We start from the raw sequence: 72,089 nt of genomic DNA on the forward strand, positions 1-72,089 counted from the left end.
CTAACTTTTGTTTGCATAGTCAGACCCTCTAATTAGTCAGCATTCACAGTGAATCTAACAAAGTCTAACATTTGTTTGCATAGTCAGACCCTTTAATTAATCACCATCCACAGTGAACCTAACAAAGGCTTGCATAGTCAGACCCTCTAATTAGTCACCATCCACAGTGAACCTAACAAAGTCTAACTTTTGTTTGCATAGTCAAACCCTCTAATTAGTCACCATCCACAGTGGACCTAACAAAGTCTAACTTTTGTTTGCATAGTCAGACCCTCTAATTAGTCACCATCCACAGAGAACCTAACAAAGTCTAACTTTTGTTTGTATAGTCAGACCCTCTAATTTGTCACCATCCACAGTGAACTTAACAGTCTAAATTTTGCTTGCATAGTCAGACCCTCTAATTAGTCACCATCCACAGTGAACCTAACAAAGTCTAACTTTTGTTTGCATAGTCAGACCCTCTAATTAGTCACCATCCACAGTGGGCCTAACAAAGTCTAACTTTTGTTTCCATAGTCAGACCCTTTAATTAATCAGCATCCACAGTGCAGAAAAAAACATCAATGATTACAAAAATCCACTGACTTCTACTACTTTATTTTGCCTCACAATCTTACCATGCATACACAACGATGACGTCATCGTCAGCAATTTTTGATGATGCGAATTCAGAAATGGCAACACCTGCCAGTTTTATCTTCTCCACGTAGTAGTTATCGATGTGATCCTTGATGATCTCCTTGGCCCTCATATCAGACATGTCCCCCGGGATGTTGGTGATATGCCACTTGATGAACTTAATCGCGTTCCCCATGCTCACCGATAATGGTCGACACTGGGTCAGAAAACTGAAAACAGATCAATGAATCAACTATATTTTTCGTAAAAAAAAAAAAAAACAACACACAAGCATAACAGTAAATATGAAACATAAATCATGGCTTTTATAATTTCTGTTTCTTGTGCTGTTTTGGTGGACATTTTGACAATAAATAAAGCAATAAAACAACAACTAACTGATTTTTTTCTTATAAGACAATTTCAAAGAAAACACTTGTACATAGGTAAATATCAGACAGGATTCCTGGCATTTGAAATTTGACAACAGTAAGCAACACAAGGATCCCTAATCTCAACTCTGCCACAGAACGTCCAGCACAAAATCAACATACCCTGTTCCTCAACCTCTTCACATATTAAAGAGCGATTTTTAGTGCAATTTATGCCCATTTTCTATTTCATTTTGGAGACAAAATGAAATTGGATGTGTTGGCCAATTTCAGGGATTCACTTTCAGGGAAAAAAGTATAATTTTTTCAGTCTACAAGGAATAATGCCTTCAGAATATGCTTGAATAAGCAATACCCTGAAACATGCGGAAAGGCTAAAGAGTTACAGTACATATATGTAAATACAGAACAAAAAACAAATAGTCTGACATTGTCTGTATACATGTAGTTTGATTTAGTCTGTCCACTAATATGTTTTTAAAGCTTACCTGATGTATGGTTTAATTTTGGCTTCCAAATCTCGGGACAGTTCCTTATGGGGTGGGGTGGTGTAATCTCCAATCACCTGTGATAACAACAACAACCACCTTTTCTTGTCACCCGTTTTGCATTTCAGATAACCCTACAGTTTACTTGTTTTCTTGTGTGATGCTTTAGGGCACTTTCAACATTGTACATCAGTCATGATCTTCTGTCCCAACCAGTCAAAGACCATTTTCCGCAAGTTAGATGCCTTGTTTTCTGAGATTTAACAGCAGAATTTTACTTAGCACTGCCACTTAAAGTAAAATATGGTACCATAACTACATGTATCTGTAGTTTTATACTACAACATCTAAGCACCAGACCGGCCCGGATAGCACAGTTGGTAGAGCATCCGCTTCGGGAGCAGTAGATCCAGGATCAATCCTTGGTCAATCCTAGGACTTTAAAAGAGGAAGTTGTAACTTCCTTGCTTGGCATTCAGCATGAAGGGGATAGTGCAACGACTGGTTGACCCGTATCAGTATAATGGCTCGGGCGGGGCAGCTTATTTGCCTTCGGTTAGTCGTCTCTGTGACGCATGAGATGAAGGAGCGGTGGAAATCCTCCTTGCAAAAAGGAGGCACATTATGTACACCCTAAGGATGCCTTTGTCATCGTATGACTGAAAAATTGTTGAGTACTACGTTAAACCCCAAGCACTCACTCACTCTAAGCACCAGCACTTCTTGGAATCAGTTACATGTGCAAAATCAAAATAAACAATGATTTTTACCTCTTTCAGTCTCCATGTATTTCACAAATTTAACGATAATAAAGTTCCAAACCTTTTTCAAGGCAGCAAGTAGTCCTATACACCTGGCATTGGAGCCACAAATGATTCCCTCTGCATACTGTAAACCAAGTTTGACAATAGCTGGGTGTATTCCAGAACTGGAAAACCTGCAGCAGAAATGTAGCACATGTAAACCAAGTTTGACAACAGCTGGGTGTATTCCAGAACTGGAAAACCTGCAGAGGAAATGTAGCACATGTAAACCCAGTCTGACAACCAGCTGGGTGTATTCCAGAACTGGAAAGGAACTGCAGAGGAAAGGTAGTCCATGTAAACCCAGTTTGACAATAGCTGGGTGTATTCCAGAACTGGAAAACCTGTAGAGGAAAAGTTATATATGTAAACCCAGTTTGACAATAGCTGGGTGTATTCCAGAGCTGGAAAACCTGCAGAGGAAAAGTAGTACGTGTAAACCCAGTTTGACAATAGCTAGGTGTATTCCAGAACTGGATAACCTGCAGAGGAAAAGTTGTACATGTAAACCAAGTTTGACAATAGCTGGGTGTATTCCAGAACTGGACAACCTGCAGAGGAAAAGTTGTCCCTGTAAACCAAGTTTGACAATAGCTAGGTGTATTCCAGAACTGGATAACCTGCAGAGGAAAAGTTGTACATGTAAACCCAGTTTGACAATAGCTGGGTGTATTCCAGAAGTGGAAAACCTGCGGAGGAAAAGTAGTCCATGTAAAACCTTGTTTTCTAACTAGGCCAGATACCATCTAAGCCAATTATAGATTCACATTTCCGTGAATCAAGAATATTTCACTTATATGACAGCAGCCAGCATTATGGCGGGTGGAAACCGGGCACAGCCCGGGGGAAACTCACAACCATCCGCAGGTTGATGCCAGACCTTCCCACTTACGGCTGGAGAGGACGCCAGTATGAGCTGGACTTGAACTCACAGCGACCACATTGGTGAGAGACTCCTGGGTCATTACGCTGCTCTAGCGCGCTAACCAACTAAGCCACGGAGGCCTCCAGAAGACACAATGAATATTCAAGAGGAGGAGGATTTTTATTGGACACGCCTAAACCATGGCATGGTTTTCAACGTGCCTCAAATCGGATGATTTTGCATAAAACAACAATGTTCAAAATCGTATTTCTCTTAAGAAAACTTAAGAAAATCAAATTGCAGTCTGTATAGCTCTTTCATTTAAAGTATAGGTTGTATATATATCTGTGTTCTTTTCTTTTAATCTTGGTGTTTCAAGTAATCTGCTAGCGCCAGCGTATGAAAGTCAAAATGTTATTTTCTGTGAATCATATATTTTCTCTCCTCCCCTTATCATAAATTGCCAACGATCTGTATCTTAATTTTACTGCCTTCATACCACGGAAATTGTAGTACTTTCTGTGGTAACGTCTTATACTGTGTCAACACAAACTTACGTTAACTGTCTTGTCAGTGAGGCTTCTCTCTCGTACTGGTGAAGATGGTTGAAAAGCCTCACTTTCCGCTGGGCCACCGTTCTCACTGGCACTTGTTGTTTTTCAAACTTTTTCACAATCTTCTTCCGTGTTCCCTCTACATCGGCCTTTAGGTTGTCGGGTACACGAGGCACATCTTTCTTGTCTGGATATCAGGAAAGCAATCTCATGAATCAGAAGCATTTGCAAAATTCTGGACTTTCATAAGCTTTATAAACTGAGATTATCAATCCAACAATTAAAAATCCACCCCCATTTTTCTTTAAATACATATTATCCAAATTTATTTATTTATTTATGTCTTTTGTATTTGACACTATATTGTTTTCAATTAATGCCTTCCATTAATCCCAAAGGATCCCATTAGATTTCAGTGCTTCAATATGGTCATATTTAAGATGTTATTTATTTATTTGATTCGTGTTTTATGACATATTCAAGAATATTTCACTAATTCGACGACGGCCAGCATGATGGTGGGGGGAAAGCGGGCACAGCCTGGGGGAAACCCATGACCATCTGCAAGTTGCTGGCAGACCTTCCCACTTATAGCCAGAGAGGAAGCCAGCATGAGTTGGACTTGAACTCACAGCAACCGCATTGGTGAGAGGCTCCTGGGTCATTACGCTGCACTGGTGCGCTAACCAACTCAGCCATGGAGGCCCCTTTTAAGATGTTATGATTTCTGGATACCTGTCCAAGGTGAAACCCTTAAATTAGGATTCACATTAGAAACAAATTTAAAATTTACAAAATGGCTGCACTGGTACAATTGTTTAGGTGCCGTGACTAAAAGGTGATGCATCCATGCACCCTTACTTTTGAAACATGCCTACCCACCTTGTGGTCATTTTTGAAACACTGTGGAAAGTAGTTGAAGAATAAAGAGCGCGTATACCCTAAACAACCACAACAGTGCATTTCAGAGGCATATCAATGTCACAACATATTATTTTTGATGATGAAATTTACAATTTTCCAACATGTTCCAAGCAAACATAAGAAAAAAACCCTTCTAAAATCAACAGGACTCTCAGAATCAGGGAAAATGGGCAAGTTAGCCATAGGTGTCATTTAGGGTAATGCTAGAAATGACATTCCTTACTTGATGGAGTGTTGGTGGCACCAACAGACCCTGACTCAGCCTTCTTCTTCTCCTTAGCTGCCCTCTGAGCCTCCTAGAGAAAGTACACACACAAAATAAATCATTCACATAACACTATGTACACTGTAGGTCACCTGCAGTTGAGATTTATTCAAGTGACACCTTTGTGCTTGATTTTGATTGGTTAATCCAACTTATAGAGTCACTTAAGACTTTCCTGTTTAATTTCTTAACAAAAACACTTGACTGTTGGCATTTAAGTATCATTTCAGGCATTTAAGTATCATTTCAGGCCTTAACGTGGTTCTGGAAGTGCATTTATACAGGCCAAACTTAAGCTGAATTAAAGTACTTTGAATGAAACCACAATATGTGAGAGAGCATTTCATTTTCTGTCACTGGCTCATTCACTGATTAATTGACTGATACCATAAATGATACATTTGTGGCCGGATGCTGAGGTACCGATATAGTTGTACATTTTAAAGTCTTGCGTATGAAAAGGTACATATTAAACGTACTGTGTACACTGCACAAGCTGATGTAGTGCAAGAGCTTTGCGAGTTCCAGTAAAAAGTCATTGCAAGGTCGTACAGGTGGATGTGTTAGCTAAGATTTATTGGCTTCTAAGAAATTTTGAAGGGGAAGTGATAAATCATGTCAGTAGTATGAAGTAATGTTGGATGAACTTTTTTGTGGCCCCACGCTGATTAACGTGTACATTTTTATCATGGGGACATAAGGTTAAGTGATTGATTGTGGTTAATCGTTAAACCTTTTTTTTATTCAATATGCAAGTTTACTCTTAGGCCTAGTTAAAACCGAAGACCTTTCGCAAGTTAATGATGCCATTTACCACCTAAGATGTTCGGATATGCACACCACAACGATGTAAGAAAAACACTTGATTGTGCAAACACCAGCCACAAACGATTTGTTCATTTGACTGGAGTTTTTACAAAGTAGAGATAACACATATATTCATGATCAGAACTTTGAATGAATGAATGATTATGGTTCAATGCCACAATGGCAATATTTTGACCATATCATGCCGAGTCAGAAATCTGAACATCTAAATGTACGTTATCATCACCTGCTTTGCTCGTCTTTCTGCTTTAAGTTCAGCTTTGCTCTTCCCGGAGGGCTCCCCAGTTACAGCTTGACCTTCACCTTTCTTCTGACCTTGCTCCCCTTTGACCTTTGCTGCCCCTTGAGGTTTTTCTGGACCTTTAAGTTCCTCTTGGCCTTTAGCATGAGCCACATTGGTTCCTTCACCTTGTCTTGTTTTATTAGCAGAAGTAAGTTTATCATTTCTTAATTTTTCATTGCATGCCTCCGAACTACCCAAAACACCTGTCGATTCCTTCATGCTTTCGTTTGGTGATTTAACATTTGTCACCTTTTCTGTTGATTTCTTGGGACTTGGCTCTGTTACTTTGTCACCAACTGGAACTTCCTCTTTTGAAGATGTCAACTGTTTACTGTCTTTAACTCTACTGACTTCCCCATGACCAACAAGATTTTCCAGTTGTGGCTGATCTTTCTGGTCAGTTTTCTGCTTGGGAGAATTTTTCTTCCTGTGTCGTCTTTTCCCACTACCAGGGGTATGACCTGCGACACCCCCTAGTGTCTTCCCAGGGGTTGAAGGAGTGCTCCCCACTGGAGCACCAGAGCCTGGGCTTGCCATATTACGCCTTTCTTTAAAGCTATCTTTCAGTCTCTTCACACTTTAGAAGTACACTATAAAAAAAAAAGAAACAATTAAAAGGGTGAATACATACTTGTACTTCTAAATATTCTGCTAAAGAAGAAAGAAAAAACACAACATTGACACAAGAATTCCACAAATTTACAATAGCTAGTGTTCAATATCCCACTAAAAGTTGATGTCATCTTACACTAAGGCTCTTCAATGTGCTAATCTGACCGGTTTACCCAAAAGAGTAAAATCCATCTTGTTTCAAGAGCATACAATGTCTGATATACATTAAAACAAAATGATGGAAACATCCTAAATTGTAGTCCAGATTTTCTAACAAGCACATATTAGTCAGAAGTCAGAGATATTATAAGATTCTGTATGAAGCATCTGATGTAAGCAGTCCATGCACACAATGGCTGGTACACAGTTTATTAAAAGTGAAAGCATGAACAGAGATGCAGTGTCAAAGACTTTGTCAAAATATTGTTTAAAATGGTCTTTAGCAGGTAAAGACCTAACTGTGGATGAGGACAGGGGGCCTATGTACATGTAACTGACTGTAAGTAGCTGAAAAAAAAAGATAAGGCAGGTAAGTCAAAGTTCATTAAATTAAACTTTTAGGTCTATTGTCAACAAGTTCTATTATTTACCTGCCTCAACATCTGGGGCACGAAAAAAAAAACAGAAATTGTTAAAAATAGACCTCAATGTTTAATTTAACTGAATTACGTGATTTAGTCTTAGTAACAATGTTTATCTAAATGCATTGACTTCTGGCTAGAACTGCAGTTAGGTTCCCCAGTATCTCGCAATTAGTTCTAGTCAGGAAATTCGGGCTACTTGAACTACACTAGTGATCATACAGCTTCAGCTGAAATGTAAGACGTTTCATCTGCATGTGCCAACGACATCCGTCCTCAGAATTGAAAGTTCTCTCCTTATTTCACAGGAACAAAAGAGCGCCTAACACATATACCTTCGCAAAAGTGAGGTTCACAGTGATTAGCGATGAATGAAAAACATGATGAAACATGATAATTGCGTGCCCAATTTCGGTGACGAAATCCGGGCACCCAGTAAACCTCAAGACTGTCAAATATTATGTATATCTAAACTTACTTTTATGCCTTCTCATTCCACAATCACTTTTTTTTTCTAGGTGTGTAGTCGGGCGGGTTTTAAATATACTTTATAAATAACCGCTATGAATAGCACAAGATCGCGAAACTAAAGGTCAATCTGTGTTGATATCAACGCATGCTGCAACAACATGGAAGCCTGTGATTCTCCGCACACTGGGATTGTTGCCATCCAGTCTCCGAATGGCGGAGAATGGCCACAAAACGCAAACTCCTCCCACTGATACGTTCCATCCAAAGTGTTGCTCGGTAGATTTAGATACCAACTTGATGATGCGGAAATATGCAAATCATCCCCATATATTTTGGCTCTTGTTTTTCTTGCATATGGACTTCAAGTATTGAACCTCGAAGAATGGAAATTTGCATGTAGGCCAACATTACGGTCTGTTTTCAACAATTTCTGCAAGATACTTACCTGAGGCAGGTAAATATCAGAAATTATAGAAAAGACCTCAACGTTTAATTGAAATGGACTATATGTGGACATAACGTTGTAGTATGTATACAGGCTCTACCTGTTCACATATATTCTGTGTGCTCCTAGGCCCAGTCATAACAAATTATCCTAGCAAATGAAGATGTTAATTATCACCACCGTAACGAGGGAGACACCAGATGTTGATTTTTTTTATTTATTGATTTATTTTTTTTAAGAGATTAGCCGGGTCAATCACATCAGTCATACTCAGTGCTGCATACAGAACATAATACACGCCGACACTGACAGGTGCTCCCTCACTGGTACGTCATTCTGTTGACACCAGATTGAGGCCCTCAACCAAGCCCAGTTCATGTCATTTCTAATACTTTACTCTGCACGTATTGTCAATCTTGGCCCTCCTGATATAGCGTTAAATCACAATTATGGGAACGGCCACAGCTTTGGTGGACCACATTCTACAGCCTACGGGTACATGGGGTACACGGATCAAGCCTACATCAAGTGATCATCCTACCTGGATTGATCATGATCATTGATCATCATCCTCCCCTCCCCCACCCCCACACACACCCTATACAAAGATGATGAATGGCCGATTCATGGGTTCAGCTGATTCAAATAATTTTGAACTTTGTGAAAAGAACTTTCTCTCCTATTGCGAACTTCATGTATTTCTACCTAATAACTCTATACTTCACTGACATACTGCCTATAAACTACAGTGAAGTCCATCCTATTTATTTAGAATGAAACTTCAGGTTTAGGCTGTTTATTACTTTCACATAAAATGTAATAAACATGTATGTCAAAAAAAATTACATTATGAACAAAGTAGGACAGCTTAGAGCCAAATGGGAAAACTTCCAGTCTTGAAAGATCTTGAACGCCATGCTACATTGCTTAGTAACGCACAGAGTGCAGTTCCATTAGGCGGTTTTAAAGCTATACATACGAAACAAGCTGAACAAAATGAGGTAAAAATTTAATTTTATAACATGTTTAATGTCATCAGTCATCAACCGATTTTCCACATTTGTTTAATACATATTTAAGGATAGGTCAATATCAAATTAACATATCGTACAAACAATGACCTTTGTGACCCCCTTATTCTAAATTTATCAGCCAATGGTATTTCATCTCTTACAATGAATTATGAATATTTCATATATTATTCTATATCCAATCAGGCTTTTTTATACATATAAGACTGGAGGATACAGAAAACAGGTGTATTTGTCAAATGAATTCTTTCCTAGAAAACAACACTTGAAGTTTAATTCATACAATATCAAAAATCATGGAAAACAACAAACAAACTAAAAAAAATAAAAACAAAATGGCAAACGCAATGTGAAATGGGCCTTGACAGTGATGTTTCCTGGATATGAAGTTTAAGTGGAAAAATACACAAATCTTGACAGAACATGATGTCTTAAAAATAGTCTAAAATATATAAGAACACGAGTTAAGTTATTACAAAAACCTTCCATTCTTTATTTAGACAAAACTTGGAAGGTTTTAAATTTTCAAAATTCGGAATAGTAATGTGTGAAATTAGTCTTTATATTGAAAAATTACATACGTGTAAACATCAATGTACAAATGTATTGGTATGTCACCAAATCAAAGGAAATGAGTCTGCCATATGATGCTGCATATGGAACACTTTATTTATTTGTTTGAATGGTGTTTCACGCCGTACTCAAAGGAGCCCAGTGGGAACCAACAACCATCTGCAGGTTGCTGACAGACCTTCCCACATACATGTATGATCAGAGAGGAGACCAGCATGAGCTGGACTATTTTTTCTTGGTGGGACGTTACTGGAATTGACAGTATTTAACATCACAAAAAAGTCTGACATATACTGTACACAATCAAATTTTCAAAACATTCATAGATGTTAAAATTTAAAGCTCTAACTTTAATTACAAAATCAGAAATCCTCTGGAAATCATAATTTGGTGCATGGTCCTCTTTTTTATGGTCTCATACTTAGACAAATTCTAACACAGACCACTGTGCATGGGGCGAAGAGGAAGCTAGGGAATGCCTCCTTCATGTCTACTGGGTTGACAAAATGACATATCACATTTTAGTCCTAACTGACATGCCAGTCAAATGTACGAACATGCATTATCCTGCCTCCACCCCTGGGCGGAACCCCCGAACATCCACAGTTTGCAGGCAGACTTTCCCACATACGGCTGGACTTCAACTCACAGCGACCGCATTGCTGGAGGGCTCCTGGATCATTGCGCCTTGCTGGTGTGCTGACACCCCTTGGCCTCAGAGGTCGATGTCTTTTGAAAATTGTATGATAACTTCGCGTGGAAATGAATTACAACATTCACAGCATGCACAGCATTTGCAAAAATCATGTCGTCCATCAAACATAGTTCACTTCACAAAAAATTTACCGTAAGAATATCGTCTCCATGTATTATAATCACATATACAAACATCTCAATGCCTTCAATTACAGAATTTACACTGATTTGTCCACAACTTAATTAACTCAAATTAATTAAGTACCTCACATGTTATGACATCATCACGAGAACTTGGAACACACAGAGATAACAATGTTTGAATACAGCCTCTCTAAATATGTTGCTGTTTTCAACAATTTCTTAAATATGCAGTGCAAACATTTTCACAAATTATTGTTAAATTGATGAAAGAAATTGATAATTGTTAAACAGCAAAGAGAATAATTTATGGGACAAATAGCACAAGGGATACTGAAAACCTGAACTGTAATTCTTCAACCTTTTAGTGTGTTTGCAAGGTGTTCAAGTGTAATTTGAAGACATTTTTCTGTGTAGATTGATAAAGTTACACTATTTGTGAAGCCCTGAAACTGGCCAATCCAACCATCGTAGTTTTGTCTAGAAATTCTAATTACAAATGTGCATAATATGCGCTGAAAGTTGTTCTTTCATATACAAAAAGGTTGAGGAATTAGGGTAGATCAACGGAATGAGAAAATACTGTGAACATCAATGAAAAGAAAGTCTGATAACTGAATTAGACAAATCTGGGATAACTACTGTGAAGCAAATGGCTGGAAGCTCTGGTGTTAATCAGTGTCCGAGATTCTTTTTGTTCTCGTACTTGACAACTGAGTGACTGAAATTCATCATACATTTTTGGTTGTTAAACTTAACAGTACATGTATCAAGAGGTGGTAAGTCCCGAACTCAAACTAGAAGCTCAAAAGACACACTGGATTGTTTTTCTGGGAACATCTGCCTTTCTGGGAACGTGGACACCGGGCAGACCCCGGGGGAAACCCATGACCATCCGCAGGTTACTGGCAGACCTTCCCATGTACAGCCGGAGAAAAATGGGAAGGTATAAGAAAATCAGCAAAATTAGACAATACTTTGAGAACCATGCCTGATAACTAGTAACAGGGCAATCTCCAGAATTTTGTGTTCAACTTGCAAGGTATTTAGACACTACATACATGTTCACCACTATCTGACAATGTGTGCAATAAAGGCAAGTAGGCCAAGTAAATTGGTAAATGATAGGGTGTCTGAGGTTTCAAATGAAAATATTATTCTGAAACTTATTTGCTGCTAAAAAAGACTAGATTTTCTTTTTTCTCCTGTAAAAGTGTCTTTCCATGAATCCCAACAGACTCTCCTTTACGGTGAATGGATTATGCTGCATTCCACAGATGCATACAGCAGATAACGTTTTCAGTTGCACTCTTTCCACCGCATAATGTCACTGGATCCAAAATGATTTGAACATTTTCGTTTTTTTCACATCAAGTCTAGGAGATAAACCTGATGAATTCTGGCAGCCTTTCAGGAGATGCTTCTTACAAAACTGTACCAATATGCAACTATTTTCAGATGGATAACATGACTGCTGAGTTCCAAGGAATCAATAAATCAAGGATTTTTTTTCCTTTCTACTGTTTCTATAGTTTCTACAGAAAAGACTACATACCAGACTAGGGCAGGGTATACTGTATATCTCCATCACTGTACTGAGCCATTAATATTTATTTAACAGAAATCAGCTTGTTTCCCTGAAAAGACTCAGTCTATTGTTACAAACTCAGTGAAAAACCAAGTGTGTATACAAATGAGGTTGTCTGGCATGCCTGGTACAGTAAATCACTCCTTGAATTCAAACCCCTTACCGCAAGGACACCAAGAAAGTCACTGACCTCTTGAACACCTGGTACACGTACATACATTTGTTCACAATCACATGCCAATGAAGAACGACATCAGTTCCGATTGTGACCTTGAGCTTCCATTCTAGACCTCGATCACGACATGCTGGGTAGCACAGTCTCTGACAGGCCCGGTGACAACAAGGCTGCGTCCTGTAAGATCGTGCGCGCTTCGTTGGTGATGAAGCCACTGACATTGCTGAACCTGACGATGCCCGCCTGACCCCCGGTCATCACCCAGGTACAGCTGGCAGCGTTTGGGTTGCAGCTCACCTGTAACATATCAAACAAGAAACAGGTCAAGTACTGACTTATTTATCTGACTGGTATCTATTTATTGACTATATATATATGGTATATCTTTATTTCACTGGTATATCTTTATTTCACTGGTTTATCTTTATTTCACTGGTATTTCCTTATTTCATAAGTATGTCTTTATTTCACTGGCATTTATTTAATTGGTATTCATTTTATTGGATTTTTTCATTTATTTAATTGCAATTTCTTTTTTTATTTATCCTATATCTTACACCTTTTCACATAACTACGGGGAATGGAACTTTGAGTGCCGTTCATTCATCTCAACTTACTGATTAAAGCACTGATTTATGTTTTGCTGTGTTTGGTAACATCAGGGGTTCGCAAAAAAACAAACTTTTTCACTTTAGCTAGAGAAATGTTCTGAAATATATGCTTAAAACAACATGCCAAAAGTTTGAGGAAATATAGTATTGATTTATTTATTGATTTATGCCTCATGGGCCAGAGCACATTAGAGCACCTGGCCATCAATGTCTAGATTTTGTATAACATCCACATTTACAGCGGATACAACCCTATGAGTGTCCATCAATCCGCATTTAAAGTGATAGCGCCTGCTTGTAATACCTGTAGGAGGAGTGTTTGTTAGAAACACAACCAAAAACATTCTGTACATGATTGCAGTTTCAAAGTTTTACAATCTTTCTGAAGTAACTCCTTCTATCATCAGGTGAGTGGCAACTGCATGGTGCATGATATGAAGGGCTCTATATAAAGTATATTTTTATGATCACTCTATGATAATCATGTATCAATGCACTGTTGTTAATAAATTTTCATGTGTATAAAATCTTACTTTGTATATACTCCTTTATAGTTTGTAAAAAAAAAACAGAGCTTTTATGTACAGGGTGATTTTTTGTCATATGTTTGTATCTATCTATTTATTTATTTTTTTTTTTTTATTGAACTGGTGTTTTAGGCCATACTCAAGAATATTTCACTGATAGGACAGTGACCAGCATTGTGGTGGGAGGGAACTGGGCAGAGCCTGCAGGGAAACCCATGGCCATCCGTAGACTGCTGGCAGACCTTCCCACGTACGGCTAGAAACGAAGCCAGCAAGAGCTGGGCCAGTATGATCTCACAGCGAAAGTGTTGGTGGGAAGCTCCGGAGTCTAAGCACCGTGCCGACCCGCTAACCCCCATATTGTTTCTAGCACACATTATGAAACCCATCCATAAAGGTATCTACTTGTATGAGGAGTTTTTTGGATGGGTGATTTTCTCTGCTTGGTTTGGAAATAGAAAATGCAACACGTGAACAGTCGTAACTCATGTCAAAGACATTTCGACTCAATATTTCCATCAGAACATTAGGACGTACTCAACGTAACTCAATAGTACTACATTTCATGGAAAAAAGTTAAGCATTATGTCTGCAATTTGTGGCTTGATATTTAGTTCGCCTAATGATGGCAAAAAACAATTACCGAATCATTGGTATAACGAGTCAAAATGAGTCTTTCTGTTATAGGGAGTTACACTTCTTGTGTATTCCATTTAACTACTAATCAATGGAACACAAGGTTTCCAGAAATGTTGGGTTGAACATACAGAATAGATGGCAGGCAGCGGGAATATCTGGTGGTCATCGTCGGGAAGCGTGTCCTGTAAAGCGCTGGAGAACAAACGTTCATCACTCAGTACGCCATGGGAGACCTACAACAACAACACAAACAGTATTACATCTACATGTCACTGACAATTTATTTATTCATTACAGTGGTGTTTTCTGTAAAGCTGTGGAAGCTGGATTGATCTCAACGGCCAAACACTAGTCACAGTGACAACTGTAGACTGTACAGCCAGCTTGTCCCGACATAGGCCTACCTATATTAAGACAGTGTTGGTAAGTGGTGCTAAGGCAGGGCTTGAAATTAGCACTGGTCCATGGACAACAGATTGTTGGTTGAAAATGTATGGTTTTTATCAGCACTGGTCTGGCTGGTCTGAGTTTTATCAATATTTAAAAATGTGACAGTACAAATGTACTCATACTTACAAATAAAAAATAATCTAAAACATATGGCCCTACAAGATGCTAGAAATTTAAACTGAAAACAAGTTAGAGCAGCTTGTGGGGGTTGGTGGGTGGGATGTGCGGGGAGGTGGTAAACTTCCAAGGAACTTCCCACCAATGCAAGTGCAAGTCAAGCTTCCTCTATGGCCCCAAGCACTCACTCACTCTATGGCCATAAGTGGGACGGTCTGCCAGGTCACCATAATGCTGGCCGGCATCGCATAAGTGAAATATTCTTGAGTAGTGTGCAAAACACCGATCAAATAAATAAATTTACCTACATTTAACTGCAAATACCAACCAGGGCCAATAGATCTCAAGACGACACTGGCACTACTGCCCAGTAACTCTGAAGACAATTTCTACATGTATGGCATGCAAGGAAAAAAAAAAAAAACTAGCGCTTCACAAGCTTCTGCTCAAATCCCATCTGACATTCATCCATACCTGTAACGTGGAGTTATCCTTGAAATGTAAACAGCAGCTGTCTTTCACTTCATCAAACTTTAACCTCAATGGCTGCACTTTGGCCACAGGTTTGCCTTTCTTTGTACTGGTCACAGTGGAGCTCTTTGGTTTGGCAGGCGTCAGGAAGTCATCAACAGACTTATCCAGCTCGCTCTGGTTGGTTATTTCCTTGACAACCGGAATCTTCCTGTTATCTGCATCAAACTCTGGTACAAGCTCGTACAGGAACTACCGAAAGTGAAAGTGAAAGTGATACATTCATTAATATATTGACTGGCTAAGTGAAAACAATGTCTTTCTAACATTTTGGGTTTCAAGACAGTTTCAACACTAGAGTGGTTTTGCCAGGCCACCTATGCATGGATACATACAACATACATGAACTTGTAACCACTGGCATTCACACAAGAAGAAAAATTCAGTCTTTCTGTTATATGTAATAATTTACTGAGATATACACTGCAGGTGACACTTTGATTATTTGGAAAATTTTGCCTTTTGGTCATTTTTTTTTTTTCAATTAAAAGTCTGACTTCATGTTACTAATAAGCAAAACAGCAGCAATGGTATGATAAAAGTCGTCTTACAATTCGTGAATTAAATCTACCTCGATATTTTAGAATCAGCTCTGATGTGTACTTACTACCAGTATCCCATAAGCGTACGTACAAGTTACACAGCAAAGGCTCTCTATAGCGTCAGGTATATTTATCACAACGATTTATTTCATTTCAACCATATTAATTTTTTTTTTTTTTTCAAATTCTTCTTGGCTAATTAGAATATCTGTTCTCCAAACAATTATATAAATGTTTTTCTGGGAATGGATTTTACACAATCATATTCTGATACCGGTTGAGACCTCTTCTGAACTGGAGCCGCCAATCTCACACCTCTTGTCGTCGCCAACTCATGAAAATTGTCTAAGCCACTAGGTCAGTGGGTCTTTTGTGAATCCAAAGAATTACAGTACTTATATTAACATGTACTCTTCATAATTTCAGTCACAGCTAACTTTTCACAGTCTCCTAATATGAACAAAAAATCTGCCTGTAATGTAATTCTGCAAAAATTTTCACATGTTTGCAATGTGTTATTTCATGACTACTCAGAAGGCATTATTCTGTTTAGAGTGATAAAAATTACACTTTTAGTGAAGCCCTGAAAATGGCCAATCCAATGAATGTAGTTTTGTTTGCAAAATCAATTTTAAAAAGTGTACAAATTGCACTGGAAGTTTTTCTTTCACATGTGAAAAGGTTGAATTGAGAAATTAGGGTAATTAACATTAATCAAATCTGTGAAATCATTTCCAAACAACTTGTGACAGCCGATTACAGGTTCTCATGTCAGAGCACAAAGAAAAGTATGGAGACAAGACATCAAACAGTTTCCTGACCCAGAACTCACAGATATACAGTAAGAGTACATATAAGTTTCCTCACATAAATTGTCAAGCAGTTCACTTCAAATCTCACGCTCGACTGACTTCTTCAGGTCACTCCACAACTCTTTTTACTATTTTTAGTGTGAATACGCCGCAAAATGTAGTTCCTTATTTAATACACGGATCAAGATGATCCGTGTTATCATACAAATGACTTACAAAAAGTCGCTTTTTGTGGTACTTTTTCTTCACGGTGCTCGAGGAGTCATCCAGTTTGTCCCCCAGCACCATGCCCATGTTGTTCCCTGTGAAGGCCGTGTGCAGGAAGTTGGACACGCAGATAGTCTGTTCATATGAAAAGAAAACACATGATCACACAATACTACATAGCAATATCTGACACAAAAACTCAAGTGATAACGTACATATGGAAACATACCCCACATCAGACAAAATACTTGACTTTCCGTTGATTTGTAATGGCCACATAGGGAACGTGTATTTTTTCATGTCCTGCAGCCCATACCAGCATATGTGTCTGCCGACTAGGTTATCTCCCTTTGTTGTCAGTCACGCTGTGGGTACTCAATGACACAATACGAAAATCTACGATTTGTCGGAACAGGGTCAAACAGACCAGATGCCGAATATAATTCAGCGTCTCTCTGACCTCAACATATCATTTTCTCCAGTGACGTTGCAGTGCTTGTGTACTTTATGGGTACACATACATGTACACCAATTGTGTTATGATAAATGAAACACTGGAAAAGTTCATAGCTTTGAACTGTTTTGTTTATGTATAGGCAGAGTTTTACAAGTTACTCATCACAGCTCACCCATATACAGCCAGGAGCCCCAGGCATCACCACCTTTCTCTGGTCCCCTTTCTTTGATGCACCATCTAAGCTCAGAATACGACTGTTCGTATACCTGAGGAAAAAATGGTTGTGCACCTAATGAGTAACTTACAAAAGCTGATCAATAAACAGAGAATATAAGAAGGTGCATGTAACTGTGACAGAGTAAGTTACAATAGCTGATCATAACAGAGTAACTTATGAGAAGGTGTATGTAACTGTGACAGAGTAAGTTACAATAGCTGATCATAACAGAGTAACTTATGAGAAGGTGTATGTAACTGTGACAGAGTAAGTTACAAATGCTGATCATAACAGAGTAACTTATGAGAAGGTGCATGTAACTGTGACAGAGTAAGTTACAATAGCTGTTCATAACAGAGTAACTTATGAGAAGGTGCATGTAACTGTGACAGAGTAAGTTACAACAGCTGATCATAACAGAGCAACTTATGAGAAGATGCAGGTAAATGTGACAGAGAAACTTACAATAAAACAATTACCACACAGTACATGTGCAACTTTTGCTGTGTTTCCATGGAAATGCACTTGACCGTTAATTCTTCTGAGAATGGGAATATAGTATAGGCTGGAGTGTTTATACTCAGAGCGAATGAAAAATGTCTCCTTTTTAATGCATTGACAAGGATTTATTGGATTGTTGGTTGCAGTGTTGGGTGGATTTTCGGTGGAGTGTAATCGCAGTTGTCAATGCACAGATCGTGGAAAGACTGTAGAGAATGTGTCAAATAACTACGTGAAGTAACGCAAATGCAATCACATGTACCTGGAAACACAGTCTTTGGAGAAACTGACCACATAAGAGACTACTGTAACTTACGAGAAGCTGTCATCCTGGACACACAGTGGCTCGCTCCAGACCTGCGACCAGCTAAGCCCCGTGATAGGGGTGCAAAATTCACGCACCACAGGGTCACTTGTGTCCCGGATGTCCCAAATTGCAAACCACTTGTCCCGGCTGCCAGTAGAGAAGAAACCTGCTTGCGTCGGCGACCATTCGCAGGCTGATACCTTGAGGGAATGGGCGATGAATGTGTGGAACGGGAAGATTTCTACGTGACCCGTGAAGTCCCCCAGGGTCAGCAGGGTAGACTGGTTGTTCAGGTCAAAGATACACACATGACCTGCAAAAATATTAATTATTTATTTCATTGCTGCTTAATGCACTGCTCACAAATTTGCACTTATAATAACATAATGGCAGTCAGTTTTATGGGTGGGAGAACCTGGAGAGCCAGAGTAATCCACCACCCTACTGACAAACTTTCCAACATGTGGATTCAGGCAGTCCCCGGTTCTTTGTTCTAAAATACAGGTAGAGTAACTAATTATGAACAGATGATATTTTCCATGACTTTTTACTTTTTTTACTTCCCCCAGCAGGATATCACCCTACCTCTCAATCAAACTTCAAAACACCTTTCTAAGATCAATAAAAAAAAAAATCGCCACTAGCAAAATGTGTAGCTTGGTGTAATCTTGGGACAAACTGTTAGGTCAATAACAGCAAGTCTGAAAGCCATACTGTTTCTAGTGCTGCCCAACTAAACCCCCATGTGGAAGACACCTACAGATCTACATGGGACACCAATGCTAGTCAGTGATTACAGGTGGGTTCTACCTGACCCCTGTCATTACCTGTCCCGTAGCCAGCCAGTATAAGGCTCCTGTCTCCGGTTGTCTCCCAGTCCACACACATACAGCAGCCATGGGACGGGTCTGAAACACACAACACTACTACTGTATTCTATATCCTTCCCTTGAGTCAGACAGAACTTGAGGATGTTCCAAAAATTTAACAGCTGAGCTTGACAATCAGTAACTGGATTACCGAGCTCTCTTCAATAAGCTGTGCAAAGTGGTATTAAGCCATTACAATCAATTCATTAAGCTGAGCACTTCACGTCATTGTAATCTGCATATGCAGACACACGCTGGCCGTGAGTTTCATGGGTGGATTTAACCCAAGTATCTGGCATAAACCACTCACCTCTGGCAAGTTTAAACCTTTCCACATATACATAATATAGATACATGAACAGATATACAAAGGTGAACAAGAAGACAAACAACTTCCTACACCATCTGGAGATTGTGAAGTCATAGCAACTTACCATCCTCATTGAAGGTGGAGATGAGGGTAAATATTGGAGGAGGTTTGACTACAATCCTCTCTGATGTCCCAGCTTCTTCTTGTAAAGCCCTGGGGTCGGGGACACTGTCCAAATCATAGAAACGATGTTCAATATGTTTGCTCTGACTGGCAAATACATGCATGTATACACTAATATTGATGCATTTAATACTTTTCTGGCACTGGACTGTAAGAGTTCTTAACATTGGCACATCTTGATGAGTGTGTATGTGAAATTCTTGTAAGGTCCTCTGATGTTGACAGCCAGCCATTTTCAGCATTCTGATATTATTCCACTGATGCACCACTGGAAGGCTCAAGAGAATCATTAATAAGCTTCATATCGTGATTGTGTAGCTTGAACGGAACGTATCACTTAGCATCCCCTCACTGAAGCAGAGTAGCTGTTACATGCATTTGAAAACTTGCACAAAACTGTTACAGCACGCACGGACAGGATTGGTTTTCTCCCTCACCTGAATATCCTCACAGTTCCATCCGTACAAGCCAAGGCCAGTAGTCCTAGCCGAGGTAACAGTTCCTTGCCCTGGAAAGGAGCACAAAATGTGATTACCTGATTGGGCTTAACTCCCTACTCCGGAATTTTTCACTTATACAAAGGAATTGTTCTTTGGTAGGTAACAGAATGTCTTTTCCACATTTAATGCACAAACATTCAAGAGGATCTGAATGTCACATTGATGTATTGCAAATAATCTCCAATAAACTTCATTTATTTACTTATCTGAGAAAGGTATTTTATATTGTACTGAAGAATATTTCACTTACCTGCCAGACAAATAATGGTTACTTACCTGATGGTCGACACTGCTGGGTGGTTTCCTGTCACAGCCAGCAGGACACCAGGACATATCATACACACAACCGTAATCATGAGCCAGCCCCAGTGTGAACTCCGGGTTAATGGTTGGGCTGAAAAAATGATTGAATTTTATTGAATGACACCTAGAGAGGTAGACTAATCCACTGATTACAATTAATATATTTCCTTCTTGAAGATATTGTGTTGGAAATACCAGTGAGGTGTTTGATTATTTATTTATTTAACTGGGGGTTTCATTGTACTTGTGATGTGCTTGAGACTGCATGCGCCTTGATTTGTTAATGTTCCCAAAATGAGGCACATTATAAAACACGAATTTCCATTTCCATGCAACTTAATTTTTAACGTTTAAAAACTAGAAGGCACCCTACTACACAGAAAGGGATGGAGTACACTGCATTTCTGTTCTTCTATTGATGGTGAAGAATGGCTTAAAAAATTCCTAGATTCGGATTCCGACCTGAATGGGCACCAAAATTTAATACATTCGTTCTTTAATAACACAAAATTTAACCTAAATGCCTGAATAATATTTTTTCCCTAACTGTTGCTGACAGGCAGTTCAAAACATAAATGCAAATAAAAACATAACCTCCTAGGTCAAAAAACAAACATGACAAGCCTACAAGCATATTAGAGGTGAAAACTATATTAAGCTTTGGTACATTCTAATCTACAAACACAAACTTACACAAGGTACCAGTCTTACCTATCAATATTCAGGAAGCCACAGTCCCATATTTGGATGAGGCCCCGCCCACTGAACACTTCCATGCTGCCATGCTCTTCCTCCATCGTCCTGTGACAGCTGACAGTGGCATACTGCACATGAGGGCTGTCAGGTGGAACAGGGCACCAAGCTGTTGCCCACACGGGCCCGCCGGCAAAAAACCCTCCATGGGCAGTCCGCTCAAATTTCCTCAGATTGGCACGGCAGCCTTCGGAGGACTTGAGATTGATGAGTGAGAATCGCACCTGGACGCTCTCTTTGCTGACTGGGTAGTAGAACTCGCAGTCTTCCTGGGTTAATCTGTAACCATGGGGACAAGGACACATATAAATGCAAATGCAATAGCAGGGAATGGCTGAGGATAAGTGATTAAGGTGCTTGATTTACAGTGGCTATCAGGCATAAATAAGATATTGACCCATGGGTAGAGAAGTCACTTACAATGATTAAGATGGCTCTTAATAATCGGGCCTTGATGACAATAGGGCCGCACAGAATTACCTCCCTTGAGGTTACTCTCCAGTTTTAAAGGTGCAGAAATTGGCTAATGGAAAGTTTGTGTAGTTGAAACAGCATAAGATAGTTGAAGTTGAGTTAAATTTATAAACTTATTCGGAAAGGCCAGGACATATTTTTTAATCCATTCAGAGGTAATTTTAAAATCCTGGCTGTAAATACTAGACAGCTTTGACGAGCTCATAAGTTGAAAGACATGGATTTCATTTGAGATCTCTTTGCGACTTTTAAAGGTTGATATCAGATTGTTTGCATATTTTGTTGCCAGTTAGAAAATATTTGTCAGTGTCATCACATAACTACAAAATGCAGGCGCGGTCCCACTTCTCGTAGTTTCACGCCACCAAAACTAATTTCGCCTTACGTCACAGTCGCTGTCATGTAACAAGGGAGGTAATTCAGAGCAGGCCTATTAGCGATCAGCGTCGCTCATGTGGGTGTTTGCTGAGCGTAACATTTGCTGAAGACCACATTTCTTTGACTGATATGGTGTACACATACGACACAACTGGGAAGTTTTATCAGTAATTGACAAGGGCGACTGGTTTTAACCCAGGCACCGCAGTTCTTATCAGAAAACAACCAGCTTTGGCTAAGATACTCATGAACTTGCCCAAATGTAACATTACTTGAAAACTGCATACTGTGTACGTGAGCCAGAAATAATTTGCCTAACGTCAGTGGTTTATTCTAGGCACTTCATATTACTACTGCAAATAATGTACTGTCTACCCTGTTACTACTGCAAATAATGTACTGTCTACCCTGTTACTACTGCAAATAATGTACTGTCTACCCTGTTAGTACTGCAAATAATGTACTGTCTACCCTGTTACTACGGCCAATAATGTACTGTCTACCCTGTTACTACTGCCAATAATGTACTGTCTACCCTGTTACTACTGCAAATAATGTACTGTCTACCCTGTTACTACTGCCAATAATGTACTGTCTACCCTGTTACTACTGCAAATAATGTACTGTCTACCCTGTTACTACTGCCAATAATGTACTGTCTACCCTGTTACTACAGCCAATAATGTACTGTCTACCCTGTTACTACTGCCAATAATGTACTGTCTACCCTGTTACTACAGCCAATAATGTACTGTCTACCCAATAACAATACAATAATGTACTGTCTACCCTGTTACTACTGCCAATAATTACTGTCTACCCTGTTACTACTGCAAATAATGTACTGTCTACCCTGTTACTACTGCCAATAATGTACTGTCTACCCTGTTACTACTGCAAATAATGTACTGTCTACCCTGTTACTACTGCCAATAATGTACTGTCTACCCTGTTACTACTGCAAATAATGTACTGTCTACCCTGTTACTACTGCAAATAATGTACTGTCTACCCTGTTACTACCGACAATAATGTACTGTCTACCCTGTTACTACTGCAAATAATGTACTGTCTACCCTGTTACTACCGCCAATAATGTCCTGTCTACCCTGTTACTACTGCAAATAATGTACAGTCTACCCTGTTACTACTGCCAATAATGTACTGTCTACCCTGTTACTACTGCAAATAATGTACTGTCTACCCTGTTACTACTGCAAATAATGTACTGTCTACCCTGTTACTACCGACAATAATGTACTGTCTACCCTGTTACTACCGACAATAATGTACTGTCTACCCTGTTACTACTGCAAATAATGTACTGTCTACCCTGTTACTACTGCCAATAATGTACTGTCTACCCTGTTACTACTGCCAATAATGTACCGTCTACCCTGTTACTACTGCAAATAATGTACTGTCTACCCTGTTACTACCGCCAATAATGTACTGTCTACCCTGTTACTACTGCCAATAATGTATTGTCTACCCTGCTACTACCGCCAATAATTACTGTTTACCCTGTTACTACAGCCAATAATGTACTGTCTACCCAATAACAATACAATAATGTACTGTCTACCCTGTTACTACCGCCAATAATGTACTGTCTACCCTGTTACTACCGCCAATAATGTACAGTCTACCCTGTTATTACCACCAATAATGCACTGTCTACCCTGTTACTACCGCCAATAATGTACTGTCTACCCTGTTACTACCGCCAATGATGTCCTGTCTACCCTGTTACTACTGCCAATAATGTACTGTCTACCCTGTTACTACCGCCAATAATGTACAGTCTACCCTGTTATTACCACCAGTAATGCACTGTCTACCCTGTTACTACCGACAATAATGTACTGTCTACCCTGTTACTACAGCCAATAATGTACTGTCTACCCTGTTACTACAGCCAATAATGTACTGTCTACCCAATAACAATACAATAATGTACTGTCTACCCTGTTACTACTGCCAATAATGTACTGTCTACCCTGTTACTACCGCCAATAATGTACAGTCTACCCTGTTATTACCACCAGTAATGCACTGTCTACCCTGTTACTACCGCCAATAATGTACTGTTTACCCTGTTACTACCGCCAATAATGTCCTGTCTACCCTGTTACTACTGCCAATAATGTACTGTCTACCCTGTTACTACTGCCAATAATGTACTGTCTACCCTGTTACTACCGCCAATAATGTACTGTCTACCCTGTTATTTCCACCAGTAATGTACTGTCTACCCTGTTATTACCACCAGTAATGTACAGTCTACCCTGTTATTACCACCAATAATGTACTGTCTACCCTGTTATTACCACCAGTAATGTACAGTCTACCCTGTTACTACCGCCAATAATGTACTGTCTACCCTGTTATTACCACCAGTAATGTACTGTCTACCCTGTTATTACCACCAATAAGGTACTGTCTACCCTGTTATTACCACCAGTAATGTACTGTCTACCCTGTTATTACCACCAATAATGTACTGTCTACCCTGTTATTACCACCAGTAATGTACTGTCTACCCTGTTACTACCACCAATAATGTACTGTCTACCCTGTTATTACCACCAATAATGTACTGTCTACCCTGTTATTACCACCAGTAATGTACTGTCTACCCTGTTACTACCGACAATAATGTACTGTCTACCCTGTTATTACCACCAGTAATGCACTGTCTACCCTGCTACTACCGCCATTATCTACCATTATCTACCATTATCTACCATTATCGTACTGAAATCAAATATTTGATCGAGATGTCAGCCACTGTGGTTAACAAAAAAAGGCCTTAGTCGTGCCACGGAAGCCTGCTACATGACCGCTTTAAGAGCTGACAGTGAAAAAGTCTAAGTGAGCTGTGATACAAGGCAGGATAATAATTTGTGCAACCATTTTTTTTGATGCGGGGGGACGGGGGGCGCTGGTAGGAAATACCTGAATATCGCGTTAAGGAACTATGGAGAAAAGCTGAACTGTGACGGTCCAGACCACTTGATCAGCTCAGATAGGAAGATCAAAAATAGAACAAAAAGAAAGAGACCAGTTTACCTTTCAGACCAATCAATTTTTCTGGGGAAGAGGTCTGGAAAAACAGAGTTCTCCCACAGGGATGTGTGCCAATTCCAGACGGGTTCAAAGAAGTCCTGTTCATCTGGGACGTTCCAGGTGTCGTTCAGTCTGTAGCCGCGGTAATTTCCAGGTCTGCGAGGAGTTGCTATCAAAAAAACAAAGATTATGAGAAACCAGACAGCTCACCCGTGATGCCTTCAGTTTATATAACAGCTTGTTTCATGAAGATATGGTGAAAACTGATAACAAAACATAGAACCTGAGAAGTGAATGTGAACACAGCAAGTCCAAAATATGGTAGTGTTTGCCAAAACAGAAAAGGTTACTTCTTAATGATGTGCAAAAAATGTAAATATCTCTGGTTATTCAAAATGAGTAAATCTCCAAATCCTGTTCATCATTCCCAGTAAGTTTCATAAATTTGATGTGAAAACCGTTGGAATATCTGACCCAAGCGTAAAATCTTTCCGTGGCCAACAAAACTGAACAGTACTGGCTACGATAAAATGGCATAGTCAAAAACCTGATAATTTGATTAAAAATACAAATATTCCCCAGTATTTAAAATCCTTTACTTCATGAAGTCTTCAAAGCAAGTCCATCGTCCCCACCAAATTTCAGCAAGATGGTGTAAAACCTGTGGCAACAGCTGACCCAAACAAAAACACCCTTCCCTGGCCTACTATAGTACTGGCTGGAATAAAATTGCTAGGTCCTAAACCTGATAAACTGAATAAAAATGTATACATCCCTAATTTATAATCAAAATGCGAAAATGTCCAAATCATGTTCAGCATTCCTACCAAGTTTCAAAGGGTGATGTGAAAACTGTGAGACTAGCAGACCCAAACATAAAACCTTACTCAACTGACCCAAACAAAAAAGCTTACTCAACTGACCCAAACAAAAAAAGCTTACTCAACTGACCCAAACAAAAAAGCTTACTCAACTGACCCAAACAAAAAAAGCTTACTCAACTGACCCAAACAAAAAAGCTTACTCAAATGACCCAAAGAAAAAAGCTTACAAAGACACTGACACCGACATCAACACCGACACCGACGCCACCTTCCCTCCACACTCACAATACCTTGCCTTACTTCGTAATGGCAAGCTAAAAATGATTGGATGGTTTGTGTGGGATTGAACATATATTCAGATCCACTGGTAAGTTACACGAAATACACAGGTATGCATAACTCTGAAAAATGAGAGATTCATTTTGACTCAATATTTCAGCATTTTATTTTGCATACAGCATGTTGTGCTGCCTCACTGGAATATCATGCTGACAGTGGTGTACAAACAAATACACACACCACCCTCATCAAAACAGACTTAGTGTGATGCCGTTCGTGTACACAAATGTACACGTTCATCAAATAACACACACATCTGTACACAAACGTAACTTAGATTTGATAGCAAGGCTACCAAAGAGCTTGCCGTAGTGCTTAATTCATGAATCTGGTAGCTCCTACATATAATTTACGATAATTTATTTGCACACAGAGCATGGGTCAATGCGCTCAACTCAATACAGGCAGTACTTTCTGAGATACCACCTTTACTATTTACTTTAACATTGATTCTAATACATCAAGTCATGAGTTTTGTATTAATTTATTTATTTATTTGATTGGTGTTTTACGCCATATTTATGGATATTCCTCTTATATGATGGCAGCCAGCATTATGGTGGAAGGATACCAGGCAGAGCCCGGTGGAAAACCCGCTACCATCCGCAGGTTGCTGACAGACCTTCCCAGGTAGGGCCAGAGAAAAAGCCAGCATGAGCTGGACTTGAACTCACAGCGACCACAATGGTGAGAGGCTCCTGGGTCATTACGCTGTGCTATCATGAATTTTGTTAATTTACAGTAATTAATATGCACACAGCACGTCAAGAATGAAACACTGTTCTCCACTTACTGTGCTCTAATTCTGCTTAAAAAAAATGGAGCTTAACTCATGCAGTGCTTTTTAAGATACCACCCACAACATAGAAATAGCTATTTCAAACGTTGCTTTCCTCTTTACATGCCCTTTGCAGATTTTCTAAGAAAAAAAAAAAACAACCACAAACTTTTCTTCGCAGGCTGTCTCACACTTTTGTCGAGTTGGCTTTCGTCACCAGACTGGTCGCTAAGGACAGCTTCATCATCAGATCCTTTTGACTTCTGAAATCAAAAGTTCACAGGTATGACGTGGCAGACTTAAAAGCTGAAAAATGGAAAAGAATTTAATACAGTACAGCACAGTATGAAGAATACGGCGCTATTAGAGACCTTGTGAAGCAGAATCACATCTACCAAGGATAACCCTATGCCTCAGTGGGTCTGTAGAGTGTTTCATACCACTCTAGGAGAGTTGACACTGATCCCACAGTCAACACTGGAAAACAACGTTGAGGAAATATGTAACTTTTACACCAAGAAAAAAATAGAAAATTTACAAGAAAGTTTTGCAAAAAATTAGGAGCATTTTATAGAATAGAAAGCAGACAAATGCCTAAACACTACATGTATACTGTATAATGGCCCCCACCACCCTTCACACCACTGATATCACCGTTTTCACAGCATGACAAAAATTGTGACCAGAGAATCAACAACATGAATAAAGAATGTCATGGTCGTTGGGTAACAGAGAATGGAGAATACACAGACAAGAATGTAAATGATAGGGTGTGATAGACAATTGGGAACAGACAATAACATGAGGTGATAGACAAGATGAGAATATTGAATGTAATGGATATGGGATGAAGACAATGGAGAATAAATCTCAGAGAATTGAATTTACATGAGGTGATAGATAATGAAGAATAAGCAACAAAGAATACAATGGATGTAGGGGGATATATGCAATGGAAAATAAAATGCAAACAATATTTTAATTGACTTGGTGTGATGGCTAGACAACAGAGAATACATATATATCTAGACAAGAATATAATTGGCAAAATCTAATAGACAAAGGGGAATAATTTATTTATTTATTTGATTGGCGTTTTACTTTTACCACAGCGGTCAGCGTTATCGTGGGAGGAAACCGTGCTGAGTCTGAGGGGAACCCACAACCATCTGCAGGTTGCTGGAAGACCTTCCCACGCACGACAAGAGAGGAAGCCAGTATGAGCTGGACTTGAACTCACAGTCTACTACCGGTATTTGTACTCTCACTGATTCAAGGCCAGAGTTATTGTGGAAGCCTGCCCAAATGCATAAATACGTGATCAGCCAAACGCTGTTCCTGACAGCTTCCTACACACACCTTGTCTACATGTATCTAAACTACTGGTGCGCTAGCACAACGTAATGACCCAGGAGCCTCTCACCAATGTGGTCACTGAGAGTTCAATTCCACTTCATGCTGGCTTCCCTCTCCGGCCATAAGTGCAAAAGTCTGCCAGCAACCTATGGATGGTCGTTGGTCTCTGCAGAGCTCTGCCAGGTTTCCTCTTACCATAATGCTGGCTTCCGTCGTATAAGTGAAATATTTCTGAGTACGGTGTAAAACAGTATTCAAATAAATAAATAAATAAATAAATAAATAAACTACTGGAGGCAAATGTCTCATACTAAATGTCACACATCATGTCACGAACAACATAATTTATCAACACTTACTTTTTTGGTGTCATCATCTGGTAAAGAGTCGTCTTGTACATCTTTCAGATGTTTTATGGCTCTGAAACAGAATGGGATTCACATGTACATATTATTACACTGGTTTTTCTTGCAAACACTTTTTAACTGGTATGATGGGGACAGACTCATGAACACAGAGATACGTCTACCTCACACATTCTGATTAAAGGTTCTGGCCAAAACATCAAAACAGTATTGAAAACGTGAAAACGTGTATATGAGCTCGTGAAAAACTTTCTCCAAATGTTCACCTGTAGACCTCAGTATGTAATATGTAAGAAAGCATGTTTACAATTCTTCAACCATTTTGCATGTTTGTAAGGTGTTTATTCAAGCACACTGTTAAGACATTATATATGTTTAAGACATTAGCATAGACTAAAAAATTATAGCTTTTGTCAAGTCCTGAAGTGGACTGAACCCAACCAATGTAGTTACGCCCCCAAGATAAAATTTAAGATGTGCATAAATAGGACTGAAAGTGACTCTTTTATATGCAGAAGGGGGCCTCCGTGGCTCAGTTGGTTAGCGCGCTAGCGCAGCGAAACAGCCCAGTAGTCTCTCACCAATGCGGTCGCTGTGAGTTCAAGTCCAGCTCATGCTGGTTTCCTCTCCGTACATGGGAAAGTCTTCCAGCAACCTGCAGATGGTCGTGGGTTTCTCCTGGGCTCTGTCCGGTTTCCACCCATCATAATGCTGGCCACCGTCGTATAAGTGAAATAATCTTGAGTACAGCGTAAAACACCAATCAAATAAATAAATAAATAAATTAAAATATATGCAGATAGGTTGAGGAATTAGGGTGTCTCCATTGAATTTCACATTATGCCATGTAAAGGGTCCTCCAAGCATTGCCAATGGCTTACTTCAGTGGAGTGATACATGGACATGTTGTAGGATTTCCGTAATTCACCGTCTGAAGCAAGAATCAACAACAAAAACAACAAGAATGAGTAACACTGCTTCTGTGTGTGATGACTTCTAAACGTACACGTACTGTACTACGTCTATGTCGCAAAGCATGCTTCAAGCCTGTATGTATTTGAATTTGAATTTTTGTATTTCACCTAAAATTTGGTAAGTAAAAATGCACTTTCAAAACCACATGAAAGCCTTAAAATGATGGCTCATGATGCTACCACTTCAGTTCTTCCGATAAGAAATCAATCAAACCTTACAAAAGAAAACGCAGAGAGACTCTATAAGGTGGTTGACTCAATCAGAATCAAACAAAATGTGGGACTTGAAAAATGCTAAAGATAAAGGTAAAATACCATAGCTAACCTTTTAGCGGCATTTCTCTGTTTCCTGAATGGGGATGTCAGGTCTCCATTCTTGTCCACCATGGAAGCCTCTGACACCTGTTGGGCCACCTTTTTCTCCTTGTTCCGATGGTCTCTCATGTGAACTTTCTTCCACTTTGCCTTCAGAGTTTGGTTACAGATCTCACAAGTGTACGTTTCATGCTGATAAATCAATAAACAAAAGTAAACATTTGTGTGTAAGGGTTTTGCTAAGGCCAATGACAGTATGCCATAGAAAGTTGTTTATTCTTGCTACAATTTAACACAATATCACCCTTAAATGACCCCAAATTTATGAGTTATGTAAATGCCATAAAATATTAGTTTTGGTGCTGACACACACGTTTTTCCATCAGGATATCATAATACCATCCAAACCAGCCTTCAAGCAGTTCTCTAGAGTCATTAGAATAATACGGTACATTCAGCAAGTAAATCATGAACAAAATTTTAGTTCATTTAATATTTCATCACTTATTATTTATTTTATTTCTTTATTTTATTGGTGTTTTACGCTGCACTCAAGAATATTTCACTTATAAGATGGCGGCCAGCATTATGGAGGAAGAAAACTGAGCAGAGCTCGGTGGAAACCCATGACAATCCGCAGGTTGCCGGCAGGCCTTCCCACGTACGGCCAGATAGGAAGCCAGCATGAGCTGGACTTGATCTGACAGCAAACGCACTGGTGAGAGGCTACAGGATCATTATGAAGTGCTAGCGCCCTAACCTACTGTGCCACGGGGGCCCTCAATATTTCGTTACTCTTTATGTCATACTCGATTTTTTACCAGGGTATTTTCCAGGGTGGAGGTCTGACTGGAAAACAATGCTCATACTTACATGGTATATGTGACAAACAGACTTGTACACAGCCTTTCACTCCCAGAACAAACTCAAGGTACATGGCACATTCATGTAAGACAAATGATGCGCAAGGAACTTTGTGTAAGGCCACGTGAAACCATTATACAACCAATTATTGCCACCAAAGTAATCACAAGACTGGAATTTTAGCCTGGGCCTTAAATCACATAAAAGCCTGAAGTTTCTATAAAAGCAGTCTTTACCACTCAGCCAGCCAGGGCTTTAGCATAATCTAGCAAAAGACAGTTGTACACTGTGTCAGTCACTCACCTCTCTGCCACACCACTCTATATGGTCCATGTGAGCGTGGAGGAACCTCTGTGTGTCGTCACTCACCTCTCTGCCACACCACTCTATATGGTCCATGTAAGTGTGGAGGAACCTCTGTGTGTTGTCACTCACCTCTCTGCCACACCACTCTATATGGTCAATGTGAGCGTGGAAGAACCTCTGTGTGTTGTCACTCACCTCTCTGCCACACCACTCTATATGGTCCATGTAAGCGTGGAGGAGCCTCTGTGTGTTGTCACTCACCTCTCTGCCACACCACTCTATATGGTCAATGTAAGTGTGGAGGAACCTCTGTGTGTTGTCACTCACCTCTCTGCCACACCACACTATATGGTCCATGTAAGCGTGGAGGAACCTCTGTGTGTTGTCACTCACCTCTCTGCCACACCACTCTATATGGTCCATGTAAGCCTGGAGGAACCTCTGTGTGTTGTCACTCACCTCTCTGCCACACCACTCTATATGTTCAATGTAAGCGTGGAGGAACCTCTATATGTTGTCACTCACCTCTCTGCCACACCACTCTATATGGTCCATGTAAGCGTGGAGGAGCCTCTGTGTGTTGTCACTCACCTCTCTGCCACACCACTCTATATGTTCAATGTAAGCGTGGAGGAACCTCTGTATGTTGTCACTCACCTCTCTGCCACACCACTCTATATGGTCCATGTAAGCGTGGAGGAGCCTCTGTGTGTTGTCACTCACCTCTCTGCCACACCACTCTATATGGTCCATGTAAGCGTGGAGGGACCTCTGTGTGTTGTCACTCACCTCTCTGCCACACCACTCTATATGGTCAATGTGAGTGTGGAGGGACCTCTGTGTGTTGTCACTCACCTCTCTGCCACACCACTCTATATGGTCCATGTGAGCGTGGAGGAACCCCTGTGTGTTGTCACTCACCTCTCTGCCACATCACTCTATATGGTCCATGTAAGCGTGGAGGAGCCTCTGTGTGTTGTCACTCACCTCTCTGCCACACCACTCTATATGGTCAATGTAAGTGTGGAGGAACCTCTGTGTGTTGTCACTCACCTCTCTGCCACACCACTCTATATGGTCCATGTAAGTGTGGAGGAGCCTCTGTGTGTTGTCACTCACCTCTCTGCCACACCACTCTATATGGTCCATGTAAGTGTGGAGGGACCTCTGTGTGTTGTCACTCACCTCTCTGCCACACCACTCTATATGGTCAATGTAAGTGTGGAGGGACCTCTGTGTGTTGTCACTCACCTCTCTGCCACACCACTCTATATGGTCCATGTAAGTGTGGAGGAACCTCTGTGTGTTGTCACTCACCTCTCTGCCACACCACTTTATATGTACCATGTAACCGTGGAGGAGCCTCTGTGTGTTGTCACTCACCTCTCTGCCACACCACTCTATATGGTCCATGTAACTGTGGAGGAACCTCTGTGTGTTGTCACTCACCTCTCTGCCACACCACTCTATATGGTCAATGTAAGTGTGGAGGAACCTCTGTGTGTTGTCACTCACCTCTCTGCCACACCACTCTATATCGTCAATGTAAGCGTGGAGGGACCTCTGTGTGTTGTCACTCACCTCTCTGCCACACCACTCTATATGGTCAATGTAAGTGTGGAGGAACCTCTGTGTGTTGTCACTCACCTCTCTGCCACGCCACTCTATATGGTCCATGTGAGCGTGGAAGAACCTCTGTGTGTTGTCACTCACCTCTCTGCCACACCACTCTATATGGTCCATGTAAGTGTGGAGGAACCTCTGTGTGTTGTCACTCACCTCTCTGCCACACCACTCTATATGGTCCATGTAAGTGTGGAGGAGCCTCTGTGTGTTGTCACTCACCTCTCTGCCACACCACTCTATATGGTCCATGTAAGCGTGGAGGAACCTCTGTGTGTTGTCACTCACCTCTCTGCCACACCACTCTATATGGTCCATGTAAGTGTGGAAGAACCTCTGTGTGTTGTCACTCACCTCTCTGCCACACCACTCTATATGGTCCATGTAAGCGTGGAGGAACCTCTGTGTGTTGTCACTCACCTCTCTGCCACACCACTCTATATGGTCCATGTAAGCGTGGAGGAACCTTTGTGTGTTGTCACTCACCTCTCTGCCACACCACTCTATATGGTCCATGTCAGCGTGGAGGAGCCTCTGTGTGTTGTCACTCACCTCTCTGCCACACCACTCTATATGGTCCATGTAAGTGTGGAGGAGCCTCTGTGTGTTGTCACTCACCTCTCTGCCACACCACTCTATATGGTCCGTGTAAGCGTGGAGGAACCTCTGTGTGTTGTCACTCACCTCTCTGCCACACCACTCTATATCGTCAATGTAAGCGTGGAGGGACCTCTGTGTGTTGTCACTCACCTCTCTGCCACACCACTCTATATGGTCAATATAAGTGTGGAGGAACCTCTGTGTGTTGTCACTCACCTCTCTGCCACACCACTCTATATGGTCCATGTGAGCGTGGAAGAACCTCTGTGTGTTGTCACTCACCTCTCTGCCACGCCACATATATGGTCCATGTAAGTGTGGAGGAACCTCTGTGTGTTGTCACTCACCTCTCTGCCACACCACTCTATATGGTCCATGTAAGTGTGGAGGAGCCTCTGTGTGTTGTCACTCACCTCTCTGCCACACCACTCTATATGGTCCATGTAAGCGTGGAGGAACCTCTGTGTGTTGTCACTCACCTCTCTGCCACACCACTCTATATGGTCCATGTAAGTGTGGAAGAACCTCTGTGTGTTGTCACTCACCTCTCTGCCACACCACTCTATATGGTCCATGTAAGCGTGGAGGAACCTCTGTGTGTTGTCACTCACCTCTCTGCCACACCACTCTATATGGTCCATTTAAGCGTGGAGGGACCTCTGTGTGTTGTCACTCACCTCTCTGCCACACCACTCTATATGGTCAATGTGAGCGTGGAGGAACCTCTGTGTGTTGTCACTCACCTCTCTGCCACACCACTCTATATGGTCAATGTAAGTGTGGAGGAACCTCTGTGTGTTGTCACTCACCTCTCTGCCACACCACTCTATATGGTCCATGTAAGTGTGGAGGAGCCTCTGTGTGTTGTCACTCACCTCTCTGCCACACCACTCTATATGGTCCATGTAAGTGTGGAGGGACCTCTGTGTGTTGTCACTCACCTCTCTGCCACACCACTCTATATGGTCAATGTAAGTGTGGAGGGACCTCTGTGTGTTATCACTCACCTCTCTGCCACACCACTCTATATGGTCCATGTAAGTGTGGAGGAACCTGTGTGTGTTGTCACTCACCTCTCTGCCACACCACTCTATATCGTCAATGTAAGCGTGGAGGGACCTCTGTGTGTTGTCACTCACCTCTCTGCCACACCACTCTATATGGTCAATGTAAGTGTGGAGGAACCTCTGTGTGTTGTCACTCACCTCTCTGCCACACCACTCTATATGGTCCATGTGAGCGTGGAGGAACCTCTGTGTGTTGTCACTCACCTCTCTGCCACACCACTCTATATGGTCCATGTAAGTGTGGAGGAACCTCTGTGTGTTGTCACTCACCTCTCTGCCACACCACTCTATATGGTCCATGTGAGCGTGGAGGAACCTCTGTGTGTTGTCACTCACCTCTCTGCCACACCACTCTATATGGTCCATGTGAGCGTGGAGGGACCTCTGTGTGTTGTCACTCACCTCTCTGCCACACCACTCTATATGGTCCATGTGAACATGGACGAACCTCTGTGTGTTGTCACTCACCTCTCTGCCACACCACTCTATATGGTCAATGTAAGTGTGGAGGAACCTCTGTGTGTTGTCACTCACCTCTCTGCCACACCACTCTATATGGTCCATGTAAGCGTGGAGGAACCTCTGTGTGTTGTCACTCACCTCTCTGCCACACCACTCTATATGTACCATGTAACCGTGGAGGAGCCTCTGTGTGTTCTCACTCACCTCTCTGCCACACCACTCTATATGGTCAATGTAAGTGTGGAGGAACCTCTGTGTGTTGTCACTCACCTCTCTGCCACACCACTCTATATGGTCCATGTGAGCGTGGAGGAACCTCTGTGTGTTGTCACTCACCTCTCTGCCACATCACTCTATATGGTCCATGTAAGTGTGGAGGAGCCTCTGTGTGTTGTCACTCACCTCTCTGCCACACCACTCTATATGGTCCATGTAAGTGTGGAGGGACCTCTGTGTGTTGTCACTCACCTCTCTGCCACACCACTCTATATGGTCCATGTAAGTGTGGAGGAACCTCTGTGTGTTGTCACTCACCTCTCTGCCACACCACTCTATATGGTCCATGTAAGCGTGGAGGAACCTCTGTGTGTTGTCACTCACCTCTCTGCCACACCACTCTATATGGTCCATGTAACCGTGGAGGAACCTCTGTGTGTTGTCACTCACCTCTCTGCCACACCACTCTATATGTACCATGTAACCGTGGAGGAACCTCTGTGTGTTGTCACTCACCTCTCTGCCACACCACTTTATATGGTCCATGTGAGCGTGGAGGAACCTCTGTGTGTTGTCACTCACCTCTCTGCCACACCACTCTATATGGTCCATGTAAGCGTGGAGGAACCTCTGTGTGTTGTCACTCACCTCTCTGCCACACCACTTTATATGGTCAATGTAAGTGTGGAGGAGCCTGTGTGTGTTGTCACTCACCTCTCTGCCACACCACTCTATATGGTCCATGTAAGCGTGGAGGAACCTCTGTGTGTTGTCACTCACCTCTCTGCCACACCACTCTATATGGTCCGTGTAAGCGTGGAAGAACCTCTGTGTGTTGTCACTCACCTCTCTGCCACACCACTCTATATGGTCAATGTAAGTGTGGAGGAACCTCTGTGTTGTCGCTCACCTCTCTGCCACACCACTCTATATGGTCCGTGTAAGCATGGAGGAACCTCTGTGTGTTGTCACTCACCTCTCTGCCACACCACTCTATATGGTCCATGTAAGCGTGGAGGAACCTCTGTGTGTTGTCACTCACCTCTCTGCCACACCACTCTATATGGTCCATGTGAGCGTGGAGGAACCTCTGTGTGTTGTCACTCACCTCTCTGCCACACCACTCTATATGGTCCATGTAAGCGTGGAGGAATCTCTGTGTGTTGTCACAGTTTGGACATTTCAGTTTCTTCATGGCTTTCAGTATCGCTCCTAATGCCCGTCTGTCTGTCCGTCCTTCTGGACAATCCTCTGTCCACTGAAACATCACAGAGGTACATACCACATTCGTATATGAACTAACCTTTCGCACATGATTAAGTTAATCACTTTTTTCAGATTCTGAGAGTCCTGCTTATCTTGGGTGTATGTTTGTAAGCTACATGTAGCACAATGTCCTATGGAATATTTATTTATTTACTTATTTTATTGGTGTTTTACGCCGTACTCAAGAATATTTCACTTATACGACAGCGGACAGCATTCTGGTGGGATGAAACCGGGCAGAGCCCAGTGGAAACCCACGACCATCCGCAGGTTTTTGTCCAATGGAATAAGTATGTGTTTCAGCAGTAAAGGTAACATTTCATGACCTTAACTTGCCTCTAAAAGTGCACTTATTAGACATATATTGAGGGCAAATGAAAACACTGTTATATTTGACAATTACATGTATCTCTAAGGAGTGAAATATTACTAAGAACAGAGAAGTATATCCTTACAAGTTTGGGTGGTCGAAACGACTTAGATTCCAGAGGAAATGACAGAACCTTTCACGACACTGACAAAACCACTAATCTTGCTTCTGAGACGGAGAGAACTGGCTACTAGATTCAGACACACGAAGAACTCCAACCAGTACTGCATTCTTTTTGGTCACTATCTTAATTATTTATTTTTTAAGTGGGGGGGGGGGGGCATTTTTCATTTTAAAAAAATTGGTACCTAAACATACTTGTATCGAATTGTTATTTTTGAAAATTACACCATTTAACCCACTTTCCCCAGGTACCCACTGGGCAAAAACTAATCAACACATAGACTATATGATTACATGTAATGAAACATGAAACCAAATCCAAACATAATCCTCAATTTTCAATTGAGTCACACCCAAGACCTCAAATCCAAAATGAAAATAAACTCAAGAGCACCAATGCTTGGTGGGCCGCCATCATATGCTTGCTCATGTCTGACTGATTGTCAAAGAGCAAACCACACCTGACACACTGAGTTGGGAACTGAATCTGAAAATAGAAAGGACAGAAATCATGAAGTGAACAACGCCTGGAAAAAAACAACGCAACAGAGAAACAGATTGCATTCCTTCCTCTTTATGTGTTGAGGGTATTAATACTGTGCTGAACAAGGTTTCACTTTAACTTTGTGGTTTGTGGTTTGTGGTTCAGAGTAAACCACAATTAATGCCTAGAGTAAACAGACATAATCCAGGTACCTATGAAACCATCGCCATTGTCACGATTCATGTTAATTTCATGCTTTATATGTAATAAGAGAAAGCATATGGTAACACATGATAGCATGATACTTTCCACCTCATTACCTGTAACTTGCAAGACACAGACGAAATTTGAAATTAGATGGGGGGGGGGGGGGTCTCATTTGCAGTGTATCTCCTATTTTCCATACTTCTTCAGTTGTTAATTTTGTTAGAATCGAAACTGAAATACACTTTCACCCCTAAACCTATGGTTACTACGATGTTTTCTCCCATAATGCAACACCAATTTTACTTTGTGTTTTACAGGCAAGCTGACACCACAAAATTCAAAAGTGGAATAAAAGTTAAACTGATAATGTTTTTTTTGCTTTGTCCTACCTTGATAATTTCATGATTTTTCTTGTTTTTCAAGGTGTTCCAGTCAAATAAATATATGTCTTCAGCAAAGAAGAGATGCTGTAACAGGACACATTTCCCACAAAATAGGCAAATCTTTAAATTTTATTACACCTTCTTCTGACATTGGAAAAAGGTTTATTCTACCTGTTAATCAACAATTTTCAATCCTCAATTTTCAATTTTCAATCGAGTCAAACTCAAGAACTTAAAAAAGGAAGTTCTAACTTCCTCACTTGGCATTCAGCATGAACAGGATAGTGCAATGACTGTTTGACCCGTATCATTATAATGGCTCGGGCAGGGCGGCTTACTTGCCATCCGTAAGTCATCTCAGTGAAGCAGCACTAGAAAGAGCGATGGAAATCTGCCCGCAACAAGGAGGCACATTACATGCACTCTAAGGATTCCTTCATCATCATATGACTGAAAAAATTGTTAAGTATGACGTTAAACCCCAAGCATTCACTCCTTCATTAAATCAACAATTTAAACTGGTTCGGCCTCACCATGCCAGAAAAGTCCTCAGTAAAGGTCTTTAATACATGTACATGTCACATGTATAATCGGACAGCTGAACACATCTACATGTAGTGAAATGTGTGGCTCACCTGTGGAGTTGGAGGAGGTTTCTTTGCTCGGCCTTGCCTTTTCTTCTTTGCTGGAGTTGTTTCTTCTTCCCAGTCATCTTCACTGTTCCCAAACTTCCGCATCAGCTCATCCATCTCCATATCAACCACATGATCTCCGTAGATCGGATCGACAGAGGATCGTTTGGGCTGGCCTTGCTTCCGAGACTTTCTCCCTCTTTGTTTGCCCTCCGGTTTGGTTGTCTCCCCTGCCAGGTCCTCAGACTCATCCTGACAGGTTCCTCGCCTCTGCGGATTTCTCGACTTCCTTCGATTCCTAGTGCTTCCTCCTTCATCTGAGGAAACAGCCAAACTTTTATCCAAAAGTTCATTTTTCTTTGTCTCTGTGCTTGTTCGTCCAGAACCGTTGCTTTCAGAAGCTTCTCCAGCGCCGCTATCCTCACCGGTTGAATTCCCATCACCCACTTCCTGTGGAACAGACGACTTTGATCTTTTGTGTTTAACTGTTACAGGACTGGCATTGTCTACGTCTTGCACTGCTTCATTCCCGTCGTCTTTCCCTATCTCTTCCAGCACAGTTTCATCTTTATCAACATGACTAGCACTTTTTCGACCTTTCCCTCTCTTGGGAATCTGTTTTGGGGTATTAGATTCTTTCATTCTTCCTGAAGCATAGGCTTAAAAGCCACAGAATTCAACTCTCACTATTTTAGCACAATCTGTCGGTTCAAAGTCCACACATTGACATTTGGAAAACTGCAGCTTCCCCTAAACTGCACGGGATCACGGTTAGATCTGAATCACATGTACATTCACATGTGCAGTAGAGTGGTACAAATTTTATGGTCAAAATAAACGTTGATTCTTTGAAAAGATTTCTCTCTATGTTTTTTTTTAGAGTAGAAAATGACATCACATTAACACATGCAGTCCTGAGCTCTGCATAATTTAGGCCTACTTAACTTCTGTCACATCTCTGCTGTTTCATGCACGGGAAATGCACCCCATGACCTCCTGGGCAACAAACACAAGCGAATTCATCACAGTCATATCCTGAAAACAAAACAAATTATTAGACACATTTCCATGTAAGCCCATGGGTGCAAAATTGTTATTTTATTTTATACTTTGTATTCCAAAATGTGTCAACAATCAAAATTAGGAAAGATTTCAAAGTGTGATATCTTCATGTGTAAATCTGAAAATCATATTTTGCACATGTTACAAAGTGAAATCCAAACATAGTACTCTCAAAAAAAAATAAATAAATAAAAATAATAATAATAATAATAAAAGTTTGTAGAAAATGAAAAAAAAATTAAAATGTATTAGCTGCTCTTGATTTGTCTCTTTGTTCAATGAATACTTTTTAATATTATGCCCTCCTGAACATTTCTGAACTTAATGTGGAAATAAATGCGAATTTTTTTTTTTAATATGGATGCATCTGTGTTACTGGTTGTAATGATTAGCAACACATGTAAAGGAAGTGTATAGGTATATGTACACTGACAGTTCAATACAGGCTCATTTTTGTCAACCTTAACATGCATTAAGGACACATGCGACTGATTTAGGCCTACAGGTATATGGAAGATCTGCTAATTTCACTTTAAAAAGTTGCATGCATGTCTACTGTTAATTCCAAGAAGTAAATGATCAGCAGCCTTTTTTTTATCTTTTTTTATCTATGTTATACCTTCCTTTAAGTCTACAGTGGGCACTTTATAATGTGTCTTAGTCATTTACCCTACAGAATGATACTTCAACAATTTTGGAAAGTAATTTAGGAGTGGCCTACACAGATTGTTCATCAAAGCAATATTGATACAGTACTGGTATCGTAATCAATTAAACTTCTTACACTATATGGTATGTATATTAACATAATATGTAAAAGTGCAAGAATGATACAAAAATATTTCATTTTTAACAGCAAATAAACATATACAGCAATAATTAGGCAAAATGTTGGTTAATCTAGTCAGTCGACATTTTTTTTTCCCTCTGATTTTTTTAACAACTGCCTACAGGTAAAATGCAGTAGGTAAGTGCATCTAATGCTTGAGATATAGCCACAGCAGGTTAAATGATGAAAGTAACAGAGAAACAACTAAACTCATATGACCAAAGACATCTGCAGACAGTTCAAACATACGCGTTCTAAATTTCAAAACACAGCGTATTTACATAGAGAAAGATGACTTTTTGCCGAGTCATTTCTGCCTACAGACTTTATGGGGTATCTAACTGATCAGTTAGTCAGCAGAAATTTAAATTTGTTGGAGTAAAATCTCGGAAATTGCACAGCAAATGTAGTTGACTAGTTCGAGACTCGAACCCTGTGTTGCAACTTCAGCTATCGAAATCGTGGTTGGGTCTCTTCACGGCTATTTTACCAACCAGCGATAAATAGTTCATGCAAAGCGACATTTCAGTGATGAATTTAAACATCTGCTGTCCTAACTGTAACGAACGCCTGTAGAAATCTGCAGAAATGAAGGTCAAAATCCCCGTTTGATTTCTCTACCTGAGTCAGATTCGAACCGCTACTTGGAAACAGCCATTTTATCAAACCTCTCTAATAAAAGCTAAAGCCAAAATTGAAGCAAATGGTGTCTACCAGGAGCAATTTTTTCTTTCACACTTCAACATAAACATTATTTAATTGCTTGATATTAATCAACTTTTCCAATACTGTAACATATTGTGAACATGTGTAAAAATATGCGATACAAATTTAGAGATTAACCACAAAGAAAGGCAAATATAATCGATAAGGCAGATTGCAGTGTTAATAATTAGCCTATTTTAATATACTTAAAAAGAATATTTCTTTAATCGTGGGTTTGTTTCCACGCATGTCATTAAACAAACCTTGTGAATATCCGTAAATATGAATTACAGCTTGAAAAATGCGAAAACCATTCTCGACAAATCATGCCTTCAAGACGCCTCAAGGCTGCGGCTACAACAACAGCGTAGCGTGCGTAGGATGTTTCGCGCCAGCATTGGAAGGTGAAAGAAAGTGAATACCTTTGGAGTTTTTGAGGTCTCAAATCAAATTATGGCAACATCTAATGACTGACAGAACAAGCAGAAGACCACACTGAGGACGAGACACGTGTACCGTGTAATATTTTAGGGAAAATGTCGTGAATTCAATTGCACTCTACATGCAAGTGCATCTTTCCTGGTTATTGTCATTCCTTTTCTAGTGTTTTTAAGACCTCTAAATGGAACCAAAATGACCAAAATCAGAAGAACGAAGTTGAATTTATACCATGGATATATGTTCTGACACATTTAAGTAAGTTTTTGTCCACATGAACTTTGTCCATTTTGTATTAGAGTAGTTTGAATGGATTCTAATATATCCCTTAACTTTGAGTTATATTAGATGACATCACTTTGAAAAGCTTTAAATAACAAAACCTTTCAACCCATGTATATTATGTAAGGTGGGCCAATATTTGTTTCTGAAAGAAAATTTTGACCGTGGTTGAGGATTAGGCCTATACCTAGGCCTATAACAAAATTATAAGTGACCAGATTGTGGCCAAGTGATTAAGGTGGATAATGTACATTCATGACATTGTTGCTAAGAAACACAAGGTTTAGGTAGATTCTCACTCGTAAATGACTTATTGTTAGTCTGTGGGACATTGGTAACAGTAAGTGGTTGATGCCGATTGTCCCTAAGTACAACACTGAAGAAGAAAAAAAAATCGCATACAGTTCTGAATAGAAAAAGATCCCATCCAAACATGTCAAGAAGTGTAACAAGAACAAAAATATGGTAACTACTGATTCTGTTTTTTTTTTTTCTATGAAGCAGTGTGAATTGTTTCAGTTTCGTTCAGGTAGATAGCGCATTGTGAAATATCCATCTACAGGCTATTTATAATTTATCTTAATTTAGAAGATGCACCAAAAATTAAAATATTGACAAATATGTTGTTTATTCCGGTTACCTACCCTACAATTTTAGTTCCTAGAAATGAGCCTAAAACCTGTCTATGGCTGTCAGAAAAATTAGAGTTTCCACTCTCATGTAATATGGGTTGGAATTGTAGATCTGCTGATTTATGCCTCTTGTCACCCTTCGGAAAAAATCTGCTACATTTGGGGGGGCCTCCGTGGCTCAGTTGGTTAGCGTGCTAGTGCAGCATAATGACCCAGGAGCCTCTCAGCAGTGCAGTCGCTGTGAAGTCAAGCCCATGCTGTCTTCCTCTCCGGCTGTATGTGGGAAGGTCTGCCAGTAACCTACAGATGATTGTGGGTTTCCCCTGGGCTTTGCCCAGTTTTCTCCCACTATAATGCTGGACGCTGTCGTATAATTGAAATATTCTTGAGCACAGCGTAAAACACCAATCAAATAAATATTACTTTTGGCTACCCCTAATGCATACATATATATGCTTGTGCAGGCTTTCTGACGTACTACTTAGTAATATCTTCAAACAATAGTAAATTTGAGCGCAAGAAGAGTCATCCTGATAGATTTCAGAATTTTGAAATAACATATTTAGTGATTTTGTCTTAATGTAGCTTGAGTATGCCCAGGAATAAAGTACTTTCACAATCATATCTTATTAAAAAACTGTATTTGATTTGACTATTCATGTTGTGAGTATTCATGACATATGTCACTTATATCTTTGGTTTCAGTTTCATTTAAACCAGCATGGCATCGTTTAACCAACCCTGTTTGGTGGGTCAAGCGGCTTATACCCCTGTTCAACAACAACAGCAGCAACAACAACAACAACAGGTGCCAGTCTCACAGCAACAGCAGGTCACCCCACAAACAGCCGGGGTAGCAGTCCAGCCTCCGGCTGGGTCTCAGCAGCCCCAGGGAACACCAGCCCCTAAGGAGCCTAATTATGCCCTACTGTGTCGGGCGGGTCAAGAATTTGTCCATGAGATTGTTAATAAGACAAATGAATTGTTCCAGGTGTTAAAAGTGATGCAGGTATGTGTGTTCAGGTGCGAAAATAACTTACCCTGATTGCCCGGGGCTACCCAAAATTCCACTGTCAGGCAACAACAACAACAACAGTGCCCTTTGATGATGAGTGCAGTTAGAGATGCCGTGGCATAGGAATCTGACAGTAAACATTTTGTAAGAGTTTTTATTTTTTTTTGCTATCAAACAATGACTTGACTAACTAACCTGTCCATGGAATAAAAAAGATAAGGTCTCCGGCATCTCTCGGGTATACTTGAGAGAGACAGGCTGTAGTCATAGCAACAAGTGCTCCCGGGCTGTAGGTTGTGTCATTTTTACTGGAGATACACTGAGGCACTGGGGAGATTTTGACTGATGCTTTGAGGCGGAAGGTTTGTAAGGTACATTGTAGAGGCCTTTGGTTTATTCTGGGGCCTTCCAATTTCCTATACCAAGAAAACAGGTCACCTAAAATGTCATATAAATGAAAAATTCTTGATTATGGCAGTCAACAACAAAATTTTTTACTAAAGAGGGCTTTTAAAAAAGGTCACTTGTTTTAGTACCCAGTGTGTTTTGCTTAGTGCAGTGAAGTTTTACGCACATTTATAACTAATCAAGCTGCCGTCCCGCAATTGAAGTATTCTTGGATACAGTGTAGAATGCCAATCAAATAAATAAATAAATACATGTAAGCAATTTGTCTCTGCCTGGTTTCCTCCCACCATAATGCTGGCCGCCGTCGTATAAGTGAAATATTCTTGAGTACGGTGTAAAACACCAATCAAATCAATAAATAAATAAATAAATTTGTTTTCATGTTACTCTGTGTATTCGGCAGCTCCCCAATGGTTACACCCAGCAGACAACGCTTCCTGTGTTCAAGGAGCGGAAAGCTAAAGTGGATGAGTTATTGCAGACGATTAACACGGCCTTTCGGAAACTGAAACTGATGTATGACACTGTGAATGAGTACACATCCTCCCTGGAAAATGGTCCCATTGAGGTGAGAGATAAGGTATTTATTGTAAAATCAAGTGGGGGTTGGGTGGGGGGTGCTCAGTGGCCTAGTGGTTAGCGTAGAACAGTAACCCAAGTACCTCCCAGTAATACGATCGCTGTGAGTTCAGGATCAGCTACCGGCCCTGATAGCGCAGTAGGAAGAGGGTCCGCTGCGGTCACACCTAAGACCTTAAAGAAGAGGAAGTTGTAGCTTCCTCTCTTGGCGTTCAGCATAAGGGGGATAGTGCAATGACTGGTTGACATGTGTCAATATAATGGCTGAGGCGGGGCAGCTTACATGCCTTCGGTAAGTCCTCTCAGTGAAGATATAAGATCTTCCTGCAAGAAGGAGGCACATTACATACACTCTAAGGATGCCTTCATCGCCATATGACTGCAAAATTGTTAAGTACGACGTTAGACCCCAAGTACTCACTCACTCACTTAAGTTCAGCTCATATGGCTTGGTCTGCCATCTGTCAGCAACCTGTAGATTGTGGGTTGTGGATTTCCCGCGGGCTCTGCTCACTTTCCTGCCACCGTAATGCTGGTGGCTGTCATATAAGTGAAATATTCTTTAAATACGGTATCAAACATCAGTGAAATAAATAAATTATGCCAACTGGTTGTTCATGGATAACATATGCCTGTCACAATGAATGTCTTAAATGCTGAAATATTGAGATATGCGTAAAAGCACTCATAGTTTAGGCTGTTTATGATTGAATTCACCTTTAAGTGCTCAGAGCTACCCTGTAATACTTTCCATTGCATGTTTTCTCATTAGGTTAACATATTATCCTTTTATGCCTGATTTGTGCATTCTGTCTTCTACAGACCTTGATCCCCTTAGATGGAATTGAAATCGATGATCGAGGGAAAGAAACAGAAATATACAGATTTGTTTCAGAGGAGCACAAGGATGTTTATGAGGTGAGGACAGTCAGTCTTGTTCATTAGTAAATCATTAATGAGAGCATCCGCCTCATCAGGGAGAGACCCAGGACACTCCCATGTACAGTCACGCGTCAAACCTCTTTGTCTTTCTGCACTTTTTAGTCCACCCATGGAACTGACTACCATCAGAGAAGTGAAAAAAAGCTTTGAGTTTGACGTTCAACAATAATCAAGCACTCGCAATGGTTCTGGTGCACAAACCCCTCGTTTGCACAAATCAGAGCACCCTGCGCCTCTAGAGGGCCATAAATATCTGCCCTGCCCCTCGGGGGAAGGGCTAATGAGCCCCATTAACCAGTGGCCCTTGTCTGGCCAGACTGTAATAATCTAAATAAGGCCCCAGCAGTGATTAGTAGTTTTATAAATTCTTTGTTTGTCCATTTAGGATAATCCCCTAAAGCAGGAAACTCTTCTTATGAATACACACTTTGATCTATTGCATTTCTTTTATTTTTTTGGACTTTTTGGGCTATTATTCGCACTAAAAAAGTGCCACCCTGCCCCTTTTTGTCTGAAGTTAGGGGTCTGGCGCACCAGACAGATTTGTTAAGAATGTGGAAGAGGTTTGTGGACATCCACTCATAAACCTGACTGCTGTTTTATAGCTGAAGTCATAAACAGTTATCAAATAAATATGTGAATTTTATTTCTTCTTTCTCTTTAATTAACAGCAAGTGTGTCAAAAGAATCGTCAACTGAAGGAGGTTATTGATCAAATGAGGACAGTGATATGGGAAATCAACACCATGATAACCATGAGGAAGTCATGACACAAGGAGGATAGTTGAACTAGAAAGGGGTTGATCAAATGAAGTCAGCAGTCTGGGAGATCAGCACCATGAGGAATTCATGACACAAGGAGGATAGCTAAAGGAAAGGGTTGATCAAATGAGGACGGCGGCCTGGGAGATCAACACCATGATAACCATGAGGAATTCATGATGGACACAGGAGGATGGCTGAAGGAAGTGGTGGATCAAATGAGGACGGCGACCTGGGAGATCAACACCTTGATAACCATGAGGAATTTATGATGGACACAGGAGGATGGCTGAAGGAAGTGGTTGATTGAATGAGGACGGCAGTCTGGGAGATCAACGACTTAATAAACATGAGGAAATCACACCAGCTGACAGAAGGATTTTGATCCATGACAGCAATCTGTGAGATCAACACCTTGATGACCATGAAGAATTCATGATGGACACCAGGGGGATATGGACTGAAAGGAGGGGTTGATCAAAGCAGTGTAGGATGCGATCAACACTGTAAGCAGTAAAATTCATAAATTCAGTCAAATATTTTACGTGACGGCTTAATTTTTGCTTACTTCCATAAAATAAAAATTAAAACATTTTGTTCACACTCACACAGACCTACGTCTACTTTGGACTGTATGTAACACTCTTAATACATTTAAATATTTGTAGATATTATCAAATTTAGGCACCAAATTTGAGGTCGTATCCTTTTATTTATTCAACATTTTGTAATTATTGTATGTGGTATTGGTTGATTTGCTGAGGCAGATTTAGATGGGGAATTAATATTATTATTATTATTATTATTATATATATATATATATATGTTATTATTATTGCTATTATTAGTAGTAGTATTAAATAATGTGTGTATTTACGAGCTATTTAAGCTTACAATGCCAATTCCTTCACTTTTTGCTTCTTTATTTCTCCATGTATGATTTTACGGTCAGTCTGCCAATAATTAAATAAATTCAGATGAAATTTCAATTGTTTAATGATAAAATGTTGTGTAAATTAAGAAAATGTATTTTAGAGATGGAATTACATATTAAATTCAGAGAGGGGCAATTAATTTTTTTATTTTTCTCATTTGATTATTTATTTGCTTTATTTTACACCCTTCTCCCCAATATCTCTTATGAACGAAAGTGATCAGGTATATGGATTGAGGAAACAATAGACATCCTCGGCGAAACAACTGCACTACAGTCAAGGATGGGGTTAAGGCGCTTGCCTTCCTATCACTACGACATCCGAGGTGAGGGTTCAAAACCGGCATGGACAAGAAAGTTGTAGATTTCCTGTGTCTTATAATTCGTAGGGCCTTGGTGACAATAGGCGTTCAACGGAGCTCATGTGCTCAGTCTAACGTTCGTAAGGCCTTGGTGACAATAGGCGTTCAACGGAGCTCATGTGCTCAGATTAACGTTCGTGGGGCCTTGGTGATAATAGGCGTTCAACTGAGCTCATGTGCTCAGGCTAACGTTCGTGGGGCCTTGGTGACAATAGGCGTTCAACGGAGCTCATGTGCTCAGTCTAACATTCGTGAGGCCTTTGTGACAATAGGCGTTCAAAGGCGCTCAGGTGCCCAGTCTAACGTTGGTGGGGCTTTGGTGACAATAGGCGTTCAACGGAGCTCATGTGCTCAATCTAACGTTGGTGGGGCCTTGGTGATAGTAGGCGTTCAAAGGCACTCAGGTCCCCAGTTTAACGTTGGTGGGGCTTTGGTGACAATAGGCGATCAACGGAGCTCATGTGCTCAGTCTAACGTTCGTGGGGCTTTGGTGACAATAGGCGATCAACGAAGCTCATGTGCTCAGTCTAACATTCGTGGGGCTTTGGTGACAATAGGCGATCAACGGAGCTCATGTGCTCAGTCTAACGTTCGTGGGGCTTTGGTGACAATAGGCGATCAACGAAGGTCATGTGCTCAGTCTAACGTTGGTGGGGCCTTGGTGATAATAGGCGTTCAACGGAGCTCGTGCTCAGTTTAACGTTGGTGGGGCCTTGGTGATAATAAGCGTTCAACTGAGCTCGTGCTCAGTCTAACGTTGGTGGGGCCTTGGTGACAATAGGCTATCAACGGAGGTCATGTGCTCAGTCTAACGTTGGTGGGGCCTTGGTGATAATAGGCGTTCAACGGAGCTCGTGCTCAGTCTAACGTTCGTGGGGTCTTGGTGACAATAGGCGTTCAACGGAGCTCATGTGCTCAGTTTAACATTGGTGGGGCCTTGGTGATAATAGGCGTTCAACTGAGCTCATGTGCTCAGGCTAACGTTCGTGGGGCCTTGGTGACAATAGGCGTTCAACGGAGCTCATGTGCTCAGTCTAACGTTCGTGAGGCCTTGGTGACAACAGGCGTTCAAAGGCGCTCAGGTGCCCAGTCTAACGTTGGTGGGGCTTTGGTGACAATAGGCGTTCAACGGAGCTCATGTGCTCAATCTAACGTTGGTGGGGCCTTGGTGATAGTAGGCGTTCAAAGGCACTCAGGTCTCCAGTTTAATGTTCGTGGGGCTTTGGTGACAATAGGCGATCAACGGAGCTCATGTGCTCAGTCTAACATTCGTGGGGCTTTGGTGACAATAGGCGATCAACGGAGCTCATGTGCTCAGTCTAACATTCGTGGGGCTTTGGTGACAATAGGCGATCAACGGAGGTCATGTGCTCAGTCTAACGTTGGTCGGGCCTTGGTGACAATAGGCGATCAACGGAGGTCATGTGCTCAGTCTAACGTTGGTGGGGCCTTGGTGATAATAGGCGTTCAACGGAGCTCGTGCTCAGTGTAACGTTCGTGAGATCTTGGTGACAACAGGTGTTCAACGGAGTTCATGTGCTCAATCTAACGTTCGTGGGGCCTTGGTGATAGTAGGCGTTCAAAGGCACTCAGGTCCCCAGTTTAACGTTGGTGGGGCTTTGGTGACAATAGGCGATCAACGGAGCTCATGTGCTCAGTCTAACGTTCGTGGGGCTTTGGTGACAATAGGCGATCAACGAAGCTCATGTGCTCAGTCTAACGTTCGTGGAGCCTTGATAACAAAAGGCGTTTAACGGAGCTCATGTGCTCAGTTTAACGTTGGTGGGGCCTTGGTGATAATAGGCGTTCAACTGAGCTCATGTGCTCAGTCTAACGTTGGTGGGGCCTTGGTGACAATAGGCGATCAACGGAGGTCATGTGCTCAGTCTAACGTTGGTGGGGCCTTGGTGATAATAGGCGTTCAACGGAGCTCATGTGCTCAGTTTAACGTTGGTGGGGCCTTGGTGATAATAGGCGTTCAACTGAGCTCATGTGCTCAGTCTAACGTTGGTGGGGCCTTGGTGACAATAGGCGATCAACGGAGGTCATGTGCTCAGTCTAACGTTGGTGGGGCCTTGGTGATAATAGGCGTTCAACGGAGCTCGTGCTCAGTCTAACGTTCGTGGGGTCTTGGTGACAATAGGCGTTCAACGAAGCTCATGTGCTCAGTTTAACGTTGGTGGGGCCTTGGTGATAATAGGCGTTCAACGGAGCTCGTGCTCAGTGTAACGTTCGTGAGATCTTGGTGACAACAGGTGTTCAACGGAGCTCATGTGCTCAGTCTAACGTTCGTGGGGTCTTGGTGACAACAGGCGTTAAACGGAGTTCATGTGCGCAGCGTAATTTTCGTTGAATACCACTTGGTTGTCACCCTAATCGTGAGCTCACATATCTGTTTGTTACATACACGCTGAAGAGTTCTTGTTCCAGGTATGCGCTTTAGGCGGTACTCTGGATTCCTTCACTTATAAGACTGACCTCCATTGTGTAACTGAACAAATTGTTAAGCACATATCGCTAAACAACAATCAAGCAGATGAAAACATTACTAAGCTAATTTCCATAAAATGTTTTATTCTCTCAATTAACTCATTAGGGCAAAGAAAAGAGTAACGTGAAGTATATATCTGATTAAAGAGCATTAACTCTGTCAAGGATAGTAATTCGATTTATTTTCTTAGATTTGCTTTTCATCCCAGTAAAATACATTTTAAACGCAGGATTTTACGATGGGTTTTTCTGACCATACTATGTGAAGCCAGTGACGTCACATCAGCTTTTTGCCACTTTACATATATGAACTGCAAGATTCCATCATTAAAAATGCATATTCATAAGGATCTATAGACCTTCATGTAGAGTCCGATGTTTTTAAACCATTTTACTCGGTGGAAGAAATCTAAATAAATAAGTCGAGCTATTTTCCTGGACAATGTTTAATAGTCTTTCAGCTGATATATACTTCATTTTAGTGTTTTCTTTGCCTTTAACAGAGGTTACGTCTTCATTTTCATCGATTTTACCAGTATGGTAATAAAAAGAAATGCCACTCTAAATAAAATGAACGAACATAATACTATATGGTGTAGACCATAAAAAAATTTAATTTGTTGCTATGCTTAACTTTGGTTTCCTTTACACATTAAGCTCATCAGAGGGAAGCCCACTCTTAACTTCCCTTCTCTTGTATTCTCATGGTCAAGAAGTTTTTAATTTATTAGTTCAAATGTCCTCAATATTCCATTGTCATTGTGCGTTCGGAGGTTACACAAAAGTACATGTAGCCTAGAGCTCACAGTGATGACAATATTTGCATTATGGACATCAAAATTTATAGGGTGACATGCTTTCCGTTGGCGATAAATCTCGGTTTATTTCTGTGTCAACGAGTAAATACACGTTTTTTTTTCCAGTCAAGCCAACTATTATGCGTTTCTTTTTTCTAAATCTCAGTTTCTGTTTCATGTTTGATGAACCAGACACTTCCAATTGATTGATGCAAGGTGTTTCTAACCTTACATAATATACCGAAAAATGCATTGTATCCTTAGAAATATCACCAGAACACGGTGCAGCATAAACTAACGTTAACTTGGCGACATATATGTGTCCTTATTAACAACAAGTTCATCTAACGATTGCTTAGCGCAGCGTAGTGACCCAGGAGCCTCTCGTCGATGCGGTCGCTGTGAGTTCAAGTCCAGCTCATGCTGGCTTTCTCTCCGGCCGTACGTGGGAAAGTCTGGCAGAAACCTGCAGATGGTCGTGGGTTTGCACTAGGCTCTGCCCGGTTTCCACCCACCATAATGCTGGCCTCCGTCGTATAAATGAAATATTCTTGAGTACGGCGTAAAACGCCTATCAAATAAATAAATAACCATTGCTGTGGTTACCTAGTTTTGATGGCTACAAGGAACACACTATTTCCTATCACTATATCGTGACGTCAGACATTCATTTTAACTCATGGTCCAAGTGTATACATATGTTGGTCTTTATATGAAGTGAAACCGACGAGTTTCTTGCTGTACAACGACAAAAATATATATAGTTGTCCGATTTATTACAAACCATACGTGGGAGGGTCTGCCAGCAGCCTGTTTTCTCGACTCTGCCCACTTTCCTCCCATCAAAATGCTGGCCGCCAACATTTAAGTGATATATTCTTGAGTACGGTGTAAAACACCAATCAAATAAATATTGATTACATTACGTGTAGTTAGAAGTCACAACTTGAATGCTATGAAATATGATTGATAACATTACGCATCGTAATGATTGTCGCAGGTTGTAACAAGATGTTATATTACCGCTATATGTTTTTTAAAAGTATTAATTTTAACATTTACATCCCACACTACAATTCATTTACCCTTCTGATAATCAGATTCGGGTACATATAATCCCTTCTTTCAGCCAGTATCATCCTTGTGTTATGACTTCCTCTTGGTTATCATGCTGTTTATCTCCCAGACCAGTCCTCATTTGATCAACACCTTCCTCCAGCTGATATCCCCCTGGTGTCCATCATGACGTCCTCGTGGTTATCATGCTGTTTATCTCCCAGACCAGTCCTCATTTGATCAACGCTTTCCTCCTGCTGATATCCCCCCTGGTGTCCGTCATGACTTCCACATGGTTATCATGGTGTTTATCTCCCAGACCGTCCTCATTTTATCAGCACCTTCCTCCAGCTGATATGCCCCTGGTGTCCGTCATGACATTTCCTCTTTATTATCATGGTGTTTATCTCCCAGACCAGTCCTCATTTGATCACTTTCCTCCAGCTGATATGCCCCTGGTGTCCGTCATGACTTCCTCATGGTTATCATGGTGTTTATCTCCCAGACCCGTCCTCATTTGATCAACACCCTCCTTCAGCTGATATCCCCCTGGTGTCCGTCATGACTTCCTCGTGATTATCATGGTGTTTATCTCCCAGACCAGTCCTCATTTGATCAACACTTTCCTCCCGCTGATATCCCCCTGGTGTCCGTCAAAACATAACAAATTCACAGCAGAAGTTATATGACGACATTTGGTACGAAAAGCCATTAACAATGAAATTGAAAATATGTGCAAATATTACTGTTGAAACCGTGGACGAGATATGTTGTAGAGGGTTACACATAGGGTACGTATATAATGTCAAGGAACCATTTCGAGTAATTTCCAAGCCCATTTAGGTTACACATGCGTAATTCGGCCAATTGGGTGCCAAGGTTTCCCTCGAACTGAGGTGCGAAATACCGCCGATTGGATACAACCGCCCCACAGACATTTTAGGTTCTTGATAATTTATGAATTTCTGTACTGCCTTTATGCACCTAGTTAAAAATATATCACAATTTTGCCTGTGTTGGACAGAGCTGAAAACTGTTTGTTGTTTGTAGTGTTGCTTCCCACTCCTCTTGAGTTTACCAAGATTAAACAAATGCTTTGACTTCACTTCTTGGAACCACAACTCAACAAATGGTGATCATGCTAGGTTAATTTTTTGATATGTGGTTTTTTATATGTGGTGGAATGTCACAGTACCACGCGAAAGTTTGGAGGAATATATTTCTGAGGATAAGTTTTACAAATTTACTTCATAAATGTAAATGAATATCATTGAGCTGGTGTAACCTTTATTAATACCTATCGAACGCTACAACAGTATGTTCGCAAATCCGTCTGCATTAATGTGCTGCAAGGTACATGATCTCAGACCAAAATCTTACATCTCTTGGGGACCCCGATCGTGATGTGCCTTAAGAGAAGCGGTCATGTCCACTGAGTTCTGTTCAGTTTACATTTAAATAATGGTCACGTAATGTAATATATAACTATCACCCGGTCACACTGTCAATGAGTGACCCATCCATAGTTATGAAACAAATTTAATCAAAGATGAATGTGCGGTATTTGCAATTAAGTGGCGTTCCCATGGCGACAAAGCGCAATGGCATTGCATGCAGCTGTCATTAAGCAATGCCCCCTGGCGACGACTCTGGGCATTATGTAGGTGTTCAGAGTACTCCGCTGAATTCTGGGTGACCGAGTTGATTGTTTGCAGTACAAATCTGATCCGTCTCAGCAAGGTATGGGCTGCAGTGAAAATTTGACCTGTTTTCGCAAGGTACGGGATACCTCGTTATAATTGCATTGAGCAAAGGCCCAAGTGGCTAGACCTGTGTGTTCGCTGTTGATGTCAGAAACGAAAAGAACAGTTTACCAGTAGATGTAAGTAACGTATGAAAATATCGACAACTCACAATGCATGGGATCATATGAAGTATGCTATATGTATATGTGTGTATTGTCTAAACAGGTATGTATACTCTGTACATTGTTTGTCACGAATGGCGAAAATGCAAGGGTTATAAAGATAAGCTTATTGTTACAAAGTTTAAATAGATATTAGCGATATTCGGTATTCAGTATGACAGAGTTACATAATATAAGCACGAGAAGTAACTAATATAAATCAAATTGGGCGCAAAAGGAAAGAAAAGAAAACATGAAGCAAGGTTACTCTGACAAACATCTGAAATATTACAACATCCTTTAAAATACTTTTATCTTTTTTGTATTTTTTTGGAAGCCCTGAGTCCCGGGGTTCAATCCCATGTGATGCCAAGGACAAGTTTAGTGTCTCTCTAGTTTGGAAAGTAGGTAGATCAAAAACCAGTCGACCTGGCGGAGTAAATATACATGCATTGTGACTGAGTGGAGCGTCATATCTGGTGTCTTCGGCATGATGTTCCAGTGAGACAGCACCTCAAGTATATGCCGGCATTGGGTTCAGTCTGCAACCAGTAGAGTGATCTGTGACCGAAATAATATAGTAAGCAAAACTATAAACCGTTATACCCTGTTAACTCTTTAAAAGACGCACTGTTATGAATCAATCTGAATCTTAGAAGAACAACTCTCAGGAAAAAAAAAAAACAATGGATTAACAGAAAGATTCATGCTTACTTCATACACAAAATATTATGCTTTTTACGCCCATCGTGAGATCTCCACCAAAATCATGGGTTCAAGCCCAGTTTTCGCCCTCTCCGTTGTGGTAACTCTTACAAACATTTGTAAATGTGTCAGTTACCTGTGCATGACAAAATCCTTTATTATAACACATTGTTTCCAGATTATACTACGATTTTGAGAAAGGAAAAATGCCAAATAAGAAACACTGAAGGTATTAAAATAATTACCTATTACTGTCTCGCATTTTATATTTTAATACGTCCCATACCTTAAGCACACCGAACTTTTGAGAAGGGTGTAATCAATAGATCATATTATTCAAGTAAAAGATAAATTAGAGACATCGACAGAATAGCCTCGATCGCCTCAGTGTGGACTATATTAGGTCAGTCAGACTAATTACAGCTCTGATATCACTTTTGTCACGTTTTAACGTATATTTCTATGACTAGTTTTATCCGCGTCAGCTTGCACACGTTACGGCCTGCTTCCAATTACTTATTCTGCCTGAGTGGAGGGATTTCAGTCAGTGTGCTTGCCATCGGACTGTAAATCTAAAAAGCGCCAGCTGAAAAATAACAGATTTTTGTTACCCGGCTCTGTGACGAACCATGTGAAATCGAAAACAAAACTTTGTGTGCAGGCTTGCCTTCTGGGGTCAAACGTTGTGGTTAAACACTTCTGGTGCTTATCCATTATTAAGGAAAGAGTGTACCTTACTAATGCAGACACTGTCAGAAACTTCGCAGCTTCTGAGAACTTCTTGTTTGCGGTCACTCTGAATATATGTTTACACCAGCCTCTAAGCGCCATTTTGTAACAACTGCACACCAAGCCTCGATTTCGATTTAACATGGCGTAATCTTGAATATGATTTACTATACTATTTACTCCATCCATTATTGGCCGCCATCACTTGAGAAATTCTAGAGTATAGTGTTAAAGACAAATCAATCAAATAAATACACTTATAGTCTTAAAAAAATGTTTTAACTGATCAATATGTTTATTGTCTGGAGAAAGGAAGCGGCAGTATTTTGTCCACATTGAATCTATGTATGTATGCCTGGGATGTTACGTTATACCTAGTTTTTCACTCGTTAGGTGTGATTACATATAAAGTGCGTCCTCTTGCGGTAGGGCGAGTCCATACCGCCAAGGTGTTGCCACCACTGAAGTATCAAGCTAAAGACATCACGCATCACACCCCACCCGGCGACACTGGGCCTACCAGTGCTGTTTCCTTGCTCTAACCTGTCAGTGCTGAACGCCGAGCGATGCAGCAACACGCACCATTTTAAAGTCTACGGTATGACCCGATCCGGTGTTCAAAATGAGACGAGAGTTTTAACAATAGCACTTAACTAAGTATGCCATTTCGGTCATTGAGAAACCAGTGGTGCATGCCAAAGTGAAAAAATATAGACCATATCGTCAGATTAACAACACAAATTTCTAATAAAATTTACTGATTTATCTCTCCCGTAGATCTTGTTGAGGCCCTTTCGCATGGAAACCGTTACCGTGGCAACTATCGAGATGTCGGAGAAGGGTCCCAAAAACCAAAAGAAGGGGGAACCAGCGGAAGAGAAAGACCACCGGGATACCCTGAGCAAGTCATGGCGAGAGTGCTGTCTGACGTCAATGGTGCCGTTTGCCGTGTATTACGGCATTGTTGGCATGGTAACATCAGCGCTGTCGTCTTTTCTCACGTCGCAGATCACAACGATAGAGAAGCAGTTCGGTTTGAGCAGCTCGCAGAGTGGCATACTGCTGAGTATGAACGACGCTGGCTTCCTCATCACAGTAGTGTTTGTATCTTACTTCGGGCGTAATTCCCACATTCCTAGAATTCTTGCGCTCTGCTGTTTTATTTACGGTATTTCAGCGCTGACATGTACCATCCCTTATCTTTTCACCGATAATTCATTTGGCGCAACCAGCAGTAGGTCCAACGTGTCGACGAATGTCACCTCTCAAGAAGAAGGGCGACTGTGTTCGGCATCAATTCTACCTCCGGACACACAAGAGTGCACCGGTGATCAGAAGAATTTCTACTCAGCCGCTAAGATGATTGCCATGACGCTAATTTCTTCCGGCATGTTCCTACAAGGCATTGCAAAATCTCCAAGAATTCCTCTTGTACAGACGTATATAGATGACAATGTTCCAAAAACCAGCTCAGGATTTTACATTGGTTAGTGATTACGTATGTTCCCGCTTACAGTAACTTTTGGTTATTCCTGCACGTTTTGCAGACATGAACGCACTATCCATGAATTGCATGCAAGAGAACAATGGCCAGTTCAGATTTGACCCCACTCGGTATTCCGCGGGAAATGGTACCATACTCCACTGTGCATACAAATTTTGCTATACGTAAATGTAATTGACCAAAACTGTCTCCCAAGGCTATCCAGTAAAACATCCAAGCTGGTTATCAAGTACCCAGTAATACGGTCAAGCTGGTTATCAGACTGTCCAGTACTACGGCCAATCCGGGTATTAGGATATCCGGTGAACGGCCACGCTGGTTATAAGGCTACCAAGTAAAATGGTCAAAGTGGTTATCAGACTATCCGGTAAAACGGCCAAACTGGTTATCAAGCTATCCAGTAAGACGGCCAAGCTGGTTATCAGGCTATCCAGTAAGACGGCCAAGCTGGTTATCAGGCTATCCAGTGAGACGTCAAAGCAGGTCTTTAGGCTAACCAGTAAAACGGCCAAGCTGGTTATCATGCTCTCTGGTAAAATGACACAGAATATGTAATGTAAGAAAAAACAAGTTTTGGAATAGTTCACAGTTCATTAGCCTTGAATCTTGGGTCGGAGTGGCCATTGCAGAGGAAATAATAAAGAGAAAAAAACAATCTGAAGGAAGAAAGTCTGTGTAATGCAAGATTGTATTACATTATTATATCATATGGCTGTGTCGTATTCAACGCAATAGACTCTTAGTATAATGCAGTCTTTATGTTTGAAGTAATGAAATTTCATGCTATCTTTAACAGATTAATTTGCTATTGTTGACTAGATGCAAGAAAGTTAAAAATGAAAGTTGTCTATTCATTTATTGATATTTGGGTATCTATTTTCACAACAGGCGTAGTCATGTCCCTGGCGGTATTCGGACCGGCCATATCATTTGGACTCGGAGGATCAGTCAGTAAAATCTACGTCACCTTGGAAGGTCAGTTGTGTTACATGTCTTCTAGGCCATTTTAATACGAGTGTAATGAACCATCTATGAAAATCTGTCATTGTGACATCCATTTATTACTAATCTGACAATGCAACACCGTTTTATTACAAACTGACAATGTAAGGCTGCGTTTTTTACAAACTGACAATGTAACGCGGCTTTATTACAAACTGACAATGCAACGCCGCTTTATTACAAACTGACAACTCAACGCCGTTTTAATATAAAATGACAGTGTTACGCAGAGAAATTGTTAGAATCAACAGAAGATCACGTAGAACTTATTATAGTAGTATTTTTGGTATGGTTAGTTGCAAGGAAATTAGTTTTAAAAACTTAGAGTTAGTTGTATTAGCAGGAATAGTATAGTAACTGTAGTAGTATGTGTCGTAGTAGCCTATCAGAGGCATAATCAGTATGAACAAGCCGCAACAGACGAAGCAGTAAGCGTTTTTGCAGTAAAATAGGTAGCAGTATATTTAGTAATAGCACCAGGAGCCATTACTAGCAGTACCGCTAGTAATGGTGACCATGATACAGGTATATAGAAATTCAATTGACTTTACATTTCCCTCTCCTAGAGACGGCTTTGACGCCGCGTGACCCCCGCTGGATTGGTGCATGGTGGCTGGGCTTTCTCATATTTGGGGGTCTTGGGATCCTCCTGTCGTTTCCGGTCTGTCTCTTCCCGCGGAGACTGTCAAATGCTCCCTCAGGAAACAACCCAGTCTCTTCACCGTCTGAACAACATAAGGAGCAAAACATTATTCAGAAAGCGATGTTGTCTGTAAAAGGTTTGTTATTCCGTGAAAATGAAATATACGGGATATTTATCTGGTTTCTAATCGGGGGATAGCTTATTTGTTTTACGCTCCATCCAGGAGAAATCTAGTGAATGAAAATTTTTCCAAAAGTCTAAGTGTATAAATTGCAAAACAAAAAACACAGACATTAAATTGTCCAATTATCTTACTATACTATTGCGTTTAATAGCTGACTTTAAAAAAGTTAACAATTTGGGGGATACATGTAGTATGCGTACAATATCAGCGTATAATATAAGGGTATTATAGTATAATGCGAGCAATGGAGTGTAAACAATACATACAATATTAAGGGATCTACATCGAATGCTGCAAAAGACAAAACATTGCAAACTTTGTTTTCTATCTTTTGCTGCGTGGAGTGGAACCTTGGTCGAATTGTTCAGGTATTAGCCTTTCAGTAAGGCGACACGTGGGCTCGAACCCTGCAATAGACAGCAAATGTGCTGATTCTCCCATTTTCACTGTTCATGGGGCCTTGGTGACAAAAACGACGCTCGTGTGACCTTTGTCGTAGTCTAATAACACCCAATGCCACTTGTGTTCTACCAATATGGTGTTTGGATCTGTACTCCATGCGTGGGAACATTCATCAGTAGCTTGTCAAAGATCGGTGGTTTATACCGGGCACTCCAAGTTTCCTGCACCCACAAACTGACCGTCATCGTATAAATGAAAACTTCTAGACTATGACGTTAAACGATTAAAACATAAATAAATCAAGAAATAAATCTAGCCTCGTACATCGTGTGTGAAGGCGTGGTTGGCTAGAGCTTTTCTTGTGCCTTTCTGGATTACAACCTGCAAAATAATGTTGAAAACGATGTTTAAATTCCAAATCAAACAATTCAGGACAAAATTAAAGGTACATATATTTCTTTTTAATATTGTTTTGTTGTATTCTGTTATTCCTGGAAGCGTATGTAGGAACCTGAGCTGTGTTAATGTAAGGAGATATATGAGCAACGGGACATTATAGAATAGGCTGGCCAATCAATTGACTATTTTTTTACTGTGTTGTTTGTTTGCTTACAGTTGCATCCGAAATTAATAAATGACATCCAGTTGTTTTCCTCAGGAATCCTACCAGCACTTTGGCGTCTCGCCCGGCGTCCAGTCTACGTCTTCTGTGTTATCGCATCCGGCGTGCGAGTTTTCGGTATCGCCGCCAGTATCGCCTTTCAGCCTAAATATATGCAAGTCTACTACGGACTGTCTATCTTCAAATCCAACATGATCGTGGGTAAGACAACCGCACCTCTCAGAGAACAGCTCCACTTAGTAAATAACAACCACACCATAGAAAATTAAACTATTTCTTCGATGAAAAAATAACCTCACGGAAAACAGCAATAACGGAACCGGTATGAAAAAGAAACTTTTTCACGAAAAACACAGCAAATGGTAGTAAGAATAAGCTGTGATAATCCAAAAGCTGGTATAATGAAGGAATACATGAGTACAGTTATCGCAATATTTAGTTTCTTGCATTGGTGTCCATATGATCTCAACGTCGTAATCGAAAATAAATCAGCATTATCATACCGCCAACGTTATAACCAGGAGTGTTTGAACAGTGCTTAGCACGAAATGAATAAACAAATATAACCGTTACTCTATCAAAACACAGCACATGTCTATCACTGTTGTGAAACCAATGAGCCTCTCACCAATGCAGTAGCTGTGAATTCAAACCCAACTTATGCTGCATTCCACTCCCGTCGTGGAAAGTTGGGAAGGTGTGCCAGAAACGTGCAGATGTTTCTTGGTTTTCCCCGGGCTCTGCCCAGTTTCCTCCCACAATAACTAGTGTCATCCGTAACGTATATGTGAAATATTCTTGAGAGCGGCGAAAAATTAATAAATTAAATATTGAAGCCAGCCGTATACATGTCCTAACAGGTCACTGCTTGATTCCTCACGATTTATGGGTGTTTGATTTCTCAGGATTTATGAGTGTTTGATTCCTCAGGGTTTATGGGCAATTGGTTCCTCATTATCTATGGGTGTTTGATTCCTCACGATTAATACGTGCTTGGTTCATCAGGCTTGATGGGTGTTTGGTTCTTGAAGATTTATGCATGTTTGATTCCTCAGGATTTATGGTCAATTGGTTCCTCATTATCTATGGGTGTTTGATTCCTTACGAATAATACGTGCTTGGTTCCTCAGGCTTGATGGGTGTTTGGTTCCTCACGATTAATACGTGCTTGGTTCCTCAGGCTTGATGGGTGTTTGGTTCCTCAAGATTAATACGTGCTTGGTTCCTCAGGCTTGATGGGTGTTTGGTTCCTCACGATTAATACGTGCTTGGTTCCTCAGGCTTGATGGGTGTTTGGTTCCTCAGGCTTGATGGGTGTTTGGTTCCTCAGGCTTGATGGGTGTTTGGTTCCTCAGGCTTGATGGGTGCTTGGTTCTTCAGGCTTGATGGGTGTTTGGTTCCTTAAGATTTATACATGTTTGATTCCTCAGGATTTATGGGTGTGGGAACAGCCGCCTCAGCGATATTCCTCAGCGGTATCCTCACCCGGAAGCTCAAACTAGAGTTGCACGGAATGTTGAAATTGATTATCACCACTCAGATTATCTCCAGTCTTCTTTTCCTCATCGGTATATTTCTGGTCTGTCCTCAGCCACAGATACAAGATTTCGACATTAATGTGTAAGAGTAAAGTATGAATTTTTTTCCTCCCTAAGATAAACGAACTTAACTAGGATTTAATTGAATCAAGCCCAGCCTAATATATTATGTATTTAACTTTTGATTTATGCTTAGTAAAGTTGCTGGTATACGCCCCAAAAACTGGCGTTAAATGATCAAAGATGTTACGATGCACATATTGCCTTTGACGTGAAGATGAAGTCTCAAAAATACTAAAGCGTAATGTATAGCAAAAAAAAACAAAAAAAATGAAAGCTCAGGGCTATTTATTCAGTACCTTGTACCTTCACGTCGCGCACAGGATAGTTTGTATATTTGTTGGAAATCTGCTTTATTTATTGATTTATAGATTTATTTGTTTATTTATTGGTGTTTGACGCCATACCCACGCCATAAGTTTCGCATGAGATTCAAGGAGGGGAATAACCTACATTTACATTTGTTATCTTTCAGCAACCAAATACATCCACTCGTAAAATTTTCTGGGGAAAATTTCTCTTCCTGTTCTGCCGTATGTAACTGTGACGCAGCAGATTTTTTTCCGGTTTGTGGCTCGAACGCAATCAACTATCTGTCACCTTGTCACGCAGGGTGTAGCGGCAAAAGTCTCACGGTAAGAATTTTTCTGCTCTGTGCCTGTTGGAAATATTTGTGTCAGAAGCTGTTTTACTGTCATTAAATCCTTTGGAGATCTCAAGAATGCACTTTTTTGGCAGAAAGTGTCTCACTGTTACTGTGTTCCAAATACAGAATATCAATACCAATGCCCTATGTGAAACTGTTACTAAGCCCCTTTGGAGGTCAGAGGAATGTGGGTTTTATGTAAAAACCCAGCATATCGAAGGAAGTGTCCGCTATAAAATGCCAGTAAATACTTTTGGCGGTTTGAGGAATATATAGGTTTTGCCTATACAATCCCAGTAGCCCATACGTTGAAACTATCACTATTGTAGATCTGTTGAACGGATTTTTTGCACAACCGTAATGTGTTGAAAGCGCATCCGTTTAAGCCCAGACGCCATAATTGACTTTTTTGCCCCACAAATACTCAACACTGCACTTCCGTGGGTCCTGATAATAATCATTTCGATAATCTCAATTTCAGAACTGGTTCTGCAGCTGTTGTGATCTACATGTATAGGGAAATTCCCAAAAGATAGCGCCATGGCATGAACACCTAAAAGTTGTTCCCTTTACAAGGCATAGATCGCCAAATGGAAATATCCCCCAAACACAGTTTTGGCTGCGATTTGGACAGCTTTGTGCATATAGTACGACAGTCTCCCGTCACATGTTGGTGTGTTGTCTTGTTTTATACTCCAGGGATACGTGGATTGCCTGTGTATATCAAACTCCACGACCGATCCTGTTAGTACCCGGGATGTAGATGCCACCCCAGGGCTGTGTCATTCAGAGTGTTCCCTCTACATTGTGTTTGCCACTCTTCAGTTCTTCTCCAGCCTTCTCAGTGGATTAGCCGGTATTCCAGGGATCTTGGTGCCAATCAGGTATGTCAATCATTGTATATCAATACTTAAATACATTCCGGCTTTTTGTCTCTTCCTTTGAGGAATAAAGGATTCATTAAACATAAATGTTTTGTATTCTAAATTTAATTCTATATTACCTATCCAAGTACAAATACTCTTTTCAGTATTTATCTTGTCGGATCAGTGGCTTTCCATGTAAGACTTTTTAAGTGCTCGGTCGACATGAAAGGTGTGCTGCCTCACGAAAACTTCATGCCGAAGACACCAGACACGACGCCTCACCTCCGTTGCAGTGTACTGGCCACTGGACGATCAGTGTATTTTTCCGATTACCGCACTGCAAGACTGCACCTTTTCTAAGATGACCGAGCCGGGGACTGAACCCGGTTTTACAGCTTACGAGAAGGATTCACTAACCGCGTGGTAAACGAAATGCGCTTCCTTATTTAACTAAAATACAGTTACATGTATGCAGTCATTCCGCGTCCACGGTTCGTGACAGAGTGGTTATGGGGCTTGCCATTTAATCACTAGGACACACCATGTGTGGGTTCGAACTCTCTTCAGTTCCTAGAAAGTCTACTTTCCCGTGTGTTCTCAATGTTTATGTGGTGACAATAAGTCATTGACAATCTGACGTGTAGAAAAGTTCGTCAGTAACTTGCCAAGGGTTGATAGTTAACATCAGATATTCGGGATTCCACTAGCTATAAAATTGACCATCGTCGTATCAGCGAAAACTGGGGCTGTCATTTAACACCAATACGCCTTCTATTCAGACTCTTTCACTAACGCCTTTATTCCACAGGGCATCAGAGAGCAGAGACAAATCTCTAGCGATCGGAATCTCTTCATTCGTCAGTTCTTTATTAGGTTTGTACAAATCATCAGTTCCTCGAGCTTTTTCTTTTATAAACCTGCATATCTAGAGAGAATAAGCTGCGAAAATTTTTGATTTTCAAAGAAGAAAGTAATTAATTGTTCTGGTGAGAAGAATAGGTATAAGAAAAAATAAAGCAAACCTAAATTTTCTACACCATCGTGTAGGGTGAAAAGCCAGCAGCATCACCTTTCCTTCTTTGGTTGTTCTGTTAAGCTTCCTCGTGAATCTGTGTCCAATAAACTGCCTGTCAGTGGGGCTGTGTTCTGTCTCCTGCTGTTAATGGCTGGGTCTGAACTTCTGTTTCGTGTACTAGAACATGAAACTTTCCGGGAATACAAGGAAAGTCTCTGGTAAGAAACTGTTTGTAGCGGTCAGCCGTCCCCTGGGTTCTCCATGGAGTCAAAACCTGATCTCATGGAAGCAAACGTATTTCAATGCTTTGAGAACCCAGGGGACGGCTGAGCGCTACGAAGAGTTTCTTGTCAGAGAAGGAGAAAGGCAGACTATTGGACCCAGATTCACGAAGAAGCTAAGTAGAACAGCCATGCAAAGGAGGAAAGATGGTGCTGTTGGCCGTCCGCTCTTGACGACGAGGAAGAAATTTGAGATGTTTTTCGTATATATGGATACATATTCCAGTTATCATGCTTTGAGTTATGCGTTCTTCGTTCACACGGTTTTCATTTTTGTTTCCGTTACTTCCAAATTTCAGGTTGGTTCCTTGGCCCAATAGTCATGGGTTACATCATCGACAGCACGTGCAGGCTATGGAGTTCTTCCTGCTCACGCGAGGGCTCGTGCGAAATCTACGACATCAGAGATTACCGTTTGAAATACCACGGTATCGACGCTGCCGTTAGTTTTACGTACATCTTGTTCTACGTCTTGGCATATATCAGCTTGGTGCGAAGGAGCAAAGCTAATCAATACGACGTAGAAACGAAGGAGCAACAAGAGGAAATGGAAGTGAAGCCACCAGCAGAAAATCCGGTGAGTTAGTTTTTCGCCTGCCACTACGAAAACTGGCCATTCGAAATTTATCCACATGTCTCCAACAGAGACTTGTAGGATGAGATCGGTGGGTGTCGGCATATCTCGGAAAATTTCGGCTGATATCAGTGAAGCTCTGACTTTGTTGTTGCGAGCACGAGGACTCATAATTTCGATTTATGTCACCTTCAGGATGGGAAATTGTAACAAAGTTCCAATCGATTTGGGTGCTTGGGAATTGGTGGCTACTTCCGAATAACGAGAATTATATAATAGCATTCTTTCTGTGGCTTATTCATCGATCTACTAGAGTTTTTTGCGTAAAATTCTGCGCCAATTCGATCGTCTGTTGGTGTTGACAGAGCAGGGGCAAAGAAATAAATATGTTGAGAGCATTCGGAACAAATGTTTCATGACATGTATGTTTTCAAAAATGAGTCCCAGAACAAGTACTGTTGAGAACTCTCTCATGTTAAAGTTATATGTATCGCCATGTAACATGATTTAATCAGCTATCTGACATTCCAAGTAATTCTAATATGTAAATGAGAAGGCAATTCGGGAGTTACAAGAACTTTATAACTGATATTCTCTGGCGACAGACATATTGTGTACATTCAACCACGTTAACTAAATGTCACTACAATATGACCGGCCAAAATGTCAGTTTTTATTAGCTGTTTAATATCTCTGAGTGAGACGAAGTTTTAAGTCTGTATATAGGTGAATGACGTCACAAAAGAATCATGGTTGTAAGAAGTGGTGCATAAGTGGTATTAAGTCCATATTCAGGGTTTTGCATATACTTCTACACACGATTCAGCTATTATTTAAACAATTGTGTGCGATATAACCTACACAAACAAGGCTGACAGTTTGTAAAAGGCAATTATTTGGGATGCATCTTCTAAATAAGAGCAAAAATTTGTTTGTATGTTTTTTTTCTCCCCCCCCCCCCCAAATCTCCTGTACAGTTTCTTTAAAGTTCAGATAGTCAAATGTATTTAATTATACTAGTATTTGAGCAAATAAGAGTTTTACAGAAGAGAAATTTATACCGTTTTTAGTGATGTACCTGTGCTGACCTTTATTATCAGACTTATACAGGCCCTATTAAAGATATGAGTATTGCTTTTCTTTTAAATATCACTTTTTTATGTATTTTTCTCCGTCCTGTTTTCCAGTCTAGTTAACAGCAGTAAAATTCATAGGAAATATTTTACGTGAAGGCTTAATTTTTGCTTACTTCCATAAAATAAAAATTAAAACATTTTGTTCACACTCACACAGACCTACGTCTACTTTGGACTGTATGTAACACCTTTAACACATTTAAATATTTGTAGATATTATCAAATTTAGGCTCCAAATTTGAGGTCGTTTCCTTTTATTTATTCAACATTTTGTAATTATTGTATGTGATATTGGTTGATTTGCTGAAGCAGATTTAGATGGGGAATTAAGACGTGTTATACAATGTTTCTGATGATGAATCTATATCTTATAATATCTGATATATATATATATATATATATATATATATATATATATATATATATATATATATATATATATATATATATATATATATATATATATGTTATTATTATTATTTCTATTATTGTTAGTATTGGTAGTATTAAAAATGTGTGTATATACATGCTATTTAAGCTTACAATTCCAATTCCTTCAGTTTTTGCTTCTTTATTTCTCCATGTATGATTTTACGGTCGGTCCGCCAATAATTACGGTCATAATTCAGATGAAATTTCAATTGTTTAATGATAAAATGTTGTGTAAATTAAGAAAATGTATTTTAGAGACAGAATTACATATTAAATTCAGAGAGGGGCAACTAATTTCTTTATTTCTTTTCTCATTTGATTATTTATTTGCTTTATTTTACACCCTTCTCCCCAATATCTCTTATGAACGAAAGTGATCAGGTATATGGATTGAGGAAATAATAGACATCCTCGGGGAAACCACAGCGTTTAAATGGGAGCTTTTTGACGTCAGTTCTCAACAGAACCATGCTGAGAGATATGTCCATTTGCCAATTAAAAATATGTTCATATCACACTGGTTTGCAGTTCAGTCTGAGGATGTAGATTTCCGTATTAGGTACATGCAAGACAAGCACACTCTTAAAAGAATAAGAGTAAATAAAAGAAAGGAAAAATACCGGAAATCTCATGGAGGTCAATAACTCATCAATACCATCAGTCGTCCTGAGGCCAGCGGTTCGTGGCCTTTAAGATAGCCTTCAAAACGTTACGACCGATGAAGTGGTTAAGGCGGTTGCCTCCCAATCGCTACGACCGATGACGTGGTTAAGGCACTTGCCTCCCAATCGCTACGACCGATGACGTGGTTAAGGCGGTTGCCTCCCAATCGCTACGGCCGATGACGTGGTTAACGCGCTTGCATTCCAATCGTTACGACCGATGACGTGGTTAAGGCGCTTGTCTTCAAATTGCTACGACCCATGACGTGGTTAAGGCGCTTGTCTTCCAATCGCTACGACACCCGAAGTGAGGGTTCAAAACCCGGCATGGACAGGAGATTAGCAGATTTCCTGTGTCTCATCATTCGTGGGGTCGGGGTGACAATAGGCGTTCAACGGAGCTCAGGTGCTCAGTCTAATGTTCGTGGGGGCATGGTGACAATAGGCGTTTAACGGAGCTCAGGTGCTCAGTCTAACGTTCTTGGGGGCATGGTGACAATAGACGTTCAACGGAGGTCATGTGCTCAGTCTAACGTTCGTGGGGGCATGGTGACAATAGGCGTTCAACGAAGCTCATGTGCTCAGTCTAAGGTTCGTGAAGACCACTTGGTTGTCACCCTAATGGTGAGCACATACATCTGTATGTTACATGCACGCTGAAAAGTTCGTGTTCCAAAGGTATGCGCTATAGGCGGTTCTCTGGATTCCTTCTCTCATAAAACTGACCTCCATCGTATAAGTGAATAAACTCTTAAGCATCACGTTAAACAACAATCAAACAGATAAATATATATAGAAAATCTCGCGGAGACTGCAACAAAAAGAAACCTTAAAACATTGCGAAGCCACTTCCATATAGCGTTTAGGCTGTTTTCCCCAGTTACCTCACTAAGACTGATGGCTTTGAGTCCTAACAAAGTTTCAGGGTTCTGTTTTGTGGTTTCTTGATACTTATGTGTGTGGCAGAGAGAGAAAAGAACACGGTGTGACAAAATCTGATAAAAGCTGGTGTGCATTAATTTTGTATCGTCATTGTCCGTGTGTTTTGTTACGATCATATATACTGACCTATATGATGTTCTGTGCAGCCAGTAGGTTACATAAAGTGATTGTCGTACATAAGCATATACAGACAGGCACAGACAAACACTTGTCGATATTCAGCATCGACAGGTCGACGATAGGCCACTGATGTCATGCTCTTAAACCTGCCCAAAACTGATCTCTCTCCCATATACATGCATAACCAATTGATGACCTGGTTTGTATAAACAATGAAAGTATATGGAGCGCTACATTCTCCTTTGTGGCCTTTTATTTTACCCAGATGCATGATATCTTTCAAGGTGATTATAAGCAAGCAGTACAGTTCACCAAGTTAGTTTTTCAAATTTCAGTTGAATCACAAATGATATAACACCTGCGAAGGTGAAGGGAAGCGAGAGAGCGACGGAGCGATAAACACTGGTTAATGGAGAATCCAATTATAATTTATGTCAAAACGGAGCATGTGTGCGAGGCTTACTGGTCAATATTAAATTTTGTATGCTGTCATTCTTGACTGGTAAATACTATGAACCCTGCTTTTGCAATACTGTGAATAAAACTGTAACATCTCGAGCTCACATATCACGCAATATGTTTATTCATTCTACAGTAACGGTTTTACTTTGGAAACGACGGAAAGAAAGAGAGAATGGCATTAGTCATAAAAGAAAGAAAAAATAAACACATATCGGGAACACGCAACATAACGTGTTTTTGAACACCGGAAATCTTACTGAATCACGTTAAAACTGTTATATAAAAATACGGAGACATTGTATCCAAAAATACGTAACCGTGAGATTTGCGTTGTGGGACAAAAATATAGGCTTACACGTCTACAATATTAATGTACTTTGTTTTGTACCCATTCTCACAAGAAAACACTTATTCTATTGTTTGTATATGTCATGTAGCAAAATATCATCTGACAGCAGGCTTAAAGGCAAAGAATACACTAGCGGGAACTAGATATTTCGGATGAAAGACCAATAAACACTGTCAAGAAAGTAGCTCGATTCATTGTTTTTTAAACATTTTTACCCTGGTAAAATGCATTTGAAACTTTAGATTCTACGATGACGTTTTCTCACCTAACTGGAAGCAGTGACGTCACATCAAGTTTCCGCCACTTTACACACATAAACTGCAGGATTCCATCATTGAAACGTCATATTCATATATATATCGATGGATGAATTCCCCGAATGACCACTTAAACGAATTATTTTATGCAAAAATATACACAGGACGTCACTGATGTCCTCTGGGTCATTACAGACCACCGCAGAATCTAAAGTTTTAAAACAATTTCACTCGGCTGTAAAAAAAATCTAAAAAAAATGAATCGTACTATTTTTTTACTTTATACTTCATTTGAGTGTTTCCTTTGACTTTATATAAAACCATCGATGATTGTACATTCTGCTTTATGCTTTATATACTTTTTCTGGTGTCCCCCCACCCCCACCCCCACCACCACCATTGCAGGTTCCTTATACATGTACAGATGGCCGTGGGTTTCCCCGGGCTCTGATCTACACGGTTTCTTCCCACCATAATGCTGGCCGCCGGTCGTATAAGTGAAATATTCTTCAGTATGGCGTAAAACACAAATCAAATAAATAAATAAATAAATATTCATGTACATGACAGGTTTTTGACAGAAGGAATCCGTATACCACCTCGTTTTGTGCTCAACATAAAAAGAATAAGCCAAACACTTGTCGGCTCGGTGTCAGTATTGTGTGCGTGGGTTCACTGGTGTCGTGTCTTTTGTTTTCGGAATGGCGTTTCAGAGAGGCAGCGCGAAATAGTGGGCTGGTCTGATATGGCCTAAATACTTTTGCTATTAAGCAATGTTAAAGGCTAAGCGAAGAAAACATGCAGACTTCAGTTAGTATATAGGCATATACAGTCATTCGACACATATGTGGGCTGCCAAACAAGAAACACTTTCCTGAACTTTCACATGCCTGCATGATACATCTGCTTTAGTTCAAATTACAGGATAATTAATTCAAAACAATTTCATTGTCAGCCAAGGTACACAGCGGGAAAGTAATGTAAATAATCATAAAATAAACTCATTTATCTAGTACACCAGGGCCCATATTTTTCTAACGTCTTAAGACTTACATGCGTAAGTCAGAAATTCTGACACAGCTGCAGTTAAAACGCTTTGCTTTGGAAAGTTTAAAATTTGTACACTTAAGGCCTTTGCTGCTCTGAGTTTGACTTCATAAACATTTGCAATTTATGACTCAAGTTGCTTGATAAATACTAGAGCCCACGTCCCAAGTTAACGTTGGTCTCAGAACCTCGTCACAAGGTGCTGCCTAAGCGTTTCTATCTCGGGAGAGCACATTTCTGAGACTTTGTGTGAATCTAATTTGCCATTACAGACAAAAGCTTTAACGATTTTACAACGAGGGTATATAGCGCAAAGTTAATATTGTCTCTCACCAATGCGGTCGCTGTGAGTTCAAGTCCAGCTCATGCTGGCTTCCTCTCCAGCCGTACATGGGAAGGTCTGGCAGCAACTCCGGATGGTCGTGGGTTCCCCCCGGGCTCTGCCCGGTTTCCACCCACTACAATGCTGGCCGCCGTCGTATAAGTGAAGTATTCTTGAGTACGGCGTCAAATAAATAAATAAATAAATCTATAATTATCGATATAATACTTACCGCTATATTGATGAATAGAAATTGCACTCTGAATAAAATTAACGAATATACATGTAATACCATATAGTGTAGACCATTAATAAAATCTCACTTCTTGCAATATACTTAAATGTGGTGAACTTCACACATAAGGCACATTTGACGGAAAATCACTGTTAAATGCCCTTCTATGGTATTGGCACAGTCAACAAGTGTTAAATTTATTAGTTCACATGCCCTCAGTATTCAATTCTCAATGTGCGCTTGGAGGTCACACAAAGGTTGCCTGGAGTTCACAGTGATGACATGAGTACAAGTGTTTAACCGGGAATTACAAAGCCCGTCTCATATTCCAATATTTACATACTTGATATCAAAATTGACAGGTGTATATATTTTTGGGCTGACATGCTTTCTGTTCAGTCCGCGATAAATCTCGGTTAGTTTCTTCGTCAGCAAGTAAAACATGTCGTTTTTTCCCAGGCAAGTGGACTATTGTACTTTTTTTTATTTTTTTTTTTTTCCTAAATCTCATTTTCTGTTTCGTGTATGATGAATCAGACACGGGTAAACTAGTGTTAACTGCGCAACATACATACGTCATTATTTACAACAGATTCGTTTAAAAACTGCAGCAATTACCTAGCTTTGACAGTTACAACGAACACGCTATTTCTTTTGAAGTCGCATGTATACCATGATATATACCATGAACCCAGTGTGCATATGTCGGTCCACAGATGTCCTTATATAGGATATGTGTAACCAGTAACCAAGGAACATGTTACGTACATGTCAAAACAGGCAGTGGTTTAGTTACATGGCAAAATACATGGATAAATTGTTGCTGGGAACAAGATCGTACATGTATACAGGTGTTAAGTAGCGAACAATAGAAAAAAAACAGTACCTATCCGCAGGGCGACTAGTGACGATGCGTCTTTACGGAACGGATGACCCTGCGGATAATCTGTGACATAATATTTGTACATATACAATGAGTAATATATATACGATGAGTGCTAAAAATGAACTGGTTTGACAAATTTAGTCAACATAAATTGTACAAGCATGTGGTATATCATGATATGATGAGATACGATATTAGGGCTGATGACTACCATTGAGACATGGGTTGTATTTATTTATGAAGAAAGTTTCTTTTACATCTAAAGTGGCTTCATTTTCATCTAATACTTTATAAAATGGAAAGACTTTAAAGGAGGGAGTCATTGACAATGCGCATGAGCGTATGTGCTTACTGATTGGAAGATGACAATGTTCGTTCGTTGTTGATATGTTGTCGATGCAGCGTCAATCTGGAGCGGAGATCTGAGGTCTGGCCAATATATTGTTTGCCACATCCCATGCAAACAAGTGCATACACAACATTTTTTTTTACAGTGCTGCACATGTCATATTTTACATTAAACAAAGAATCTTCTCTCTCAAACTGAAAGCTTAATCCTTCTAACATGTGTACGCATGCTCAGGTTTATTGCATTTAGAGATGGATGGAGTAAGAGATTTTT

At 40.5% G+C, this 72,089-nt stretch overlaps 4 protein-coding genes across 6 annotated transcripts in view; 2 read left to right on the plus strand and 2 right to left on the minus strand.

The window, feature by feature from the left end:
- Nucleotides 1-7,841, minus strand: part of LOC135463317 (translation initiation factor eIF2B subunit delta-like) — a 13,580-nt gene extending 5,739 nt beyond the window's left edge. Inside the window, 7 exon segments of the mRNA XM_064740578.1 lie at nt 621-851; nt 1,502-1,578; nt 2,324-2,438; nt 3,727-3,910; nt 4,871-4,943; nt 5,967-6,613; nt 7,695-7,841. Of these exon segments, the coding sequence (XP_064596648.1) occupies nt 621-851; nt 1,502-1,578; nt 2,324-2,438; nt 3,727-3,910; nt 4,871-4,943; nt 5,967-6,560 (1,274 nt within the window). The 5' untranslated portion in view covers nt 6,561-6,613; nt 7,695-7,841.
- Nucleotides 7,842-12,456: 4,615 nt separating this feature from the next.
- On the minus strand, nt 12,457-39,622 carry LOC135463318 (general transcription factor 3C polypeptide 2-like). Its single transcript, XM_064740579.1, has 18 exons — nt 38,651-39,622; nt 37,336-37,428; nt 36,291-36,440; nt 30,055-30,236; nt 28,750-28,810; nt 27,204-27,297; nt 25,097-25,262; nt 21,131-21,451; nt 20,393-20,510; nt 20,054-20,124; nt 19,558-19,661; nt 19,082-19,162; nt 18,264-18,567; nt 17,402-17,495; nt 16,782-16,907; nt 15,155-15,403; nt 14,242-14,346; nt 12,457-12,633 (listed from the first exon to the last, which is right to left on the minus strand). Exons 1-18 carry the CDS (start codon nt 39,287-39,289, stop codon nt 12,457-12,459), a joined length of 3,135 nt encoding a protein of 1,044 aa, XP_064596649.1. The 5' UTR covers nt 39,290-39,622.
- A 1,987-nt stretch (nt 39,623-41,609) lies between these two features.
- LOC135463811 (mediator of RNA polymerase II transcription subunit 30-like) lies at nt 41,610-47,076 on the plus strand. 3 transcript variants are annotated; one of them, XM_064741258.1, is made up of 6 exons: nt 41,610-41,939; nt 42,284-42,428; nt 43,301-43,604; nt 44,422-44,586; nt 45,420-45,515; nt 46,211-47,076. In XM_064741258.1, exons 3-6 carry the CDS (start codon nt 43,317-43,319, stop codon nt 46,307-46,309), a joined length of 648 nt encoding a protein of 215 aa, XP_064597328.1. In that variant the 5' UTR covers nt 41,610-41,939; nt 42,284-42,428; nt 43,301-43,316; the 3' UTR covers nt 46,310-47,076. The 3 variants fall into 3 exon arrangements, with proteins under 3 accessions (XP_064597328.1, XP_064597326.1, XP_064597327.1); XM_064741256.1 differs by having other exon boundaries at nt 41,610-42,428; XM_064741257.1 differs by lacking the exon at nt 42,284-42,428.
- A 9,032-nt stretch (nt 47,077-56,108) lies between these two features.
- On the plus strand, nt 56,109-65,169 carry LOC135463319 (solute carrier organic anion transporter family member 1B3-like). The gene is made up of 10 exons (XM_064740580.1): nt 56,109-56,766; nt 57,673-57,759; nt 58,353-58,608; nt 59,448-59,460; nt 59,631-59,838; nt 61,068-61,257; nt 61,711-61,870; nt 62,581-62,765; nt 63,556-63,620; nt 64,343-65,169. The coding sequence occupies exons 1-10, from the start codon at nt 56,109-56,111 to the stop codon at nt 64,627-64,629; spliced, it is 2,109 nt and encodes a 702-aa protein (XP_064596650.1). The 3' UTR covers nt 64,630-65,169.
- Nucleotides 65,170-72,089: the final 6,920 nt, after the last annotated feature.

Source organism: Liolophura sinensis, chromosome 3, assembly GCF_032854445.1.
Source record: "Liolophura sinensis isolate JHLJ2023 chromosome 3, CUHK_Ljap_v2, whole genome shotgun sequence".
NCBI classification, from domain to species: Eukaryota; Metazoa; Mollusca; class Polyplacophora; order Chitonida; family Chitonidae; genus Liolophura; species Liolophura sinensis.

Excerpts from the sequence above, each read along its gene's own strand:
- LOC135463318 (XM_064740579.1), bottom strand. The coding sequence starts at position 39,289 with ATGAAAGAATCTAATACCCCAAAACAGATTCCCAAGAGAGGGAAAGGT. Across the intron at positions 30,237-36,290 it reads TAGAGTGGTGTGGCAGAGAG|CATGAAACGTACACTTGTGA; the intron begins GTGAGTGACAAC and ends TTGATTTATCAG. Across the intron at positions 25,263-27,203 it reads GAGACAGCCTGCGAAGAAAA|CAACTCCTCGCAGACCTGGA; the intron begins GTTTGTGGTTGT and ends TTTTTTTGATAG.
- LOC135463811 (XM_064741256.1), top strand. The coding sequence starts at position 43,317 with ATGGCATCGTTTAACCAACCCTGTTTGGTGGGTCAAGCGGCTTATACC. Across the intron at positions 44,587-45,419 it reads TGGAAAATGGTCCCATTGAG|ACCTTGATCCCCTTAGATGG; the intron begins GTGAGAGATAAG and ends TGTCTTCTACAG. Across the intron at positions 45,516-46,210 it reads AGCACAAGGATGTTTATGAG|CAAGTGTGTCAAAAGAATCG; the intron begins GTGAGGACAGTC and ends TTTAATTAACAG.
- LOC135463319 (XM_064740580.1), top strand. The coding sequence starts at position 56,109 with ATGTCGGAGAAGGGTCCCAAAAACCAAAAGAAGGGGGAACCAGCGGAA. Across the intron at positions 59,839-61,067 it reads CAAATCCAACATGATCGTGG|GATTTATGGGTGTGGGAACA; the intron begins GTAAGACAACCG and ends TTGATTCCTCAG. Across the intron at positions 62,766-63,555 it reads GGGATCTTGGTGCCAATCAG|GGCATCAGAGAGCAGAGACA; the intron begins GTATGTCAATCA and ends TTTATTCCACAG.